The sequence below is a fragment of the Saccopteryx leptura genome, chromosome 13 (assembly GCF_036850995.1).
Source record: "Saccopteryx leptura isolate mSacLep1 chromosome 13, mSacLep1_pri_phased_curated, whole genome shotgun sequence".
NCBI classification, from domain to species: domain Eukaryota; kingdom Metazoa; phylum Chordata; class Mammalia; order Chiroptera; family Emballonuridae; genus Saccopteryx; species Saccopteryx leptura.
Window position 1 is genome coordinate 3,365,531 of NC_089515.1, and position 72,089 is coordinate 3,437,619.

Consider the following 72,089-nt stretch of genomic DNA (forward strand, 5'->3'; position numbering starts at 1 on the left):
GCCGAGGCCCGTGGCCCGGGCTCGTGCAGTCACCTACTTGGTTCTAGCTTCCGAGAGGGTAGCAGGCTCTCAGGCTCCCATCCAGCCCTGAGAAATGTCTGCAGTCCTGTCAGGTCCAGACACCTCACGAAAGGGGCTCCCTGGAACTCCTGCAGCCACGAGAGCAGAGAGGGCTTTCAAACCCTTTGTGCCACAGCAGGGCTAACAGTGGGGTGACCACAGCCACGGTCCACGGGCACGTTACCGGCCAGGGAGGCCCCTGTGGGCCGACTGGATGAGGAATGTGCATCTTGGGCTTGAGTCTCTCCTCATCTTCATTCAAAAGGGGCGTTCCCTGTGTGCTCATGTGCTCGGGGCAGAGATGGATGTGAACACTGAAAATAGAAAAAAATACAAAACAATTTCCAAGACTGTTGACCAGAAGGAACATTTCAGAACATCGTGCCCAATCGCTTAGCGTCACATGCAGGAGCAAAGGGAGCCCCCCCTCCCCCAACTGTGACCTCCCGGGCTTGTCCAGGCAGCGCGACCTTATCAGGACACACGGGAAGACTTCAAAGTCATCATAGGAGAAGCCGACCCTGTGAGTTTGGACGTGAAATCGAATGCCATCCCACTGCTGGGCACCATCAGCTGTGGACGGTGTGGGGACTGAACGCTCTGGAGGCAACACCGTGTCGTGGCTTTGTCAGCCAGTCAGAAGTCAGGCAGGCGCTGTGGGATTAGGGGGAAAGTGACAGTGTCAGACGGGAAGGACTCGGTGTGTAGAACGCGGTGGAAGTGGCTGAATGAGAGAGAGAAAGGTCGTCGAGGGATCTGCTCCGACCCAACGGGGGACCACGGACGTGGAAGCATTGAGTTCTTGGGGACACCTTTCCCAGTCCTTGTGCTTCCAGACCTGGAGACGCCATCTGCAGAAAAAAAGAGACTCATTCTTTGGATGCCACCTCTTCTTGGGCAGAAAAGTGGGGGCCGGGGGGACATGCCTCCCTCGGCACCCTTGCCCCCTCCCCTCCGCATCCTTCCATCCCTTGGGTTTGAGTGTGGACCTCTCCCCCATGATGTCCCACCTCCTCTCTCCTTGGGGTCAGCTCATGCCTGAAGGCCAGCAGCTAATGTCCCCGGGCCACCTTAGCTATGAAATATTCTCTTATTTAAAACATTGTTTGTTTGTTTTTGATAAATTGTCTGTCAACGGCAGACAAAGTTAACATTTCTTCTAATTGATAAAATTCATATTGAGGTTAGGAGCTAGATGTCTAAATTTCTGAGGGCTCTGGCCCCTTTTCGGGGGTTTCACTCAACACTGGCCCGTCTGCTCTGATAAATTTTGCAGAGCTGTTATCTTTTTCTCACACAGACTAGGATGGGCTTGTACGAATTTCCTCCACGTGAAACCCAGTTCACGTCAACCTCCTCAAACTGGAGTTGGTTATTAATCAAGCACCAACAGGTGGGATATGGGGCAAATGACTTCTTTGTGTCGTACCTGTCAGGGCAACCATGACTTCTTTTTTGTTTTTTTTTTTAGTGTTTGTAAATAATTTTGCACAACTTGGACCTAGATTATTTCTATCAAAAGGGAATGAGTTCTTTCATCCCACTGTATGTAAATTAAAAACCATTAGCGCATTTGTGGTAAAAAAAATAATAAATCGTGCACTGAGCTTGCAGACGGCATTTATTTTGTATGTACATTAATGGGTGGAACTTCCATTTTTTTTTTTTCCTGGAGGCCAGAATCCACTTTGAAATTCATGTTTGATAGATTCCCTGGCTTTCTGAGTAATTTAACTGTCTACAGGGCTGTTGATCCTCCGAGCGCATCAGCAAACCTTGGGGACTTGTGTACCATTCCTGCATATCCAAGTTCAAATATATGCTCAAGGTTGGCTTAAATTTTAAGTTGTTGATCTTATTTCTGATAGATTTGTTAGCTGATCCTCCCTTCCATTTCTTGAACCTGCTCCTAATCCTCAAATATTCTCTCCTTAAACACGTCTTTGCTAAATTCATTGATTGTGTTAGTAAAATGTATTTTAAACGGTGGTTGGGTGAGCAGGCTGCCGCGTGGATATTACGGGAGCCTTCGCTCAGAGACCCGAGATGTTGGGTCGCCTGGCTGTCAGTTGTCGCCTTCTAATTGGTTCTCACTAACAGGTAGACCATTAGATCTCAAGTGGGTTGCAGAAGTGCTTCAAGTTCTTCACTCGTTCTGATACATGTATCTATTTCCATTTTTTTCTATTTTTCACGGGACTGGGTCGGCAGCATGAAATACAAGCCTGGTGTAGCTAATATTTATTGTGCTTCTCTTTAGAATACTTGACACTTTGTTGGTAGCACTCATATTATTTTCCCAAAACGAAGTTTCTAACTCATTGTTACCAACGCACGTTAAGTAAATGGCTTCTCTTCCCCCTCTCCCCCCACCGGTCCATTTTGAAAAGAAGTTTCCAGCTTTCACAATAACTATACCATCGGTTCTTTTTTTTTTTTTTTTTTTTTTTTTTCTGAAGCTGGAAACGGGGAGAGACAGACAGACTCCCGCATGCGCCTGACCGGGATCCACCGAATTTAAAACATTGGCTGTGTCCAAAAGCTACTTTCTCTCAGGCATGTTAAGATGCCCTAAGCACTTTAATAACTATGGTGTTTTTTTTTGTTTTGTTTGTTTTGTTTGTTTTTTAAGCTGTGACCTTCTCAACCCCCTTGGACGGTAACTTGCAGCTAGCAGACCAGGAGTCAGTCTGGCTCAGATGGTTTGTGGTTTAGTCTCAGGTAGAGATGGTTCGTGAACCGAGTGTACCCCACCCAGGACAAACTTGAGCCGAAAGACCTTTGTTCCTCCCCAGACTGGATGGCGTTTTCATGTTCACCTTTCCACCGAAATCCGTTCCCGTCCCAAATCCCGGCACCCCCTTTCTTCCCGTTCCTGCTCGCCGACCCCCCGGGGAGCTGGTCCTCCGGGCCAGGCCCCGTGGCCTCTTGAATGCCCTCCTCCCCCACAGCTCCTCCTCCTCCTAAGTCAGCTCAGAACTTGGAGGCCTTTTTTACCTCTTGATATTTTTCTTCTCCATAAGGAAATTAGTCTAAAGGAAAAAAAAAAAAAAAAAATCCCTTCTGTGTGGCCCGTTCAGCACAGCTTAGGAACTTCCTCTCCGTAGTTTTCAGGCCTGGCCTGACTAGAACACCAGAATTCCAATTTACAGTCTCTGGGGCAGCATTTTAATAGAGGGTTTTTGTGTGTGTGTGTGTGTGTGTGTGTTTTTGCCGGTGTTAAAGCTTAACTCTGGTGTTACATTCATATTCCACCATGGAGGTTTAACCACCCAGTTTTATTAGCAGCAAAATAAAAGTACCAGGAAAATGAAATCTCAGTGTTTGTGTCATGGGAAGGAGCGGCCGTGCCCCCTTCTCCCCACGGTAATTTATATCTTCCTGGATCGTGGTGCGGGTAAACCTGGAGAGCGGTAAAAAAAAAAAAAAAGAAAGAAAAAGAAAAAAAAAGAGGCCATTGGAGAACATCTCTGACTTAAATGAATTATGTGTAGTAAAAGAATACCCAGCCCACATTATCTTTGCCTTTTAAGGAAGTCAGGCTTTGGTAGCAGGAGTATTGGATACAGTGATGCACCCTGGACAAAGATGACTTTCGAGGCGAAGTTAATAGATCTGGAAGGCGGAAATGAGAAATAATGAATCTGTCTCATTAAAGAAAGAAAAAAAAATTTTTTTTTCTCCCCCAAATTATTTCTATTCTCAGCTTTTTGCGTCTTCCGGAGGGTTCCGGGCCCTGAACTCTGTGTTGGGATCCCCGCATGAGCCTCCGTCGCCGCAGGTCTGCTTCTACTTTGAGGACTTGGTGTGGGCCGAGGATGTGGATGCCCTGTTGGACAGGGGACAGTGACATTTTGCTGTGGGTGGAAGGACATCGCAGCCAAGGCCTTGAAGGAGGCTCGAAGGAGTGTCATCAGGGCCGTGCCTGAGGCCTGGTTGGGGCATCGTTGGGTCCCTGGGCTCGCCCCTCGTGCCCTGACTCTGTCACCGATGTTCCTACGTTCCTTCGAGCCCCGTGGCATTTTCCTTTGTCCCTGATGTGGGCCTATGAGGCCCAAGCCCCAGTTCAGCAGGGAGGAGCCGAGGAGATCACGGGAGAAAGGGTTTCAGGAGAGATGCCATGCCTCCAGGGCTTGCCCTCGGGAAGGGCATGTCCCAGCATTTTTTCCCACCTGTTTCCAGGGCTTTCGCCCGGGTTGGAAGAAACAAATCTTGATTTTCACTACAGATGCCGGATGAAATACCACGCACGCAGTTAAACTTGCTTTTCAGATAAACAATGAATAGGTGCATAGTTTTTTATAAGTATGTCCCAGCCATCATCAGTGACACGGGAGGGGGAAGGGGCGCCTGGAGTCAGAAGTCGCATGTCCGGCTGTGGCTGCCTCGCAAGTCCCTGACCTTGCTGTGAGCCTCAGTCTTCACAGCTTTAAGATGGACATCCAGCTCACCCCATCAAGCTGCTGAGAGGGTACCGGGAGCTGATGTGAATTTCTGGAACGCTTTCAATCACCGGGCACAGCATTGTTTCCATGTGCCCTGCCCTGGGAGGCACGGGCATCTGCTTGCCCCACTGGTATGACTGGGGACAGCGATACAGTAACTCACAGGCATCTTTTCCAACAGAAAATACCGAATCAACCTCTTGTCCCCCAGTTAAACTTCATGTGTCTTCTCTTGGCTTCATATGTGTCATGGGCCCGTTAATTTTACGTGTTCCCTTGCTTGGCAGGAGCTGGGTTTCTGGGTCCATTTTCGGAGCAGTCCCCGAGGTGCCTGGCCCTTTAACACTGCCAACGGAGGCATGGGGCTTGTGGCCCTGGCACTCAGGAAAAGCCCTTTGGAGCTATCCATTCCCAACTGTCACAGCCTCTTACTCCTCCATAGAAGCAACGAAGCGGAGCCATCGTCACCTCTCAAAGACGGCAGCAGGGGGCCTGGGGGTGTGTGTGGGGGATCCAGCCTGAGCTTGTGTTCTGTAACAGTCCTGGAAGGCTGATGGGACAAAAGCCAGCCAGGCAAGATGGCAACAGGCGATAAGGAGCTGGGGCAGATGTGACAGATACAATGGCCTCTGGACCGAGGCCGGGCTGGACGCAGGACAAGCTGCTGGGGGTGGCTGGGGCTTCCCACCTGTGGGTTCTGCATGGAAGGTGAGGGCGGTGACCTCTGCCCTTTGCCCTCTGCCCTCTCTCCTCTCTGTGACCCGCCCAGAGCCTGACATAGCCCCGGTCTTTTCCCGGCTCCTTGGAAGAGGCCGAGAGTAAACTTTGCTGAGTCCTTTCCCTTCCACCCCACCGAGGCTTGTGTTTTCTCAGCCTCTCTGGGCACTACCCTCTCATTCCCTGGGAGGGAAGAGCTCAATCTGTCTCCTCCAACCGCCGTTACCCTCCCCGTCGAGGGCTCTGAGCTGTTCACATCCACCCTTCAGACCCATCTGGTCCAGGCACCTTGTTGCCTTTCTTATTGGCCCCTTCTCTCCGCTGCATTTGGCCTTCTGATGTCTTGGAGATTCCTTCTGCTCTGGTGGAGCTATTTGTGAGGCTTCCCCTGGGTCCTCGGCAGAGTCTGTGCTGCCTCCCCCTCCGCCCCCTTCCCGCCCGCTCTTTGTCTCCCATTGTCACGGGCGCGCTTTCCTTGGGAGGAACACTTTCTCCTTTTTTTGGTTGAATTTCGCTGTCTACTCACAAAACAGCGGAGTTTCGCTGCCCCACCCCTACCCCCTGTGATGGATGGAAAAAGAATATCATACCAATTGATGTAGATAAAAAAAAAAATTAGCGCTTCACTGTAGGGAACCGAAATTAGCCATCAGATGTAAGTGTAGAGAGTATTTTAAGAGTTTTTTTTTTGTTGTTGTTTTTTTTTTTTTTTTTTTTTTTTTTAATTCTCGTGATGTGAGACCTTTTGACACAAAGTTTTATGTGCTGTGATGTGGGAGGGAATGGGGTAACATGATTACATATTTTACTTTTCCCCGTGGTTGATTTATGGACCTACTCTTCGTGATGGGAAATGAGGACCCTGCAGATCTGACGGGGCCTCCTTTTGGAGAGAACAAGTCCTTTGTGTGTATTTTCTAGAAATGCAGGCTCAGAATTTCAGGGCTATGCCAGAAAATAGACTCAGAGTAGAATTTGAGTCAGAATGCCTTGCCGTTATGGAAATGAAACGGCCAAAAAGAGGCCCTTCGAACTCAGATAGGTGTCACTCAGCGCCTGAAAGTGACAGCTGCTCAATCCATGGATCACCCACGCAGGAGGAGAAAATCCTAATTTAACGGAGTGTTGATAGCAAATAATTATTCACAAGAAGCCTTTCTGACAGTGACTCATTGGTTCTTATTTAAAAAAAAAACCCATAAAAATACACTCTGTTTCTTAAAACCTGTTGTCACCTTCCTGGGTTCCTGATTGCCTCATTTAGGAATTTGTTTTATTACAATCTACAATCTCACCTAAATCACCGTGGCGGCCACTCGTTACCTTGGCGTCTGGAAGCCCCGGGTTTACAAAGCGCAGCAATCTCAGCGAGTGCAGGCTGAGAATTTCTTGGGCTCAGCTCTTGAATGTGTCCTTTCAAAATCAGGATGCTGGAAGTCGAATACATTTGCTGATGGAAGCCGTTTAACCTATGCGGTTTGAACAGGCAAACAGATGTATTGAATCTATAGTTCCACTCAACAGGGATGTATCATGGCGTCAGAACTGTACTCTTAGCTCAAAGGAGCTGCCAAAGTCCCATCTCTTCAGTTAGAGGAAATACATTTAAATGTCTCACATTAAATATATAGATCTATATTATATATATGTGTGTGTGTGTTTACGTGTGTGTGTGTGTATGTATATATATATATATATATATATATATATATATATATATATATATGTTTATTTAAAATGCCTTGTATGAAATATTCCAGATTATCATCGAGATCACAGGGGTATTCATCTTTCTTGGCAATCTGAGAAACAAGCTCTGTGGACAGTTCTGACTGTGGCTATTTTTGGTGGCTATAAAAGAGTTGGGTTTCTCTTTTCCATCTTCCCTTTGCCGGGGGCGGGGGGGGGGGGCGGCAACCGGGCCTATGTTGCATTTTCACTGATCTGTGAGTGGGGACCCAGGTGTTTGTCGCCCCCCCGCCCCCGTTTTGGGAGGAGGGGTGCAGCGAGCCGTCTGCTGCCACAGGGTGGTGCTCTGCAGACAAGGGCCGGCGAGTTTTATCACCGTGAGAATGCAGTTTCTCCTGGATAAGAGGAGTGGTGTGAAACATCCCGCTATTTGGGGAGTCTTTCTTATGGATGTTCTAAGTCCAGGGGGTCCTGGCTGGACTGGCCAATGTTCCCACACACGAATCCATGTCAGCGATGTCCCACGTCGAACCAGAGCTCCATGCCAGCAGTTACAGGGGAGGCGATGGTTTCAGGGGCTGATATACATTGTCCCCCGGGAACCTGGGCCCCGTAGAAGGCAACAGGCCACTTGCTCCCAATACCAGTTCTGCCAAGGATTCGATGGACTACTCGCTGGGGAGCAAGGATGACATTCATTTAGGAGAACTTTGGCTCCGAATGACACACTGAGCCCTGGAATGGAAAAAAGAGGGGGGGGGGGAGTGGCTTGGTGAGCTTCGCGTCGGCCGTTCACACTCGGGTGGCTCCCACGCTTCCCCCAGCGCCCCCCACGCAGGAGCAGCTGCACCCAGAGCTGAAGCTGGAGAGGGGCGGCGCTCCGCGCCAGCCAGCCCTGGTCCAGGCACGTGTTGCTTAGCAACGGCGCGCAGACGGAGGATGCTGACAACCCGGAGAGAGGGCTGCCGTGGGGCTGGCGCCCGCGGAGGATGGGAATACATCCCCCTAACCGGAGGAGGAGGAGGAGGAGGCGGCAGCCGGTCGGCTGGCGCTGGCTGGTCCAGACTGGGGCCCCTCACTTATCATCCCCTTTATGAGGGCAGAAGTGGGAAGCCTTCCATGGTGCGTGGTTGCCATCCCTCAGGGGTAAATTTTTAGCTGCAGAATTTATGAGTTGCCCATTTATTTGATTTGGCTTTTGGTTAATTTTTTTTCCCTCTTCTTGTCAACCTGACAATATGAGGGCAGACGGATGCGGTCCCTGTAGGAGAGGCAGTAAATGGTGCTCACGCGGCCACTTTACGGGGGTCTCCCAGGCGCTCCCTTGTCCCCTCCCTCTCCCCCTTCTGCCCCCACCTCCTTCCTCCTGCCTGTTCAGCAGGGCGCATGCACCAGAACGCTCCACTCCAAATAACCAAACCCAGAAGTAAATACGAACGCCGGCCTCATTAATGTTACCTGTCAATTCCCTAAGCACAGGACCCCAAATGGCCCCCCGCGACGGCCCGGCCTTCTCTGGGAAGCACATAAAAGAAGATGATCAGTGGGTGTGTTTGTGGAAATCATTAGCGGGGTGTTGGAAGATATGCTTATAAGTCAGTAATTCTTTTTGACAGAACCTTCATGCCAGTTCTGTGATGATTCTTCTTAACAGAAGGAAGAAACACACGGCCCCCACTTCTTCTGACAGATGTCAGGGATCCTGAGAAGTGATGTGAAGGAAGACCTTGATTACTGTCTCCCCCCACCCCCCTTTTAACCGACACGGATGCATGGGACATTTTGTCACCTTCATGTCTGCTTCTTTGGTTCTTCTCACCACCCTCTGGCGAGAGAGCATAACAGTCCACTTTTCAAAGAACAGTAAACAGTCTGAGAGGCAAAATTTAGGTTAGGAAAGGTCCCACATCATGGAGAGTCCGTCTGAATTCTTAAAAGTCATTTCGATGCTGCTTTTAGTCCACACGTACCTGCCTACGGTGTTCAACTTTGGGGTTGAAAGCCAACATGGAAAGACATGTCACTCTCCAGGGATGTTTCTATAGCTCCTATGGTGTTCATTCTGGAGAATGTTGAGTTACCGTGTTGCCACCAAAGAGAGCTCTTTCTCCTGTTTTGCATTTGGGGGTTTACAAACAACCCTCTGCCTTGGCCTGACCAAGATGTGATCCTTGGACCCCAACAGAAAACGAATTGCCAAAGCAGTTAGGGGACATGTCAGCTCCTATGAGGCTCTTTATTTTTCTTGGAAGGAGTCCCATCGAGTGATTTCTGCAGAACTGTATTTCCGAGAAAGCTGATTAAGGAACAATGAGTGAGCCAGTTTCAGCCCTGGTCCCGGTGTGGAGGACGCCTTCCCAGGGTGCCACTCCTCGCTTTGATGTGGGAGGGAGGAAGGTACGAGATACAGGGAAGCACTTTGTAATCATTTATTAGTCTCGGGAAGGGCCCCGAAGGTCCTTGAATTGTAATAGAAAACAGCGGTTATAAATCAGGCGTCGGCACGAGGAGCCCCCCACCCCGTGGCTGTGCAGACGTTTGCGGTGGGGCTGCCATCTCCTGGCCCTCCTGGTGGGGTGTGAGCGGAAAGGAGCTGCTGACAGTCTTTCTTTTTCTCCTCCTCCTCGTCAGCACCAGAGCAGCACCCGCAGCTCTACTCCTGCACGGCCTGTGTGGTTGGAGGGACGGCGGACAGACCCTTGATTAAGAGCAGGGTTCCCAGGGCTGCTGTCCGTTTGGCTGACCGATGCGTTCACTGACTTTGGCCGGCCAGGATTAAAACCAGTTTAACTGAACATACCTATTTGAGCCAGCGATCCACAGCCGGGCCCTTTCCTCTCCCCTGGCTATCGCCACCCTCCATGTCCACCCGCTCACCTACCTTCCCGATGCTTCTGTCCATCCCTCTCGCCGTGCCTACTGCCTGACTCCTCCACGCAGGGTCTCCCCTCTGCCCAACCCGCGTCTCTCTCCTCCTCGCTCTTTCAGTCCTTGCCCTGGCCCGCCTTCTCCAGCACGAGCAGGAAGGAAAGATGGCTTTGGGTTTTGGAACCCTCAGCGGGAGCTGCGGGAGAGGTGGCGGCAAGAGGCCTCTCATGGGGTTAGATGGTGGAAGGTTGGTTCCGATGCCCTGCCCAGCCCTGGGGCTGCCTGTTGTGGGCACCAGCAGCTCCTTTGCCCCTGTTGGTCGAGTCCAACTAGACAGGACTTCCCTCCTACAGGTGGGCAGGATGGGAGAGAAATTTTTTGAATTGATTTGGAACCTCTTCCAAGTCTTCCAAAATAAGGAGGATTTTTCACAGCTGTGTTCTCACCGGTTTGTGAGCACAAAGGGGACATTTTTCTCAGCAGTGGATGGTAAGAGTGTCGGAGCCCTCCACTCCCCGGGTTCTGTTCTTAGACCCGGCTGCCCTGGGCCGTGTGAAGTCCACTAGTTCAGGGAAGCTTCACATCGTTATGTGTAAATCTTGCACAGGTAACCACAAGTCCAGAGAAAAGTCCCAATTGGGAAAGGCCATTAACAATTTTATTTTCTAATTTTATTAGGGTTTCCAGTTCTAGGAAGGTTTCTTTTTTTCTTCTTATGTGACTTTGAGGTTAAGTGTATCGAAGCTGAGGACAGTGAAACAAGGAAGAGCCTAAAATAGAAGAAGAAGCAGGAGGTCCGAGGTGGGGCGGCTCTGGCTCTCCAGGAAGTCAGAGAGAAGGGGCTGTAGAGACAGGTGCGGGTGAGCCCAGGAGGGGCGCTGCTGCCCACTGCTCTCCTGGCTGCAGGTCTCGTGAGGACGGGACTGAGATGCTCAGGAGATGCACTGTGGGGGAAGAAGAGGGGGAAGAGGAAGGGAAGGGCATGGGCGTGCTCTCGGGAGGGAGAACACGCTAGAAAGTTTTTATGTTGGCTTTGCTTATTTAAATGGAATGCAGTTTGTTTTTGCCAAAAAAAAAAAAAAAAAAAAAAAAAAAAAAAAGAAGCAAGTCCTGTTTCCTTTAAAGGAATGATTTAATTACCTCATGGATTTTTTTTTAAAAAAATGAAAAGCTTCATGTAAAAAGTAGAATACATTTCAATCAAATCTAGACAGTTTCGCCACCGTGACGTGGCCCCTGCCGTGTGGCCAGCGTTTGTCTGGTCTCCCGGCCGACCGGTGCTACACTTCACCACCACCTACATCTGCAAGGTAGGGAAAGGCTCAATGATCTTCTCTGTTCACTGCTTAATTATGTTATTTTTACCCTTCCTGAAGACCTGACACAAGGCAAATTTACATTACTGTGCTCCTAATTAGCCAATAACCCTTAAGGATTTGAATGATACATACCCAAAGCCATTTCCTTTTTCACTATGAATTTCCTGACGTCAGGTGGAGAAGACGGCAGAAGACGTCTTGGTGATGACAGCCCTCAGCGTGTCTGTCTCCCAAGTCACCCGGCGTTAAAAGCCACATAATGATTTCAGCAGGATTATAAAGCACATTATAGGAAATCAATAGGTACAGTAGGCAGTCGGCGAAGACATGCTCGGTTGTTCATCAGACGGCGCAGATCCTCACGGGGGCCGCTTTTCGTTTTTAAATTAAATCAGTCGTGTCTGCCTTTCCCTGTCACCCCCACCCTGCCACCACCCAGGACCGACGTGGCACACACTGGGCGTGCTCACCCGGCTCTGATCCCCCCTGCCTCTCTGTCCTTGTGACTCTTGTCTCCCTGACACTGTGAGATCACCCACTTTCACTGGCTGCCTGGGTCCCTACCGATCTCTGTTCTGTACCCGAACCCCGTGTTGTCCAGTCCTTTTGATCGTACATGCTGAGGTGCTTTAGAAGGTAGGCCGCATCGTTCCCGGGGTGACTCAGGGCCGGTCTAAGCCGGTGCTCCTTCAACGAGGTGGAGTGTAATTCGTGGTAAGAAGTCCACCTCATGGCTTAACCCGTTGGTAAGCGGGTGGGAAGGTGCTTGTGTGTCTGTGTATCTACATCCAGACTCAAATTCCAATTGCAAAACAGGGAGTTGGGACCGACTCTACTGATTTCATTCATTTCAGCGTGTGATGGATGCTCTGAAGCCAACCATGGTCTTCCATTCTACCCATTTGTGATTGGTTTAGAGGAGGGCGTATGAGACAATTCTGGCCAATAAGGAGCGGAGGAGCTCCTACGAAAGATTTGAGTGATAGGTGGAGGCAGGTGGGCAGCAATGGTTCCTTTGCTGCTGGGCATCAGGCTGCTGGCCTGTGATGGCCAAATCCCAGACTGACTAGGCATGGAGAGAGTCTGAGGATAGCAGAGAAAAAAATAGAAGGCTACCAGGATCCTCGATTATGCTCCTGAATCAATCAGGGCTCCCCCACGCCATTGCAGGAATAGTCCTGGTGGGATCAGTTTCCCCATTGTCTAACTCAGTTCCATGGGAGTTCCCTGTCACCTGCAGCCCAGGCAGTTGGGAGCTCGCTAACCAATACACCTGTCCGCAGTGTCCAGGAGCGAAATAGTCCGAGGTGGCCCCGCGGGAAGAGATGTTGGTGAACTAGGGTTGTATTCCAACAAAGAGAATAAGACGAACCTGGAACCCTTTCTGTGCTGTGACTGTACGTCGACTAACATTTGTGACTTCGGTGGCAGGTGGGGCTGGGTCGGGGGGAATCTGAGGCAGCAGACCTCTGGGGTTTTGACTCTTGGCAGGTGACCTGGAAGGGCTGCACAGTCTTTTATAACTTTGCTGAGCCTCTCATTTGGACTCTGCCTGGCATGGAATAGATGTCCCGGGCTGTGAATACTTGACCAAGGAGCCTAAGTCACACACAGCTGCTTGAGGATGAAGCCCCGTGGCTTGCCGCCCACCCCTACGGACTGACTGATTCTTGCAAACGGCTGGGGAAAGCGCCGCATCCCCATTCCCACGCCTCTGCATTCCAAAAGCTGTTTGTCAATGTTGGAGGATTTATGGCCAAGAAATGGAGTTCTAGACCAAGTTGAGAGCGAAGTGGGGGGGGGGGGCGCTGGTGGTCCAGGCCTTGGGCGAGAGAGTACCTCAGAGGATCTGCATGGAGATAATAAGCCAAAGTGACCACGAACATTGTGGGAGAGCGTCACCCAGCGTAGACACCACTTGCTGACATAGGCTGAGAGTCACGGAAAGTGTGGGGACCGTTGACATCTGACTGGCGCGGACTCCACGTGAGTTTGTTGGAGATGATACCCTCAGACGGTGTTTGTGAGGGTCTTGCACAAGCCCCCCCCGGGAATGTCCAGGGTTTTCTGACCTGCAGCATGAGAAGGTCAGAGGATGGCTCTGCGTTATGGGAGACACAGGCTGTTCATTGTTAAGAAGTTGCAGCAATCATCTTATCCTCGGCAATCTCGTGTGAAGCTTTCTTTTTTTTTAAAAAAAAAATTTATTTATTCATTTTTAGAGAGGGAGAGAGAGAGACAGAGAGAGAGAAGGGGGGAGGAGCAGGAAGCATCACCTCCCATATGTGCCTTGACCAGGCAAGCCCAGGGTTTCAAACCAGTGACCTCAGCATTTCCAGGTCGATGCTTTATCTACTGCGCCACCACAGGTCAGGCTCGTGTGAAGCTTTCTACCTGGTCTCTGAGCCTCACCTCTACTCACGCACGGTGTGTTAGGTATATCGATTTCCATGGAGTCAATTAATTAAACCACATGGGTTTAAGTGACCTCAGCGTGAGGTGCTTGAGTGGACTCCAAAAGACAGGAATCAGAAGCAGAGGGGACGGAAGTGAATCTCTTTGGTGACAGGCATTTAGACACTGGGAATGCAAACCAGATGCTGGAGCCAGGGCTCTGGCCAGTACTCTGATCCATGTCCTCATGTTGGCAGCTGAGCTCTTGCCCATGGCCAGACCTGGAGCAGGGGCTGAGCGATGATGTATAGTAGCCGATCTTCACTGGGGCCCTGCCACAGTCCCGGCTGAGTCCCCTCCAAGCGCAGGGGCTGCGTACTATGGAAAGATGCTGTCTGCCGTGGTCAGAGCGGAAAGGATAGACTTGTCAGTTTACCTTTGGCTGAGGTGTGTACATGCTGGTGTTGTCCTTCTGCAGGAGCAGGACAGAGCAAGCACGAGGAAGGACACCAGGCATCCAGGTGAGGGTGTGTGCCCAGGAAGAGAAGAGCCAGGCACCCGGATTGTTCCCGACAAGACTGTACGAAGAACCATCCCAGGGACCGGGGAAATGGGGTGAAAAGTGGTGCCCTGTGATCTGCCACAGACAGGAGGTATGTTTTTATTTATTTTTTATTTTTTTAGAAAAAAAGTTCTAAATGCTTTAATCATTTGTGGCAACATCACAGTCTTCTATCTGGAATTTATCAGTTTGCTTGTATGAACAGAGCCATGCAATGCTTGGGTGCTGTGCTTCTAGTTCATGAAAATTAAAGGGAAATCGGTTGATTTGGGATAGAAAATTGGCAACCATTCTTGACAAGCCAAGCTGGCTCCCCACAGCGCCGACCCCCGCAGGGCTGGCTGTCCCCAGGAGAACGCTGGTTTCCTGTTTGGCTGGAAACCCGGAGACCATCCGCCCTGGTTCATTTTCCGCACGTTGTCTGTCTTTCCCCCTCCAGGGTGCTGACTGGTGCGGAGTGGTCAGCGGCGGGAGACCCTTTCATTAAGCCCAGACACTGACAATTTGAGGTTTGTTGAAAAAAAAATTTCTTTTCTCTCTCTCTTGTCTGTGTTTTGAAATTCCTGTGAAAACCCAGGGTACCCCCTTGAGGTGTTACTTATACTGTAAAATCGTTTGCTTTGGGGAATCTTATTTCATTTATTCATCTTTCGAAACTGAGTTGCCAGAATCCAGAGTAGATAACAGTTGAATATAAAGTGTTTTGCGAGCGCTTCAGCCAACACTTGGAAGTGTGTGTGTGATAATAAAAAATAAAAAAAAAAAAGAGAGAGAGAGAGAAAAGAAAAGAAAACAACGCATGAACTCGTCAGGTTTTTGAAGTTTAAATCATCATCTCAGTGCTGGTTGAACTTGTTTTCCTTGCAGCCTTACACAGGAAACGATCCCAGCCCGGACACTTTTGCCCCAGGATTAAACTGTAAGTGTGTTTTGGGCAGGAGAGGCTTCATGGATTTAAAAAAAAAAAAAAAAAAAAAAAATTGAGATACCCTTCATTAATAACATTACATCCCTTTTAGATGCATAACTCTATAATTTTATACCTGCCTGTGGGTTCTAGAATCTTCCACGTGCGCAGGTTCTCAGTTGTACCTTTGCTAAAAATAACCGCGGAGCTCGACATTTGAAACCGTAGGGGGCGGCCCCTTTCGCCCCGCTGTGACAGGGCTCATTACCACCCAGATGTCCTGGGATCCGAACACCCCGAGTTCTGGCCTCCCCTGGGGTGCCCAGTGCTTCCAAGTGACAACCCTGTCGTTAGCAGCCTGAGCTGATTGCGGAAGCTAGCACCCTACACGGAACGCGAATCTAAAAATTAAAACTGGCAAAAAACAATTGTTATTGACTGAAATGGGAAGTGAGTTGTAATTTGGGGGCTGAATTATTTATGAACATCGCTGGGGTTGTACCTGAGCTGCGCAGATGGCAAAGTCTGCTTCGGAGGCTCGCTGGAGGCGTGAGCCGGATGGGAGGGGGAGGTATTCAGTCTCGTGGGGACAGGACATAGCCGAATGGGGGGGGGTTACGCAGTCAACGTGTGGCTGGTGTGGGAGGGCTGGGGCCGAGCAGAGGCCGGGCAGGGTGACGCAGAAGGAAGGTCTTCATGGCGGGAACGCCAGCAACCCTTTGTACAGAAGACGATCATTTTTCATTCAAAATTTAGGCAGACAGCAGGCAAAATGTAATCACTTCCCAGCATTGCCGCATGGCACAGCCGATTAGAGCAGCTCTGTGATGGTAATCAGGTAGTGAACTTGAAACCACCCCTAATTAAACTGTCTGCGTCGTTCCCCCCCCCCCCCCAGCCTCTTCCTGTAATGATGTCAAACCATGGAGCAATTAGTGGCACCTCTATGAATGTAAACACGGTGAGTAAATCATATAAACTTAACCTGGTTTGCTTATTGAAGAAGAAGAAAAAAAACATCTCCTAAAGAGGAATTAATTAGCTTTGTATGTTTTGGAATCTCCAATAATGGAATCATTTTGGAATCTTTCACTGAAATACAATTATTATTATTATTATTATTATTATTATTATTATTATTATTCCCCCCCCCCCCCCAGCGATGTCTACAAACAGAATCTTCCATGCAGGGGAGGGGTCTGCAAGAGGATATCTTACAGTTTACTTAGTATTCATTTTATGTCTGCAACAGTGGGCAAAGGGTGGGATTTAGGATGGGAGTTCACTAGTTGACCCAGTTTGAAAATAGTTTTCTCCAGAGGAAGGGATACTATGGGTGTCATCGGAAGGCTGTGTCTTCCCTGAGTTCCGCGCCGCCAGCCGCCAGCGTGGAGTGTTCCAAGCTGATATGAATGTGATGTTTGGGCCTCGAAGCCACCTGGATGCAAATCCCTGTCACCTTGGAAGACACCAGACCCCAAGCTGTGTGGCTTGGGAACCATCTCCAGATTCAAGGGAAGTGGCCAATTCCAGACAAAGAAATCGAACAACAGTAACAACAACAGAACACTCAGGCCTTCTAACCTGAGGGTCTTTCCACCGCTGCCTCCGGGGAGCACGAGAGGAGAGGGAACCCCGTGTGAAGTTTAGCTCGCTTCCGCTGGCCTTCCCTCGCAGACATCCTGGGTGCTGGTGGCGGATGGTTTACCTGAGCCATCAGCGGCAGAGCACATTTATGGTTATTGTATTTTACAGGTTGATAGATTTTTATATTCTGTCCAAGTCAGGATCTTACACCACCTGGTTTATTATTTAGTAATTTACAGTGCAGTCAGGCATGTTTGGCTTAATGTAGGATAAACTTATAAATCTATTGTTCTCCTGTGCGCCAGGGGTTGGTGTGCAGTGAACTACGGAGCCGGCTGCGTCCATACATTCCAGCCCCGCTTTTCTCTTTGATAGGGAAGCAGGCAATAGATAACACAGTGACAGTCGTGTCCCCGGGGATGACAAAATGTGAGAGCAACACCGCGTCAGGTTAGTAGGTCATTATTGTAGGAGCCGTCATCCATTAATGGACTATGGTGCTCGGCTCCATCCAAGTCAGATTGTGGCTCGTGGCGGGAGAATTGTTATCTAATAGCTAACTTTGCTTCCTCACGGTCATCTTATTAGTTCTCCCGACAAAAAAAAAAAAAAAAAAAAAGAAAGAAAGAAAAAAAGAAAGGTGTATTTGGAGGTTTTTGAGGGAATGGCATTCTGCCCCAGGTCTTTCTGATGTTCTATAAAGTGCGTAGCCAGACACACGAACTAGTGGCTGCACAGGACTCTATGGTGAACAGCAGTTTTGTGGTTGATACGCAGCAAGAAAACCATGGGGAGAGACAGAGGAGGCGAGGAGAAGGTGTGCCCGTCCCCTCCACCCCAGCTCTTCAAACACAAGGACCCTGACGTGGTTTTCACATAGGTCCCGGGAGTTAAAGTCCACTACCAAAACAGATAAAAAAAAAAAAAAAAAAAAAAAAGGAACGACTGTGGGATTTTATACAATTTTTACTGGGTGTAAAATGGATCTGAGAAGCACATCGTTCATACAGGGTCTCCGACAGAAGAGTGCATTTTTAGGAAGACCGTAGGAATCCCTGCATTTTTAAGCTGTAATGTCAAGAAGTTTAGTTGTGCAGTTGGGGTCGGTGGTGGACTATTTCTGCCATCTTTTGGAGAAATGAAGGTCACCACACACTCTGTTACTTTCTGATAAGCCCCTCAGCCGCTTGATCAGGGCGCCTTCTCCACACAGAGTCACGGAAATCAGAGTCCACGTTTTCCAGGGGAGGTGGCTGTGCAGGCAAGTTCGCATGGAGCGTATGGCCTTTAATCCCTGTGCCGGATTATGGAAATCATTTCTGGAAAGTTCTCTGTGATGCCAAGAATGTGAGAGGATACCCATAACCCATACGGGACCATCCTTTTAACCGGATGAGCAGAGAGGCAGAGAGTAGAAGAGCTGAGCGACTGTGGTCCAGAATTGCAGAGATGAGGGACAATGGGCTTCCAGCCTGGGCTTCTGTTCAGATCTGGACTCCTGTGGCTGGAGTAGGCTGAGGAGGAGGAGGAGGAGGAGGAAGAAGAGGAGGAAGGGGAGGAAGAGGAGGAGAAAGAGGAGGAGGAGGAGCAGGAAGAAGAGAAGAAAGAGGAGGAGGAGGAGGAAGAGGAGGAAGAGGAGGAAGAGGAGGAGAAAGAGGAGGAGGAGGAGCAGGAAGAAGAGAAGAAAGAGGAGGAGGAGGAGGAGGAAGAGGAGGAGAAAGAGGAGGAGGAGGAGGAAGAAGAGGAGGAGGAGGAGGAAGAGAAGGAGGAGGAAGAGAAGAAAGAGGAGGAGGAGGAGGAGGAAGTGGAGGAGGAGGAGGGAGGGAGGCGAGGGGGAAGTGAGTATGTGTATCATTAAAACTTGATATAATTTTCTTGTTTGATAAAGCACCTATATAATGAAGATTAAGTACCAAATTAATACTCAAATCTATTCTAATCCAAATTCTGCCGCTCGTCCCTGAGTGTGTATGTGGATGTATGAGTGCATACAGGTTCCATCCCCCAAATTCTGCCGCTCGTCCCTGAGTGTGTATGTGGATGTATGTGTGTACACAGGTTCCATCCCCCAAATTCTGCCGCTCGTCCCTGAGTGTGTATGTGGATGTATGAGTGCACACAGGTTCCATCCCCCAAATTCTGCCACTCGTCCCTGAGTGTGTATGTGGATGTATGAGTGCATACAGGTTCCATCCCCCAAATTCTGCCGCTCGTCCCTGAGTGTGTATGTGGATGTATGTGTGTACACAGGTTTCACCCCCCAGTTCCTTACTTGCCCACCTGCACTGACCTGCCCACCCCCACCCCACATGCACATGGTACCAGGAAAGCCTAATCCCCCCCATGGATGGGGGGTGCCTGTGGGGTCTCTGAGTTTCCACACTGGCCTGTGACCCAACCCAACCGCAGGACCTCCTCATCGAGCGCCCTGTGGACTCGACCATGCACTTCAGTTTATAAAAGTTGCCAGGTGTTGCACTATGGAAGTATTAAATATGCTTTTAATTGGGGCACCTTTTTCCTTCCTTGCCTTTATTTTGATATTACTGAGGTGAAAACCTATGAGATAGAATGCCTGAGATACTTTTCACTTAGTGATTAATTCCTTATTTGCCTTCTCAGCTAAAAACACTCAAGTCATTATGATTTATTGCAAAAGTTTAATTGATAGTCTAAATCTTTATTAAAGATATGACAAGTGCATGAGGAGCCATGTTATTACTTTTCATCACCATCTGTTGGGAAGCCTTAGCCCATTTAATTATTGGGTAAAGGTAGTTTTTAAGAATAAAATCTTGATCCTAGGAAAGAAAGCTGATATAGTTTGGCAGCTGATGAAGATACACACTTTAATCATGAGTCAATTCTGAGAAGAGATAAGACAGAACCACTATACCACCCACTGAAATGGCTAAAATTAAAAAAAAAAAATCTGACAGTACCAAGTGTTGGCAAAGATATGGAGCAGCTGGAAACACTCTTCATATGTTGCCAGTTGAAATTAGAAACGGTCCAGCCTCTGTGGAAGAAAGCTCTGCCACGTCTCGTCAAGGTAACATACAACCCAGTAATTCCACCCCTGGGTATTCACCCAAGAAAATGAAAACACATGTCCACAGAATGGCCTGGACACAGATGGCTCTCAGCAGCCTTCAGAGTAGCACAACCACACACACACACACACACACACACACCCCACCGTAAACAACCACATGTCAATCAAAAGGTGAGCTGATCCACAAATCCCTGGTAAGTCCACACCAAGAACGCTAGGCAGTGATACAAATGAAATAAATATTGATACCTACATAACATGGGTGACTATTCAAAGTCTACGGTGACAGGAGCCAGATGCAAAAGAAAGCATGTTCATTGCAGAACCACCGATAGGCAGTTGTTTCACAGAATTCTGGGAAAGGAAGGCTGTCAGGAAGCAGAGGAGTAGTTGTTGGGAGGCGGAAGCTGGGAGGATGTGGTTGCCAAGAGACACAGGGAATTCTGGGGCTGGTAGAAACTCGTAAAAGTGCCCAAACTCACCCAACCGTACAATGAGAATGGGCAATTTTAGTACCCATAAGCCATACCTCAATCAAGATGGAAAAAGAAATAGACAAGAATGATTCTTTCATTCCTTTAAAAATATGATCTGAAAGCCAGAAACATCCTGGGAAAGACTGATGGTGTGTCTGAACCTATCGATGGCACCAAGACAAAGAGTTAAAAGACAAAGGGAGGGCTGGAGGAAATATTTTAAAACGATGATTCATTGATTTATCTTCAGTCTTAAAGTACTGTTACCAAAAAAAAAAAAAAAATGTTAAATCAGTAGAAAATCCTCTGACCGGACAACTCTCCAGGTGGAAAAATAATAACGGTGGCGCATGACGTTGTTGAGAACCTACCATCCTGACACCCACTGTTCAAAGTGCTTTATAGTTTTAATTGAGGTATAATTGGCATGCAATGCATTGCACATATTTAAAGTGTAGAGCAGGGGTCAGGAAACTTTTTGGCTGAGAGAGCCATGAACGCCACATATTTTAAAATGTAATTCCATGAGAGCCATACAACAACCCGTGTACTTTACACATTACCCAATAAAAGTTTGATGTTGTCCCGGAGGACAGCTGTGACTGACTCCAGCCACCCGCAGCCATGAACATGAGTGGTAGGAAATGAATGGATTGTAATACATGAGAATGTTTTATATTTTTAACATTATTATTATTTTTATTAAAGATTTGTCTGCAAGCCCGATGCAGCCATCAAAAGAGCCACATCTGGCTTGTGAGCCATAGGTTCCCAACCCCTGGTGTAGAGCCTGGTCATATTTGACATGCTTATGCCTGTGAAACCAACACCACAACCAGGATATCCCCCCCCCAAAGTGATCACCCTTCACGATACCCTTCCACGGGAATCCCTGCCCTTCCCAGGAAACCAGAGACCATCACTGTGTGTCACTTTGCATCTGCTAGGAGTTCACACGGATGGAATCAGGCCATATACACTCTTTCTCCTTTGGCTGCTTTTACTCGGCATAATTCATATTTTGACGCTCAACCATGTTGTGTGGGCACCAATAATTCCTTTTCTTTTAAAACATGATTCATTCCTTTCTTTTGTTGCTGAAGAGCATTTCATTGAGTGGATAGGCCACACTTTGGCTGTTCACCGAGGATGGCGATTTGGGGCGTTTTAAGATGTTTAAGCTACTATCAATAAGCCGTTGTGAACATTTGTGTATGAGTTCTGTATAGACACCTGCTTTCTTTGGGGTATATATTTATGGGTGGTTCGGCTGGGACATACTTGGCAGAGGGCTGGATCTGGCCCCCGGTGCCAGTTAACTGATACTATATTTAGCTCATTTTAAAGATGTAACCCAAAGATCACTTCCAAAGGAACAGACACGCAGAGCAGCACTGAGGACATCAGGAAGCCTGCGTGAAGGGGACCCAGGGGCACCTGGCTCTCGCCTGTTGAGCGCAGCTTTTCCCAAAGTGGCTCCGATGGCTGGCTCCACCTCTCCCGCTGGAGGGCTCAGTGTTCCTGGCTGATGCCATTGCAAACAGTCCTCCGTGTAGTGGGACAGTTTCCCTTCCTCTTTGCACTACGGTACGTGTTCACCTGCCTTCCCAGCAGCCCCACGTCTCCCCGCGGCACACGGCTCTCATTCTATGGGTCGTCTTTGTGTGATGCGTGTTTTGGTTTGAGGACCTCCCGTTTTTCTAGCTGAGGAAGGTACTGTAGTGAGACAACAGCCTCGGTCTGAACTCGGCACGCTCCATGGGGAACCCCCCTCCACCACTCCTCGCCGCTCTCTGCTGTGTGGTGGTGTCCCTGTCTGAAGAGAGTGATGATGGTGAAGAGGGCAGTGATGATGATGGTGATGATGGTGATGATGGTGTGTGTTTGCAGACTCCTGACCAGAAGAACGTGGCTTTGTGAGGACAAGCATGCGGCCTGGTCCCCTCAAGGATGCATGCGGTTATTAGAGTCTGTCGTCTGGCTCCCAAGGCCGCAGAGACACTTGCAGCGTTTGCCCTTCCTCTTGTAATTAATACCTCTTAAGTTGTTTAAAGAAATACGGCACAGTCACCCCCTTTGAACAGGGTTATAACAACATGATCTTTAGAAGTTAGAAAAACAGCTGGTTCCACTCGAATTCTAAACACATTAAAACAAACTTTGAAGTAAATAATCTGAGTTTCTATTTTCATAAATTACAGTGATAACATGTAAATTCCCCCATTCCGCTCTCTTGCCACAGCGCTTTTATGCTTCCCTTTCCCAGACTGTGACCCTATTAGAGATTCTTCCACAGAAATTGTAAATACGCTTCTCTTTCAAAGTAGAGGCACTAGACATCCATCTGTATTCGGCTAATCTAATCATGTGGCCCAGAAAATGTGCAATGCCTAATATGGGCTACAAAAAAAAAAAAAAAAAAAAAAAAAAAATGTAGCTACTTCTTTTCCCCTTCTCCTTTAAAATAAAGGCAACATTAACTGTTTCACAAAAAGTTATTTGTTTCCTCTAGAAGCCCAGAGAGTGAGCTTTGGAGGATTAAGGATACATTTCACCTATAGGTTATATGAGCTTTTGTTATTTGTTTTCATACAAAATAAACCGCAAAGCTCTTGCTAATGTAGCATTGTGCAGAGTTTTGTGGGAATATTTCAAAAGCAGTGTGTATTTTCCCTTGATTATTTCTCCAGATCCTTAGGGATACAATCCAATAGTCGTGTATTCCCTTAGGAAAATATGTTTCATTTATAAACTTTTTTTCCCCCCATTGCATAATGAAAACAGTCTTGGCTTAACATACTGTTCTGGTCAAATTATGTGGCCAAATTCTGCTGAAATGATGAGGGGGTGACAGACGAAGCTGCCTCTGGGCTCGGGGGACTCGTGGAGAAGGGGGAGATGACTTTCTTACAGACTTCTCACCCTGCGGTGCGTTCCACATTATACCAACATTTAAATCTTGGAGTATTTCAGATTGAGCGTACAACATATAAAGATACATAAAGTTGCAATGAGCAGAGCCTAATAGCTTTTTTAGACTCTAGAGAGATACAAAAAGACACAAATATAGATAAATGATCAAAAACGAATAATTGCTTTAACAGCCCTTCCGGCTACAGTATTTAACATATATTCCTCTTGCTCCTGGTCCACGTGGTTCTAGAATGTAAAAGTAATTGCATTTCCCATTCTTCTTCCCTCTTCAATATACAAGCACCTCTAGAAACCTACTTGTAGAATATTATGTAGGTTTCTCTGCTTCATTTAGCCCCTTTTCTCTTAGGGAAACACATTATGACTTTGTACAAGCCTTGATCGATTTCTTAAGAGGCCTTATCTGATTGCTTTTATATTCTATTGATTTTTCTGAATTAAGTTTTATGGCCCTCAATTATTTTCTTGTATGATTGTTCACATCTACGTATGGTGCACCATATAATTACAGTGGCGTGATTATGTTCTAGTTGATAATCCCATTTTAATATACGGCACTTTCTCTTTTTATGGAGATTATCTTCCATATGCAGACCGATCTGTTGAATTTCGCGCAAGGAAGATAAACCCACGCCGCAAAAGCCCTTGTTCAGTGTAGAGGCCATGATCACGCATTTGTGACATCTTGACAGATGCATTTATTGCAAAGTGTTGTGATCATCAGCTTCATTAGGAGAGCGTTTAACAATCATAGGAGATGATTTTTATAAACCTGCTGTTCTGCTGACTGGGGGATACCACTATCACAGCACAATTAAGTTTCAAATGGGTTTTGAACACTGATGGCTAATATAATTCAGCCCTCACCGTAGACTTGCATTATACAATCATTTATCATTTGAGGGACCTTCTGACAGTGCGGGAACATCGAGGCCTCGATTGAACTGTCTCCTTGTACATCGTCTTTTGGAAACAAGTCCAGCCTCCGCGTCAGGTGATGCCCTGAAGAAGAAGTGAAGACAAAAACAATGGGTGGAAGAGAAGTTTAATCAATTTATTAAGCGAGTCGAGTGCTAGGAGATATTTTTCTTATATAGTACATGTCTATCAAGCTGTCATAAGTGACAATTCAAATGCCGGCATGCTTTATGGCAAAAAGAAGGCTGCTATTGTTCTAGGTGCTTGGAACCTTTTATGAATATAAATGTGTGGGAAGAAGCATCCCAGGGTCTGTTTGCCCTCCTAAAATAATTTATATTCCGCGCAGCGCACGGCTGACTGATTTCCTCCTAACATTACAAAGTGGTTGTGTTATTTCATATTGCCGAAATTTGTATTATTATTTTTTTACATAAGAGAAGTCTTTTGATCTGCATTTATTAAGGAGAAAGAGATGCCCGAGCTTAACCCAATCTGACATAAATGCTACGACGTGTTCATTTCCTCCCACTACAAATTCAATACATTCATATTCAGAACCCTTTATCTAATAGTGCTTATTAGATTGTTTTGGCTACAGCTTGCAAAGCAATATATCACTGAAAAATAATAGGTATGTCTCTCTCAGACGATGATGTGATTTGCTTTAGCAACGCTGGCGTGAAAATCTGCGCCATTTATTAATAAAAGACTGTGTTAGAAGAACTAACCTGCTTGACAGTTCCTGAGAACAAAAGAGCTAATTTCTCTTTTGTTTGTTAGAAACACTTCGGTGCTGTAACAGGGTTTCCGAGGGTCAGGGAGTGGCGAGGCTCAGAACCGTTCCCGGCTCAATGATTGGTTTCACAGACCTCGAATAAATTTTCAGACGGGCATCAACACATCACTGATCAGGAATCTGGGGATACCAAAGCAGAGGCTCTCTGGTGGGAGGTGTGATCAGATTTTTTTATGATGGAGTCAACAGCCCAACCTCTCGTCTTCTTCTTTTTTTTCTTCTCCCTCTTTCCCATTTTAACAAGAAAGTCTCCGCGGAGCGGTGCGCAGAGACTCCGCGTGATGTTCAAGGTGTTCAAGGCCCCTCCCTCCAAGTCTTTGAGTTTGCAGTTGGTCGCTAAACAGCGGTGGGTTAACAGTGAGGTGACATTTTCAGTCTTGTTGAGATAGCTAGGAAGCCTCACGTAGAATGTGATCTATAGTACTGTTGCCTCCCCCCCCCCCAAAAAAAAAGAAAGAAAAGAAAAGAAAGATGTGTTCCTTCTTTCATTGCAAGGAGGATGACTCTTTTCATAAAGAGAACTTTCTCTTGACCTGGGGAAGCCCCTTGCACCTCCCGGAAGGGGTTGCCTGTTGTAGATGTTTTAGGATTAGTGGTGTTCAGCACATCCACGTGTATCAAACTTCTGCAGCCACAAACTGGGTGGTTGTTGAGGGAGGAGCCCTTACGGTGGGATGAACCCAGAGTGGTCCTGGGGGGTCATTCACATAATTCAGTTATTATCACTTCATCTTCATTTGCCGGTTACTGGGAACATCCCTCTACCGAGAGAGCACTTTCCAAATGGCTTTTCTCCGTGGCACGCGTGGTGAGGATTTCAAGCTTGCTGTGCTGGAGCGTGGGACCACCTCATCTTGTGCCGGGGCACACCTCCGCTACCAAAGACGGCATCTTCTCATGTGGTGGGGCGTTTAATGTGAAGCTTAGCAAAACTCCACTCTAAAGCGTTATTTCCCAACAGCTCAGAGACGAAAGTGAAGTCTGCAGAAAGAAGTCATTTCCCACGTTAGGCTCGGAAGCCAAACCCAGGCAGTCTTGATGGGTGGTAGGCTTTTATGGCTGTGAGTTCACACGGCCCATGACAACGTGAACCAGTGGCCAATGACAACACGGGGAGCCCTCCAATAAAAACTGTGCAGAATGGTGTTAATATTAAATATACTTAGGCACACACCGATAATGAAATACTAAGTAAGGAAAACAGTCGTCTAAAAATACATCCTTTCTATCCACAACAGCTGTGTAATTTCTTAATAATAATAAAAAAGACCCCTCAATGTAATGTTTTGCTGACTTTCCAAGGATGACACGGAGAGCAGCTCGTGTGCCTGTCAGGGGGGACAGGAACGTTGGTGGGGCTCCTGTCGGAGCCAGGAGCTGGCCCTGCGCTGGCAGGCCTGCCTGGCAGGCCCACGGGCACCGTAAGCACGCTGTTTCTTTATTCCTTTTCTGGGCAAATATTGGGTTTCCTCTCTTCTCAAGTGCACGGGCCAAGGTGATCTAATTCAATTTGCCCTCAGGGGCCATGTGACTTGGTGAGGATGTTGGCTTTGGGTGAACCCAAAGGACAGTGGAGCCCCCTGGGCCCCACGGGGAGTGCTGGGCTGATGGCCATGGCTGCTTCAGCCCCATTTCCACGAGTGTCTGGACGCATCCACGTGCTCAGGGCGAGTGGGTGAGTCTTCACTGAGTAATAACGGTGGAGCACGTCCCATATTAGGGGACTCGTGAGAAGCTGCCCCCTCAACATGTAGGTCTCTTACGATCTGTTTCTCATGGAAACTGGAAATATTTGCGAAGAAAGGTGAGAGAAGAACTCCCAGGAATTCCGGAAAGGGTTTCAGCGCTGAGCTGCATGCGACGGGCGACACCGGGTGGTCTTCAGAGAGACCTGAACTGTAACACTGGAGGCCGGGCCTGACGGTGCTATGGAGAGGAAGAGACAGCCGCCATCAGAACAGCCCACCTCCACGAACACATCGGAGTTCTATCAGCAGCGTCGCACGTGGTGATGCCAACTGCAGGGATCTCGCCAGAGAGGAACTCTAGCTCTTCGAGGTCCCAGGCAGAGCTACAGAGGTGGTACAGCCCACAGAATTCCACAGAACGAGCCTCCCATAGCCTGGCCACGGAGGCAGCCTCTCCAGGACCCACGGAATCCTGCCACCCTCTCCATGCTGTCATTCTGGTTTCACCTCTTCGGGGGCTGATCTGAGAGCAGCCTGGAACCATCCACAGGAGCCCTGCATGAGCCACGGCTAGTGGGGGTGGAACGGTCCCGGGCAGTGGCGGTAGAGGTCTCTGTGCCTCCCGGGAGAAGAATTTCTGAGAGGTTTGACTGCGAGCCAGAAATGGGAACATTTGCATATTTGAAATCAATGAAATATGGCTTTGGCTCACATTTGTGGTGGAGAGTATTTTATTACTAGATCAGTTCTTTTCAAAAGTAACACGTGTTGGAGGCCCTGTTTGAATTAATCTACTAGTGTGTGTGTGTGTGTGTGTGTGTGTGTGTGTGAGTGTGAGTGTGTGTGTGGTGTGTGTGTGAGTGTGTGTGTGGTGTGTGTGTGGTGTGTGTGTGTGTGTGTGAGTGTGAGTGTGTGTGGTATGTGTGTGAGTGTGTGTGAGTGTGTGGTGTGTGTGTGTGTGTGTGTGTGTGAGAGTGTGTGTGAATGTGTTTGTGTGTGTACCCATTTTGTTCTAGAAATACGTATTGCTGGCGATTGGTAAAAACTAATATAATCATTTGTATCATAAAATTAGTAGACGTTGTTATAGTAATTAGTGTTTTATTCAAGTCTGTCAAATCATAAATTATTGAGACTGTAGTATCATGTTGAAAACTAAGCACTTAATTTATATGCATTGCTATTGCAAACCAAATAGATTCCTAAGTGACGGCATCCTTATTTTTTCATTTACAAATAAATTATGAATACTGCCATTTTAGAAAGCAACAGTATTTCACTAGTATTTCAAGCACGGAATAACCTTTCAAGGGAGATAAACAGTTAAAGGGAAGGACTCCACAAAAAAAATGTTTGCAAGAAACTTAAAAGAAATGAGAAAAAGTTAGAGAAGATGCCAAATACAGCCCACTGATTAGAGAAATATTCATAAAGCAGCAAAACTCTTGGTTTTCAATAGGAGGATGTAAGAAAAAAATACCTATAAAGAATTATGCAAATCTTCCCTATTCATCAAATATTCTTTGTCACCATGCCATTAAATGAACAGTATCTCGGTGCACGGTCAAGCCAGAGGTCTTTTGTCCATCCCTTATAGTTGGGTATTTAGAATCCTTCCAATTTTTGTTTCATAAATAATGCTGCACTGAAGGTCTGGGTAATTATTTTTTGCACCCAATTATTTCCTTAAGACCAATACCTACAAGCACAGCTGCTTGCTGAAGAGGATGAACGTTCTCAGGTCTTTGGCGCGTTGGATCAGATGGCTTGTCATTTCCCAGCAGCCGACACGCCTTGCCAGAGGTGAGGAAACGAACCTTTTGCAACTTCCGTTCCTTCCTCCCCAGTCCACTTCCTGTTGTTTTGCAACGTGACACTGGAGAACCAGTGGTATTGCTAAACTGTTGATGTGTCCACTTCTCCACAGTTGCGTTCTTCTGTAAAAATGACCTTTCCTTCTTATGATGACTTGGGTCTCGTGTGGGTATCCTGGTCCAGTTACAGCAGGGATTGGGAAACTTTTTGGCTGAGAGAGCCATGAACGCCACATATTTTAAAATGTAATTCTGTGAGAGCCATACAATGACCCATGTACATTACGCATTATCCAATAAAAATTCAGTATTGTCCTGGAGGACAGCTGTGATTGGCTCCAGCCACCTGCAACCATGAACATGAGTGGTAGGAAATGAATGGATTGTAATCCATGAGAATGTTTTATATTTTTAACGTTACTATTATTTTTATTAAAGATTTGTCTGCAAGCCAGATGCAGCCATCAAAAGAGCCACATCTGGCTCGCGAGCCATAGGTTCCTGACCCCTGCGTTACAGAATGACTTGAGAGCTCTTTAGTTCTATATTTTGGTGCGTCTTCTAGTCCCCTGGACAGTGTCTCTCACTACAGTTTTCTCTACGGTGCATAAGGAATGCATTTCCTAATTGCTTGAATTTTGAGGAAATTGTCTCTGTGGGTCCCACCCCAGCAGTTAAGGAAGACTTTTTATTGTTGAGTTCCAAGAGGTCTTTCTTTATATGATCTGAATGTAAATCCTTTATCAAATAGTTGACTTGCAAATATTTTCCATCTTTGGGTAATGGTGTCTTGAGCAGGGCAGGCATTTTTAAATTTTGGTTAAATCTAATTTATTAGCATTGCATTTTATTGTTTGTGCCTTTTGTGTCCTATCTATGAAGTTCTGGCTACCACAAGGTTTAAAGAATGCTATATTGAGGTCTCTGATCCATTTAAAGCTAATTCTGTGTATGACACTAAAGAAGAGCCAGGGGTCATATTTCACCCCCCCCATGTGGATATTCATTTATTCTTGCCTTATTATTATTTTTTTAGAGAACTATTATTTTCTCCATTGAATTATATTTGCCTGTTGTTAAAAATAATTTTGCAATAGAGGTGTGAGTCTATTTCTGCATTTTCTTTTTTGTCCCACTGTCCTGTGTGCCTATCCTTGGGCCAGAACTCCAATGGTTTCTTTACTGTAACTTTATAGACATCTCAGTAGCAGATGATCTAAGACCTCCATTTTTTTCTTTTTCAAACTTGTTTTGGCTGTGCCGGATCTTTAACATTTTCACATACATTTTTGAATCAGCTTGTCAATTTCTACAAAAAAAAAAAAAAAAAAAAAAAAAAGACCTCCTGGGGCTTTGACTGGCACTATGTTGAATGTGTATATTGTTTCAGGAAATTGATATTCCTGAATTGATAATAGTGATGAGACTTCTAATCCATGAACATGGTATATATCGCTCCATCTATTTAGTCTTCTCTAATGTCTTGAAAGCAATATATATATATATATATATATTGACTAGGTCTTCCATATATTTTGTTAAATTATCCCTAAAGTCTCACATTCTTTGATGTTACTGTGAATGACATTTTACATTTGCAATTGTTCATTGCTATGCTATGTTAGTACAGTTTGAGTTTTATATACTGAGCTGGTATCTTGACACCTGGCAAAACGTTTATTTCCATAGGATTTTTACTTCCTCTTCCAGTGTATACAATCTTAGGGGTCTCTCTTTCTCTCTCTCTTTTTCTTTGTATATTGCTGCTTGTTAGTTTAAGGAGTTCTTTTCTATTCCTAGTCTGCTGAAAATATTTACCAGGAATGCATGTTGCATTTTTTCAAGTGCTTTTTCTGCACCTATTGAGATGATCACGTGACGAATTAATTGCCTCACTGATAGCCCGGTTGTCCTGGTAAAGCCACGGTTTCAGACATGCACCACGTCTGGGGGTCACAGGAGTGTGATTTTCTTGGTTCTCCTACCCCGCCCTCTGTGGTTGTGGACTCATTGTGTGATCTTGCCCTTTCTGAAGGGTTGGATTCTTTCTCATTCCCTTGGCCTAACTTGTGCCCTTCCTCCCAATGATTGAAACTTATCTTTTTTTTTTTTTCTACTGAAAATAGAAGAGAAAGATCCTGGGGGAGTTTCTTGTCCCTTTGCATTTCTGCAGCTCCCTTGCCTCAGTTCACATACACAGGGCATTTTAAGGGCTTGCTGAGTTCTTTTTGTGTGTGCGTGTGTGGAGAAAGGAGCTACGAGAAGGCATGTCCACCTCCACACGATGCAGCCCTAGTGATGTCACCACGTTCCGCCAGCCTGTGTGGAGACCTCCACCAATCTGTGGCCTGTTTCCAGCCCTTCCCCATGGAGTCGGATGGTGTCTGGTCAGGTGAGCTCAGGCCAGCATCTGTTCTCTCCCTGCCGGCATCAGCCTATCTTAGGTTTCGGCCCAGTTGGTTCCTGACCTCTACTCTCTGATGGATTTTAAAAATTGTGAATTTAAAGTTGTCTGTCTTTTTTTGTTGTTGTATTAAAAGGGTAAGAACCATATACCCCCACCCCACCCCAGCTCTCCCCATCTGGGGGCAGAAGCTATAGGTCTTTCTGATGAGAGGCATTTTGTTTTAAAATTACAAAGGCATGCAAATTTCTGCCAAATACTTTTTATGCATCTTTTGCAATGATTACATCCCTTTCTCCTTTGTTTTATGTGGTGAATTACACCCCCCCTACAGACACACATACATGTAAAAAACTAAAGGAGAAAAGAACATGATAGATATGTGTATTTATTTTAAAATTTGAAACAATAACACACAGAAAAATTGGGAGTCAACTACAAAAGACTCGTTTCCTCTAAGCCGTTGGAGGGGAAGGTGCCGACATGCTCCTCCATCACCCTTGGAAAAATTTTAGAATATATTTCTGTAATAAGGACATTCTTCTCAATAGCCATCAATATCAAGATATCAACACTGACACATCCTATCTTCTCATCCTCAGACCTTATTTAAGTTCTGCCAGTTGCTTCCACCATGTTTTTATATCAAATAATTCGTTTGGAATCACTTGCTGCCTTTAGCAGTCTTTGTCTCCTTCGGTCGTGAATGGTTCCCCAGTCCTTCCCCGACTTCATGACTTTGACACTTTTGAAGATGACAGATCATTTGTTTTGTAAAGTGTCCCCCAACCTGGACCTGTGTTAAACGTTTCCTTCCGCTGAGGTATAGACTCCGTTGTCCCCATCATGGGAATTCCACTGTATTCTTTCTGGGTCCTACCAGGGGGGACACCATCCAGGTTTGTTTGGTTGTTAATGATGTTTACTTTGACCACTTGATGCAGGGTGGCTGGTGTCTGCCAGGTTCCTCCACTCTAAATGTACTAACTCCTCCTTTGTAATTAATCAGCATTTTCGCGGGGAAGTCTCTAGGACGGTGTGTGTCTTGTTCCTCATCAAGGGTTACACTAATTACTTAATGAGCTTCTGAAAGGACTCCTGGTTTCTTACTCCCCTCCATGGACCATGCTCAGTTGCTGTCATTACTCACCTCACTGCTCAGGCGGGCCCCGATCTGTCCGGTGGGAGCTCATGTCAGCTGGCTGGGGTGTCCGTTGGCAAGGCCCATTCTTCTTTGAGCACTTTGTTGCTTTCTGGCATAACAGTTTCAGGCTCCTCTGTGTTTTTCCTGCTCAAGACCTGGAATGAGCCATTTCTCCAAGGATTTCCCTTTGCTTTTAGTGGGAAGTGCAATTTAGGAGCTAAGGTCTGTTGCTAGATGTGCTCATGGCTGTTGGGATTTCACTGACCCTCTCAAGCAGAGCTAGGTGACAAATATTGAAGGTACCTATGTGTAGGTGTGCAAGTGTGTGTGCCTCTATATGTGCGCACATTCATTTACAGCTATATTTCTTTTAATCCATCCCTCTATCATCTATTTATCAACCTATCCTTTATCTGTCATCCATCAATCTATCTCCTATCTATCTATCTATCTATCTATCTATCTATCTATCTATCTATCTATCATTCTAACATTTTCAGTTGCTTAATCCATAAAAAGTAACTGATCTTTCCCATCTTCGCCCTCCTCCCCTGCATGGAAGCACTTCCTCCCCTTCCCCTCTTCCAAGCCACCCCTCTCTCGCCCACTGCAGGACCCCTGTCCCCCACTGCAGAGGCCCTCCGTATTCTGCCTGCCAGCCTGGGGACTGACGTATTCAGGAAGGGGGTGGAGAGCAGAAGCAGAGGCACACATTGATTTTCCAACATGAAATGATTCACATGTTTCGTTAATCAACCCAACTTAGGTCTTATGCGTTTTTCTCTTGGCATTTTAGTGGAAGATTTGTGCCAATATTGTTTAGTTTTGTGTGTGTGTGTGTGTGTGTGTGTGTGTGTATCTATGTGTATGGAAACAGCTGGTCAGTGGTATGTCTTTTTTATAATGTCCTGGTCAGGCTTTAGCATCAAGGCCAAGGTGGTCTCCTATGATAAATAGGGAAGGGTAGCATTTTTTCTTTTTTAAGTTTCTGAGAAAGTTTTTTTTATAAGATTGTTGTCATTTGCCCGACCAGGCGGTGGTGCAGTGGATAGAGCATCGTACTGGGATGCGGAGGACCCAGGTTTGAGACACCGAGGTTGCCAGCTTGAGCATGGGCTCATTTGGTTTAAGCAAAGCTCACTAGCTTGGACCCAAGGTCGCTGGCTCGAGCAAGGGGTTACTCAGTCTGCTGAAGGACTGCGGTCAAGACACATATGAGAAAGTAATCAATGAGCGAGCTACTAAGGTGTCGCAACGGAAAATAATGACTGGTGCTTCTCATCTCTCTCTGTTCTTGTCTGTCTCTCCCTGTCTATCCCTCTCTCTGACTCTCTGTCTCTGGAAAAAAAAAAGATTGTTGTTATTTCCCCTTAAAATATTGAGAAGAATTTGTTAATGAAACTATTTAAGCCTAGAGATTTTTTTAGGGTGAGCACTGGTTTAAATTACAACTTATATTTTTTTAATAAATGTGTGATTATTTCTATTTCTTCTTTTATCAGTTTTCTAGGTTGTGTTTTTGTAGGAATTTTTTCACTTCATAATTTTAAAATAATCTATATAAAATGATGTGTAATGTCCTGTCATTTCCTTTCTAACATTTGTAGACTAGGTGGTAATGTTCTATTTTTAATTCTTCATTTTGATAATATATGTCTTCTTTCTCTTGTTTCTAGAAAAATCCTTTCAAGATAAGCCCTGGCCGGTTGGCTCAGTGGTAGAGCATCGGCCTGGCGTGCAGGAGTCCTGGGTTTGATTCCCGGCCAGGCACACAGGAGAAGCGCCCATCTGCTTCTCCACCCCTCCCCCTCTCCTTCCTCTCTATCTCTCTTTCTTCCCCTCCCGCAGCTGAGGCTCCATTGGAGCAAAGTTGGCCTCGGGCGCTGAGGATGGCTCTGTGGCCTCTGCCTCAGGTGCTAGAATGGCTCTGGTTGCAACAGAGCGACACCCCAGATGGGCAGAGCATCACCCCCTGGTGGGCATGCCGGGTGGATCTCGGTCGGGCACATGCAGGAGTCTGTCTGACTGCCTCCCTGTTTCCAACTTCAGAAAAATACAAAAAATAAAAAAAGGAAGTTGCCATTTTTTTTAGATTTTAGAAGAACCGCTTTTGACTTGAATCTTTCTCTCTTCTCCGTTTGTTTTACATTTTAAAATAATATTTTTCTTAATTTCAGTTGGATTTAATTTACCTTTTTTTCTAACTTCCTAAGATAGATAATTCAATCTTTGATTTTAAGTATTTTATCTAGTACTAACATAAACATTTAAGGCTACTCATTTTCTTCTACACATGCCTTTAGTTGTATCCCATAGATTGTGTTGTATTGTGTCTTTTTATCCTTTATTACAAAATATTTTGTAATTTCTCTTATAATATGTTTGTTGATCCATTGGTGAAATTTTAGAAACATATTGCTGTATATTTGAAAAATTTCTGGTTATATGTTTGTCTTTTTTTTTTATATCAGTTATTTTTTTCTATAGTTAGAGAACAGATTCTGAATGATTTCAACCCTTGTAACTTCATTGGGAATTGCTTTTTGGTTCAGGATATGGCCAATTGCTATGTTGCTTATATTTATCTCTTCTGGATTTTTAGTTGTGGATACTGGTCTTTATTTTCTTGTCTTTGCATCGAAGTTTTTTTCTCTCTCATCCTTTGGCAAGCTTTATCTCTTCCCTTTATTTCCTCTGGGGCTTCTTCAATTTATCCTCCATGTTATTTATAGAATTTTATGCATTATCCATGTGACTGTTACAGCTTCAAAAACACAGTTAAATTGGAAGATTGAATTTTTAGTTTTTTTTTCAAAAAATATATTTTATTCTTGTGTCTAACTCTTTTCTGATTTTTAACGGTTCTTCCTTTCTTAGCCCTTTGTCTTATTATGAATTTTTCTGTAAAGAATATGAATCTTTTTACTCTACTTTTCCTCATTTTTGTATACTCTGTCCTGCACTCGGTCAACGAAATAGCAACCTCTTTGTGATTTATAAATATTTAAAAATTTGACGAGATGAAAGTCTATGGATAGCAAAGCGGCATAATTTTGAGGAGATATTATTAGTCATAATGGTGCTTTGTCACCACCAGTACTGATTCTTGAAAAAAGCTAATAGGATCATGGGAAACTTCGCCAGGACACTAATGTTACAGATGATATATTGCCCAGAATGTTCTCAGAAGCACCAGTGTGTCTTATAATAGTACAGACTTCTATACATATTTGGAATTAAAACAGAGAAACAGAGCGGACTTGTAGACCCTAAGCTTGTCCATCTGGCCTGGTTAATAGATTCTAGCACGGGAAGTGTGGGTCAGTGGGCAAGGCAGAGTCTACACTCCCGTGGAGCAAAACCCGTGCTTTTTTCCTTTAGTTACTGCGCGTTCACGAAAAGTGACAGATGGTTGCGTAGCTGATTAACGCGTGGCCGATCTGCTTTCCCTGTTTTCTGAACAGTGCATGCACCCTCACGCGCTGACAGTGGTTGGCACATCAGGAATTGCTAAGAACGGCAACAGGTCACGGCCTGGTTTAAGCAAGGCAGGCCGTTCTCTCAGAACCGCAAGGTGCAGAAGTGTGGGCTCCCCATTGAATGCGTGAGCCCGCTGACGCCACCAGGAGACCCGAGCCTTTCTCTCTGTCCCCCCGCCCCTCCGACTGCTTACTCACCTCTTGTAGGGCCGCTGCTGGAGTTTCCGGAATCGTTCCTGCTCCCAAGGTGGGAAGACCTTGGTGGGGCTGTCCCCGCGATGACCTGTCCCTCCTCTCTGAAGACACAGTCTTCCTCAGTGCCCCCTTCTTGTCCCCAGTGTGCCTTTTACAACTCCTGGTCTTGCAAACTTCCGGTCACAAGGGGGAGGCTGGCTGCTGCGTTGACAGCTCTGCTCACGCCGGTGTTCCGTGGATGACGGTGGCGAGCTCTGCCTGCCTGGGATGTCTACTGGTTCCGGTAATTTGGAGGACACGGTTCAGTTCATTATAGTAAGTTGTAAAATGTTGAGGATCTGACATTCCACCGAAATCTGCTTTGTTGTACAGACGTGTGTTGTCAGGTACGAAGTGGGCCTCCGCTCCAGGGTGGTGGGCATGGTCCTGCCCTAAATACCTGCTGGATGGACTGCCACTGGGCACCCTGCACTGTAGCTCTTCCAAGGTGGTGCTGGGCTAGACCCAGGCCCGGGGGCTGCAGACTCCGTGCTGCCTGTACGGTGGGGGCTAGGGGAGAGTTTGGGTTCCGCTGCCCGAGTCCCCCAGCGCGGCAGATTCTGAGCCCGGATCCGTGGGCTCTCCTTGTTTCAAACCTGGCTGGACACTGCAGGAGACCCTCGTCCACTAAGAACATTTCACATTTTTACTTGTCTTCCTCTTATTTCATTCTATTACATAAATGTCTCCTTTTACCTGTCCCCCCCCCCCACACTCTCCTGCCAGACTTTCTCATTCTATTTCTTTTCAAATAACATGCCATTGTCATGCTTACAAACAAAATTAGGTCACCCGTAGACAAATACAGGTCCTTGTCATGCTGTGTGGGGGCGTCTGCGTGTCCCTTTTCCATGTCCTGGCTAAGACTCTCCGAGTCTGTTCTGTCTCCTGTTTTCTCAGATACTTCCTATTTAAATGAAACCCCGTCCATTGTCAAGGTTGCTAAGCCAGAGCAGGCTGTGACCTAGATGAGGAGGAGACCCGGTCGTGTCTGTGTGGTAACCTGCTCATCTCCCCGGCCTGGTCTGTGGAGACAGGAGGGGACGGAGCTCGGCCATCTCTTCCTTATGTCTCTGTCCCCAGCGTTGAGTCTGAGCTTGCTGCTTTGGTGCCCGTGGCCCGGTCACTCTGTGGCCAGCATGTCTCAGCTCCTGAGCTGCATTGCCCCCAGGTGCCTTTCCCAGGCTTTCTGCAAGTAGGAGCTTAAGCGTGGGACACACTTGTATCCGTTGCTTAAAACTGGAGACACCAGGAAAGACACGCTTTCTTTGCCCTGAGAATCAACTCCTTGGGCTCAGCGTGGTGCTTCACTGAATGCTCCAGAATGGGTGCTAACGGCCTTCTCAGTCTGGGAATTGGCAAGAGGAGTCGGATGAAGGAAGGCTGGGCTGTGTGCCCTTTGCTTCAAAAAATGCCCAGCGCAATCAATGGCGTTGTCACGGAGCCGAGGGGAAGGGCTCCTTGGGAGGGCACAGTGTTCAGAGGAGCCTTCGGATAAGACCCTCTGATTCCCAACTGTCCACTTACCGTCATGGCCGAGTGCTGAACCTGGAGCTTTATTGCTTGGCCAGTGACCAGTGATTGTTATGATATATAAAGGGAAGGCTGATATGTGACATCTCCCAGAATGAATGGCCTGTGTGCCCCGAGGCCAGTCTGGTTAAGACGGGGCCTCAGGGCTGGCTCTGGCCCTTCCCTGCTTCCTTGTCTGACTTTGTTCTCTTTCCTGACTTTTTCCTCCACCCGTGCAAATAGAGATTGTAACCAATAACCTTCTTAAAATACGTTGGTGCTTTAAAACATAGCAATCCTCCCAATGTTACATATTTAAATGGGGGAGAAAGTTCTCCAGTGTCTCAAAATTCCAAGGGGCGACTGTAGAAGTGGTGGAATCCTAGGTAGGGTGGAGAAGAGATTTTGGGGTTATTATTCAATTCCAAACACAAGGCTCCCTAATTCACTCAGAGGTCTCCCTCGGGGGGAAAAATAGCCTTTGCTAAGTTAAGTTCTGGCATGAAATGTGGATTCAGGCATCACATAAGTGGCCCGAGTTCTTTATCTGAGAGTCTCCAGCAGGGTCCTGAGCTTCCGCAGTGTCTGCAGCCTGGGACAGTCATTCCTGGTGGTAGTTGTAGCTTCCCTGTGGAATAGGCTTGGAGCTCTCTTTGTCAGAAAATAAGATACCTGACTTGTTTTATATGTATACAAATATATGTCTGTGCAAAATATAACACACACACATATACTGTATATGTATATATATGTATATGTGTGTATATATTTCTTTCTTCTCTCTCTCCTCCTTCCTTCCTTTCTCCCTCTCTCCTTCTCTCCCTCCCTCCCTCCCTCCTTTTCATACTTTTTTTCCTTCCTTCCTTCCTTCCTTCCTTCCTTCCTTCCTTCCTTCCTTCCTTCCTTCCTTCCTTCCTTCCTTCCTTCTTTCCTTCCTTCCTTCCTTCCTTCCTCCCTCCCTCCCTCCCTCCCTCCCTCCCCTCTCCCTCCCTCCCTCCCTCCCTCCCTCCCTCCCTCCCTCCCTCCCTCCCTCCCTCCTTCCTTCCTTCCTTCCTTCCTTCCTTCCTTCCTTCCTTCCTTCCTTCCCTTCTTTCTTTTTTATTCCAACTAAACTAAATCCCACAAGTGAAGGAGGGAAGGGACCATGGTTTTCCTCCGGGTTTTTCCCGGGATCAAGCACAGTGCCCATCAGAGAGCAGATGCTATCGCCTGAAACCGGTCCCCCCACCTGGATGTTAAAGTTCACGGGCATGCTCCTGGCATTTCTTTTTCTTCTTCTTCTGCTTGTGCCGCTTCCCTCCCTCCCTCCCTCCTTCTGCTCACTCATTTACTCCCTTCTTCAATGTGTTTGTTACGGACGGTCCCCGGGCCAGGGCCCGGTTCTGCTTCTCACTTGCTGTGTGTCCTGTGGTAACTACAGATGTCAAGAATACTAGCTCCTGATGAAGCGATGCTTATGTTCAAAGGCGGCAAGTTAGAAGCTTAGCTTGGTTTTTCGCTTGTTAAGGTTGTGAGGATGAAATAAAACGATGTAAGGATGAGTACTCTGCACAGAGCTTGGTACCCAGGATGTGTTTAATGAGAGGCAGTTATCATTGTGACAAAAGCCCACTGAGCCTCTGCCCTGCCAGGAACTATAGCAGGTGTCACCAAGTGAGGCAGTCACTGTGACTGTTTTTGGTTGAGTTGACCTGTGTCTGGGACACTGAATGTGGAGATTTAAATCCGTTTCTGTGGAGAAACTACTGATATTTTGTTCAGAAACGTGTTGAGAAGCTTCTCAGCACCAGGACCATTTCCCCAGCAGTTGCCGGGGAGTTACAATTTTCTTCTGCCTCTCTACATGAAATGAGAAATGTACCCAACCAACCAACATTCAGCTGCAACCATTGGAGGGATTTCTGAGTTGTAGAGAAATTGGTCTATCTATCACACGATACTTTTGTAATTTCATATGAACTGAAGGAAAGATATTTCAAACCGCTACAGGCGCCATTCTGAGACAGTTGCAGGCAAATCTTGCACTTTTCCTGTTATTCTGAGGGTTGTCCTTGCTTTTCTAAATGCTCGTGGCTGATGCTTTCCGGTTGAATGGAATCTGAGGTGGGCCGCTCAACGATCCTTCTTCTAAATCACACCAAATGACAAGTAAAGACGACAGATGATGCTAAAATCAAGGCTGAACAGCTCAGGGGTGCCCAGAATTAAAAAAAAAAATTATTTTCATTATCTTTAAAATGCTGACTGCTTTGATCTGTAGACTGGAAGTGGTCTGACGTGTTTCTTCATCATGGGGTCGTGCTGTGATGCTTTTGCAGACGCGCGGTCATAAGTGTGATCTGTGCCAATCAGCCGTCCGTTCCTGGACTCTTTAGTGATGTTTCTGCTCCATGCCTCACAGCAATGTGGTGGCTGAGGACAGGGTCAGGGGGGCTTATACCAGCTGGGTGACATCAGGATGGTTGTATGACCCACATGGGGATACTAAGGACTTCGTAAAAATCTATACATGAGTATTTGTGAAGAAACTCAGAACTGTGTTTGAGAAATACATGCATGTCCAACTTTCTCTGGAATATCCCTGTTTGCGAGCCCCTGCACTCTCGAGGAAGGGTCCTGGTGTGCTCGAAACTTCCCTTTTGTAGTCCACAGAAGTCCGTCCCGATTTTATATCTCTGCGTAGCCCCTGGTTCTCGTCTGTGAAGCCACAGATCAAATTTAGTTGGCCCTTTCTGTGCCAGCCCTTTGTTTATAGAAAGATGAAATGAATATGATAATAGGAACCTTCTCTTTAACCATCTGGGACACATTCTGGAATTCCTCGTTTGGGTCGGAGTCAAGTGCGGTGCTGGTTACAACACGGCTCCGTGGATGAGATCTCCCCCCTTCCTGCCTGCTGGTTTTCTGAGCTTCCTAGCAGATCAGCTTTGTGACAACTACAGTTTTCTTTTTGTGGCGGCTGGAAGGTGAAGGGGTGGTTGCTTCTTGTTTTTTTTATTTCACTGCAATGGACTTTACATTTTTCCCTGTGATCCTTGTTCTCATTGGCCTCACTCTTCCTCTAGAATTAGGAGGACTGTGAGCAGTTGGAACAAGGGAAATATTTCACTGTCAAATAATTCAAAGATTTTTTTTACCTTTATCATCTGTGAGATGACTTACTACTTAACCCCTGAGAATCACCGACTAATTTTCCCTTTTTTCCCCCTCTGTATTCCAATTTCAGATACTAGGTCCTCATTCCCTCTATAATTTTAGGAACCAAGATCACCCCAATTAATTCAATAAAAACTTTAAAAAGTAAAATAAAAGCATTTGAAGTACACGAGACAACGGTTCAAATCGCATGCATTTACTGTTTTTAAATAATTTAACACATATACATCTATGTATAATATATAATGACGTAGGCAATGATGTAGGCGTGTAACAGTCAATTATATTTATTCATGATCCAATTACCTTACCTAGTTACCACTGATGCTTGAAAGAAAACACAACTCACATCATTGACTTTGAGAGAAGGTTCCATTCCGCTTGTCCGTCCTAGGCTGAGTTTCAAAGTCAAGGATTAGGAGGAGTTAAAGACCCTGAGCTTAGAGGAATGTGCTTATGGGCTGGGGACTGGGCCACGTGGTGTCCCAACTTCCTGGTCCAGGGCTGCCCGTCCCACCTTCCCGGAACGTCATGGGTCCGTTCCTCCTGTTCCCTTGTTCCTGCTTTCTTCCCAGCTCGGATCCTCGTGCCTCCCTTCCTAATCGTCGTCAGCTCCCACGCCACCCCACTCAGGCCACTGTCCCCTGTGGTCCAGATGGAACCAATCTCTCTGGGCTTTGTATTTCTTTAGCATTTTGCCTCTCTGTTGTATTCGTGTTTTTTTGTTTCTTCTTTTCTTTTCTCTGCTTTGTTATAGTTATTACCATCTGTTCCCTTCCGTTAGGCGATAAGATTCTTGGAGACGGGAACAAAGTCTCCTTGTTCTGTCTGTCTCCCCTCCCATCAGCTGGCACCATGATGGCTCAGTGTAGGAAGAGTTGAAGGGACCCCTAGGGAGCCCCTTGGTCCAGGTCCTGCCTTTAGGTATCAGGGGTGCCTTTCAGAGGTGAGTCACCAGAACTGCTCCAAGATGCCAATCGGCCTGCCCACCGCAGAGTTAGTAAGTAGCAGAGGACCATGGAGGAGCTAGCTTAGGCTTCAACCTGTTTATCTTCCGCTTGCTCACTTCAGGATAGTTTTCCATGATCGAGACTGTGATGCTCAGACATGTACGTCAATGGCTGCAGTGCTGTGGTGTCCCGGCTGGTGGCTGCCAGCTAGATCTACACTTGTGCATCTATTAAAAAAAAAAAAAAAAAAAAAAAAAAAACAACCAAAAAAAACTAAAGTGACTTGTACCTGGTGTTGTTGAACACCTTGTCTACAGCAAGTCCCCCGACACAACACAGTAATCAGCTGTGGACCCGCCGTGGATGACAGTGCATCAGGGATATAATCACCTGTGGTCGTTGTGGGGGGGAAGGCAGGTAACCGGGGGTCCCGGTGATTATTAATGTACGCGTGACACTCTCGAGAAAGAAGAAGCTCCCAATTTGTACTCCCTTCAGCCACCCGGCTGTAATATCATCATTTCGCGGTCTCTTCTGGGGAAGGAAATTCTTGGGTTGTCACTCCCAGTCACATAGTCACATGGAGGCTCTCATTAGTACATGATTGCCACCAGGCCTTCTGGGAGGACCCATTGCCTCATCTGCCATGCTCTCTCCTTTCTTCCGGCGTCTTTGATCACAGCACGTGTCATCTGTCCGGGAATGTGCAGACATCCTGAGAGTTCAGACCACAGCATGTATCGCCAGGCGAGGGCCGTTGTAGACCCCAAGGGCCCGGCTCCGTGAGCAGCTCTCTTTTCCGTTGACGAGCTTTCTCGGATGAGTGGTGGATCTGGAAATTGCAGTAATGACTCATCTTGGTGAGGTCCATGTTGGCTCCAGCCCTCTGCGCTTTGGCCGCGTTATCTGTAACTTTAGAACTCCCCACTGAAGGAACAAGAATTATCTAAATTTCCGTTTGACATTTTCCTTTACAATTGTTTTGACATCTCCATTTATAAATTTCTTTTCTTGTTAAAGCAAGATTGGAAAAGTGAATTTCTAGACAAGTCTTGCCTGGCTCGAAGCTGGAGGGTTGGTACTCTGCTTGTTTAATTGGGAAGCCTCTAATCCAGTTACCATCGATCAGTGAGGACAACCCTCCCTGCGCTGAATTCCGGAGGGCCCTCTCCCGGGGTCTCCCCTGCATCCCTCTTCCTGCTGATTTCCGTGGGAGACCAAGTTCGGTCACACGCGTGAATCCCACTTGGTCCCAAGACTCTAGGAGAATGGCTGTTCGTGCGGTGAGCACTCATGTGCACGGGAACTCAGAAATACACACGCGTCTGCCGCACAGGGTGGCATCTGTTCGCACTCCAGGGACAGAACAAATCAATGTGCTTCTTCTGTTCAGGTCACAGACACCTTGATTCTGACCCCCCCCCCGTCCCCCCCCCCCCCCCCGCAACCACGGCAACCACGGCATCGCCTGGCTTAATTTTCTTCCAGTGGATCAATTGCATTTCAGACTGGCTGATACCACCTGGACCGTGGCTGGATGTTTCCTATTGAGTCGTGTGGGGGGGTCTGCATTGCTTTGTTTTCAGCGGGTTCTCTGCTGCGATGGGATCGTTGCACGTCCTAAAAAGCTGTTCTTAGAAGAACTTACATTACAGGAATAAATATTTCAGCAGGAATGGGAAGGGAGAGGGAGATCGGGGCTTATGGTAACGACGTTATTTTACCAGTTAGATTTTCAGCAATAAAATGGATTCTTCCTGGCCAAGGGAATATTTAGACCAGGGGCAGTCAACCTTTTTATAGCTACCACCCACTTCTGTATCTCTGTTAGTGGTAAAATTTTCTAACCACCCACCGGTTCCACAGTCATGGTGATTTATAAAGTAGGCAAGTCACTTTACTTTATAAAATTTATAAAGCAGAGTGACAGCCAGTTAAAGCATATAATAATAATTACTGACCAAGGACTTTATGTCGGATTTTCACTGTTTGGCAGAATAAATCTTTATAAAACAACTTACTATAGTTAAATCTCTCTTTTTATTTATACTTTGGTTGCTCCACTACCGCCCACCATGAAAGCTGGAATGCCCACTAGGGGGCGGTAGGGACCAGGTTGACTAACACTGGTTTAGACCAAAGAAAGGTTATCCCTTTCTTCCTTCTCTTCAGTTTGAACACACAGATATCTCCCATTCTGCCTCCTCCATCAGCTCACGCGTGTGCTCGCCGCCATCCCTTAATGATTCTTCAGAGCACTTGCTCCACCGCCCAATGGTTTCACATTGTTTGCCTGCTTTCACTTCTTCCCAGGACAGCTCGGTAGTAAATTATGTCCTCCAGTAGATATCGTTGAGTCTTGACCTGGTACACACAAGATTATCACGTGGGGTAGCTCACCTCATTTCCACCACAGTTGTGAATATTTTCCCCACGTGGTAGAGAAGGACAGTTACTTAGAATAACTGACCTCCCCAAGGACAGGGACCAAGTCAAGACTGGAGCCCACCACCCTATCCTCCACGTCCCCAGCTATGGGGTCGTGTGACACCGCCCGTTGTGTCCTGCTTCCTGCCCGCGCGGGCACGCTTGCTCACGTGGTTGGGTGTGCCTCGTGTCTCTCCATACGTCACATGTGCAGTGTGGTTCTCAGGCCCGGGAGATGCAGCCCAGGGTGAGCTAGAAACCGGTTTAACATTTTTCAAATACTTTTTCATCTACAACATTATCCCGGGAATGTTACCAGGTCTTGTCTTTTGAAAGACAAGTTTACTTTTTTTCTAATCATTTTTTTTTAATCGCATTTCATCATGGAAAATTTCAAACACCTACAAAGTGCACAGGATGCGAACAGGGACCTCGATGTGCCCAGCGCCCCCCGTTGCCACCTGTGAGTGCCCCTCCGCTCTTGTTTCACCTGTCCCCCCAGCCACTCCCTCACCTCGCTCTACTGTTACCATGGTTTTCAGCCTGTCCCCCAGCTTTATTGAGACAGAACTGGCATCTAACATTGTGTAAGTTTAAAGTGCACAAGGTGATGATTTGATACATCTATAGGTCTGATACATGTGTACAATCGTGAAATGTTCACCGCGGTAAGATTAGTTAACATGTTTTTCACTTCACAAAATTACTGTTCTGCTGTTTCTGTTATTGGTGAGGACCGTCATTATCTACTCTTAGGGCCATGTTCAAGGACACAGTACAGTATTGTTGCCTAGAGTCACATGCTGTCCGTCAGAGCCCTGGAACGTGTCCCCTGGGGCCCACATCTTCCCATTCCCTGCCCCCCCCCAGGCCCTGGTCAGCTGCCCCACCCCCCACTCTCCTCTCTCCTTCTATGACTGTACTGTCCTTAGATTCTTTGTGAGAGAACTGAGGCTGGGCTCTCCTACTCTGCCATCTTGGTGACTTCTGAGTCTCAGAGTTCTTTTTTTTTTTGTATTTTTTTTTTTCATTTTTCTGAAGCTGGAAACAGGGAGAGACAGTCAGACAGACTCCCGCATGCGCCCGACCGGGATCCACCCAGCACGCCCACCAGGGGCGATGCTCTGCCCACCAGGGGGCGATGCTCTGCCCATCCTGGGCGTCGCCATGTTGCGACCAGAGCCACTCTAGCGCATGGGGCAGAGGCCACAGAGCCATCCCCAGCGCCCAGGCCATCTTTGCTCCAATGGAGCCTTGGCTGCGGGAAGGGAAGAGAGAGACAGAGAGGAAAGCGCGGCGGAGGGGTGGAGAAGCAAATGGGTGCTTCTCCTGTGTGCCCTGGCCGGAATCGAACCCGGGTCCTCCGCACGCTAGGCCGACGCTTTACCGCTGAGCCAACCAGCCAGGGCCAGAGTTCTTTTTTTTATGTTACAAGTTAATGTGTTACAAGTTAACATGTACACCCGCTGAAACACACACCTTTTAACTGTACATTTTGACGAATGCCCCCCCCCCCCCACCCCCAGTGTAATTCCCGGCCGGGCTCACAGTAGATAGAGAACATTCCTCCCTTCTCGGTTTGGTCCATCCCTGAACACCCCCCTACCAGAACACCACTTGTGACTTTTTCCCATCTGATATTAGTTTGTTTGGCCTCAGAATTCCTGTGAAGGGATAACAGGACGTGAATTCTTTGTGTAAGGCCCCGCCCCCTCAGCCGCACATCTGTGAGGCCCCGCCCCCTCAGCTGCACATCTGCGAGGCTTGCCGGCGCCTCAGGAACTAGTAGCTCAGTTTATTTTCTTAGGGCCGCGCTGCGTCCTGTGTCATAAATTGTGTGTCCACTCTCAGTATAGACAATTGGGTGTTATCAATTTCAGTCACTGTGAATAAAGCTGCTGTAAATATTCTCAAACACGTTCTTTTTTTTTTTTTTTTTTTTTTTAAAGATTTACGGTCTTTCATTAGGCTGTAAATATTAGACGACAACTAACCGTATGCGTATAAAAATGTAACTACGTTGGAAATATAGGCTGCGCATGACCAAGGTGGGGGGAAATCTGTGTTTAATAAAAGAATCTACAAAATTTAAATCTTTCCTCAAGATTTAAATCTTCATTAGTTAGTGTGTTTTTTTTTTCTTTTCTTTTAAAATTGCATGTATATTTTTAAAGGCATCGGGTGAATGCCCCTGCTGTTGGCTTCTCTGATACTCCATCCCCCCCGGGGGATGGCCGGGTCCTTCACCATCGCTGCCCCCACTCCCAGGAGCAGGGAGCCTGTTAAAATGGATGGCATATGTCACCCCCAAGAGATACAATACAAAATAAAAAAATAAATAAACGTAAGGACTGGAGCACAGAAGAGGAACCACAGTCACACACTCACGGCATCAGTTCAAAAAGGGTCACCGGGCTCTGCCCATCCAACTCTTCTTCCAAATTGACCGATCAGGTGAGTTGTCATTAGACAGACGAGGCTGACTGAGGGGCAGGGGACCAGCTTGAGAGGAGCAAGGAGTCTCATACAGTGGGTGTTGTTCATGTAAGGGAGTGTGAGGGATAGGGCAGAAACATCCCTCCTTAGCAAGCCAGAACAACGAAGCAAAGCAGCATTGTTCAAGGAAGTTTTACTACACCTCTAGTCACAAGACATTAAGATAATATTTAGTAACACTTTCTCATAGTGCGTAAATAAACGTCTGACACGTCAGGCGCAAAAAAAAAGCAGGGTATACTCAGTCACTCTCGGATGCCTCTTGTTTTATTTCTTCATCGCTCTTCCCTCTAACTGATAGTATCATCATAAAATGTTATTCAGGAAAGATCCACGGGCAATATATTTCTGGAGTGTCTTGTTCGCTTGAGAATGTCTATCTCTTGCCGTCAGATGCGGTCATAAACAGAGAAGAGTGAAAATGGAAAAGATGAAAATATTCCAGAATAAGAAAGTAAATTTCCTAAAGCAGAAGATACAAATTTTCAGATCAATGGGATCAACCAAGGCTGAACCAACGAAGCCTAGACCTCTACACCCAGACACAGTCACGTGATACTCAGAATGTCAAATACAAAAGACCCTGAAAGGGGTTTATAGAGACCAAAACAGGTTCCCTGAAAAGAGTAAGAACGAGATCGATCAGATTTCTCAGCAACGGCACTGCATGGCGGACAGCAAGAGAGCAGAGACTTTGTGTGATGGATGACAACTTGAACCCAGACTTGGTACCCATGGGTTATTCACACCCGTAGCCACATTATGCTGGTAATGGGTGAAACCCTGTGCTTTCAATACTGACTTACTGAATCATGGGTTTTTTTTGGGGGGGATATGCAGGGAATCGAAAGATCTATTGATATTTAGGATTAATACAGTATCGATGCTGAGTGTTCTAAACTAAGAACATGGTATGTGTATCCATTCACTGAGGTTGGTTTTCTCCTATAACAATTAGTAGTTCTCATGGTACATGTCCTGTACATCTTCTGCTAAAATCTTCCCTCGGTATCTTGTATGTGTGGATGATTATAAATTATACGAGTTGTGTACTTTCAATTTGCAATGGTTTGTCACTCGTTTATGGAATAAAACTGGTTTTTATATAGTGGTCTTATACACTGAAACCTTGCTCAACAGAATTATTTCTTCTAGTCTATTTAAATTGGTGTTGATCAATATCGGTCCAATAATCACAACCATGGATGCATCATTATAAGCTAAAAATCGAGTGAAATGATTGATAGTGCAAGAATGTACAAAGGGAGAACGAGGCCTTCGGCCTTCAGAGGGTGTGAGGACTGGTTTGTCAGAGCCAGTGGCCTTTGAGTTGATGAGCTCTAAAGTCACACCGGTTGTTGAGTGCAGTGCTCGGCCAAAGAAGCAGTGTGGGCCAGTGTCCGATGGTGGGAGGGAAGACGGCCCTTAGGGAAAGTTGATGGTACAGGTGTGGTCGGAAGGCAGGGAGCACCCTGAGTCATGGAGAAGGTGAGAGGGGCTGGCAGCTCAGGACCAGATGATGCCAGGGCCTTACAAATTGTGATTCAGATTCAATCTAGACCTGTCCTGGTAGCTCAGTTGGTTAGAGCATCGCCCCAATACGCCGAGGTTGTGGGTTGGATCCCTGGTCAGGGCACATATAAGCCTCAACCAATGAATACATCAATAAGTGGAACAATAAGTGATGTCTCTCTCTCTCTCTCTCTCTCTCTCTTTCTCGCTCTCTCTCAAACCAACAAATAAAAAATTTAAAAAGTTTTCATTCGAACCAGAATGAATGTGGAATGAAACCAGTCAGCACATTGGGCGATGTCTTTCTCCTTCAACTATCAAAACTTTCTTTTATGTAAGTTCAACGACACTGAAGAGATTGGACTACAATGAGTTATCAGACCAATCAATCCCCCCAAAATGAGTCACGGCCACGTTTTCTTACACTTCATTTTATTTCTATTTGAGGGAAAAATAGGTCATTAGAGAAGGTCAGGCATAACTCCCAGGTCTCACAGTGGCCTCTGTCCAGTCGCAGACCGGCTTGCAGCAGAAAACCAGATGTTCAAATAAAGACCTCAGTGGACAAATACATATGTAATAGAAACCTTTCATGGAATTTAGGAATCAAGTATTTGTATAAATGCCTCCATTCTTCCGGCAGTGCTGAAGGGGAACATTGAAATGCAGTTGTTGGTCATGTTAGTGCATTTCTCCTCACCGTGTGCCAATGCGTGTGGAAAATGAGAACAATGAGATTATTTGCCAGGCAAATACTCTGCTGAGTGCCTTCCCAGTGTAACCACGGTACTTGGTAGTTGGACTTGGACTTGCACAGAGGCACATGGACATGACTCCCTTCCCACCCCACCCCCCGCCCCAATCCCCCAGTGTGCAGCAGGAAGGTCACACATTATGAGAGGTGGCTGGATGCTGTTCAGGACACGCATGAGCCAGGAAAAAGGGGGCGGGTAGACCCGGGTGACCGAGAAGGAAGGGTGCTTCTTAGGGGTGAGAGAGAGGCGTTCGAGAAGTCTAGTTCCTCTTTTCTCTTTCCGCATTTAAAAGTTCTGGTGACAATGTGCCTGTGCTTTTCTCATAAGCAGGAAAAAACATACGTTAACCACGAAAGGCAAGCAGACGTTATAACAGAAGGTCTACCCTCTCAGCAAAGTTTTAAGTATAAGAATGTACTGTTATCATCTCCAAACACATCGCGCTGTGTAGACCTTAGCTACCTACAGCATTTTGTGTGTCAGTTATATGGCAACAAGGACAACCTGTCATCTCTGGTTTTTATAGTTTCTCTTTTTGTTGTTGTTGTGCCATAACTATTTGCTGAGCATGTCTGATGCACCGTGCCTTGTCCTCCTCAATGGTGCTTGCTCCTGTAAGAAGGGCGTAATGGGTCCTGGGGACTTGAGGATGCATGATCCTTTTGTTTAGTCCAACGGGCTCCCGCACCAACGGTGACCTTTCCGAGAGGCCGTTTTGCTTAGCTGGCTCTGTGAAGAGTTAAAACTTGGAGAAGCAGTCCGTGCCTGGGAAACGGAGCAGACACATTCTTGGGTTGGACATGCACATTGTTGAATTCTTTAATACAGGGGGAAAAAAATTAAATAAATAATGCTTTAAATCGTACTTTGGACATGATATCCATTTTTTTTTTTTTGGCTCAACAAACAAACCCGAAATTGTTTTTTAGCTTTTCTGCTCTGGCATTCAACAAAGTTTTGCCTAAAACCCTTGGAGATTTGCTGGAGGAGATTTATTTATGTGCATTCTGAGGAGCGTGCCAAAATCCCGAGGCTCCACGTTGTTCAGGACTCTTCCAAATTAAAAAGCGAGTGCGTGCGGGCGGGTAAAGCATGGGCTGGGTTATTGTGCCCAGTAAATGTGTTTATTTCCCGGCAAGGTGACCGCCTGCCCGGTCAGCAGCGTCTGCCTCAGCCCTGCAGGTTTTCCTCCTTACAGAGTCACTGTCTATAATGAAAAAGAGAAACATGGACAGAAACATCTATCCATGTGGGCGTTGCCTTTAATTGATTTTACACCATGTCAAACAGAACACTGAAATCACACAAACACTAAAATATGTCTTTCTCATTACGGAAGTTCCAGGTATTTTGCGGCCAATTTGATACTCAGGATCGAAAGGCTGATTGTTGCCTCAGAGACAACAACAAAACAAAACAAAAACAAAACAACCCTCAAAGAAATGCTTCTTCTTTTGTCTACAGGAACCTCGTCCTTTAAAAAATTGTTTTCGGCAAACACAAATAACGCGATCTGTACACGTACATCTTGATGCAATGTGTATCCATCGGAGTACGAATGCTGTGATCTAGATTAGCGTGAACCATCCAAACGGCCTCTGGACCCAGAAAAAATGTTGCATACATAAGTTTTCTCAAGTGGAGACAAGAAGAAAAAAAAAAAATAACTCTTGTTTCGTTTCACTGTAATGCCAGTGACAGATCCTTGGAAGCCACGCAGGCTCATAGCAGTTTTCTTTCCTGCCTCCCCCCACCCCGGAGCCCTCAGCCGAGGGCCCAGCTGGCTGCTATGACTGATAGAGCCCCTTTGGTAACAAAGTTTCCCTTGTGTTCATCCCACAGGACCACGCTCCTAATCCCCGGGCTGCATTGTTTGCTTTCCACGTGCTCATGAGCATGCACCATGGTGGAATGAAATGGGTGGGGAAGCAAACCACGTTTTCCTAGTGGAGGACGCCCCTGCTTCTCTCTGTTCTCTGTGTTTGGTCCCTCCCTGGTGGTGGGCAACTCTGAGCCCGTGGGTGCAGGGTCAGGGGCAAGACCAGAGGCAGTGCCCGACGCCTGGGAGGCTCTTCGTGAGGTATAGCAGCAGATGCGGTGATGTAGAAATGCCCATCTTCAAGAGTGTTGTGCGGATCCCCTCACCAGGCGGAAGACACGGAGTGGGGTTTCCTGTCCAGGGTGCAGCAACGAGGCAGAGTTCAGACCCGAGAGGGAGACTGGGTTTTGGCGAGGATGAGCAGAGGGATGGAACCCCTGGCCAAGTATCCAGGCTCCTTATTTTCCCAAGCCGGCCATGGCGGACGACCCCGGGATTAACTTCAAGGGTCAGCGCAAGGAAATGAAGAACATTCCCCACGGACACAGTTATATCTTTGGAAGATAGTTCCTGGCCAAAAACAACGATTCCCTTCACTGTGAACGACACCCACAGCGAGGTTCTGCCTTCTTGGCTGCCGCAGACACATTTCTAAATCGGCAAAACAGGAGTTTTCAAGTAACTCTCCCTGGCCACCCTGCTGAAGAACTAGAATAATGCAGGGGAGAAGGGCCTGAAGCGGGGGTCGGCATCTGCATTGCTCAGAAACCTGCATCCTGGGGTCCAGCTCTGTGTCCTTTATAAAACGGGCTCAGTGCAAGAAATCCACAGGGCTCCCCTTCTCCCCGTTCTGCCACGCCTGGGTTCTCAGACGCCAATCCTAAGTCTCCATTGTTGCAAGTGGAGAAAGTATAGTCCAACTGGGGGGACAGGGCCAATACAGGACGTAACCACATACACAGCAGAAAGTGACCTAGTGCCCCACCTTGTGTTACGGACAGCAGGCTCAGAAGTGGCCCAGGAAGTCCAGTGGCTGGGCCTCCTGAAGGCTGGGGACGCTACTTGCCAATGTTTTCTGCATCAGAGCCGCAGGGAAGGGGGCCTGAGGAGTTGGAGGAAAACCCGAAGGGGTGAGGAGGAAGAGCAGAGCTTTACAGAGGGCCGGGGTCCGTAATCCAGGGACCTGGGCTCCTTCCTGCCCATCTCCTGTGCTAACGACCTGATGGAGCAGCGGCTGAAAGTGGGAGCAGGGTGCAAACACTGTCGCACCCGTGGGAACACCATGGGGACACGCCGCACTGGGTCCGGCCTGGGGAGGATCTCCTGGGGCCCCCGAGGCGTGGGACGGGCGCCGCCCGGTCACCAGCAGCGCCTGCGGTCTGGAAACCTCAGGGGCAGAGAGCGCTTCGCACGGAAGGCTGTGTTGGGGAAGGCGATGTTTCTTCTGGAGTTGAAAGACTGTTGTATAGTAAAGAGAGTGTCCTAGGAAAGAGTGAGTTTGGTTAAATTTATTTCACGGGGGGGGGGGGGGTTGAAGGAAAGATATAAAGTGCCTTGCAGACCTTACTGGGCGAAAGCTGCATGTGAATAACCCAGGAAACCAGAGCAAACATTAGTCACCTGGTCAATTTTATTCCATTGTCATGTCCTATTTGATTTAAAGGGTCGAAGGGTCAATTTGGGAGCTAAAGGTGGGAATGCACCTCTGCACCCGCCAAGTCAAATAAAGGGGATACATGCACAGTAGGGGGGCATCCCTCTAAATTACCATCTTCTGGACACCCTTTCCTCTCTGTAGTGCACCCTGAGCCCAGGTCCCCAGCACGCACCCGCCCTGCAGGAGTTGGGTGTGGGTCCCCAGCATGCGCTTGCCCTGCGGGAACTGAGCCCAGATCCCCAGCACGCACCCTCCCTGCAGGAGTTGGGTCTGGGTCCCCAGCACGCACCCGCCCTGCAGGAGTTGGGTGTGGGTCCCCAGCATGCGCTTGCCCTGCGGGAACTGAGCCTAGGTCCCTGGCATGCACCCGCCCTGCAGGAGTTGGGTGTGGGTCCCCAGCATGCGCTTGCCCTGCGGGAACTGAGCCCAGGTCCCCAGCACGCACCCGCCCTGCAGGAGTTGGGTGTGGGTCCCCAGCATGCGCTTGCCCCGCGGGAACTGAGCCCAGGTCCCTGGCATGCACCCGCCCTGCAGGAGTTGGGTCTGGGTCCCCGGCACGCACCCACCCTGCAGGAGTTGGGTCTGGGTCCCCAGCATGCGTTTGCCCTGCGGGAACTGAGCCCAGGTCCCCAGCACGCACCCTCCCTGCAGGAGTTGGGTCTGGGTCCCCGGCACGCACCCGCCCTGCAGGAACTGAGCCCAGGTCCCCAGCATGCACCTGCTCTGCAGGAACTGAGCCCAGGTCCCCAGCATGCACCCACCCTGCAGGAGTTGGGTCTGGGTCCCCAGCATGCACCTGCCCTGCAGGAACTGAGCCCAGGTCCCCAGCACGCACCCACCCTGCAGGAGTTGGGTCTGGGTCCCCAGTATGCACCTGCCCTGCAGGAACTGAGCCCAGGTCCCCAGCATGCACCTGCCCTGCAGGAGTTGGGTCTGGGTCCCCAGCATGCACCTGCCCTGCAGGAGTTGGGTCTGGGTCCCCAGTACGCACCTGCCCTGCAGGAACTGAGCCCAGGTCCCCAGCATGCACCCGCCCTGCAGGAGTTGGGTCTGGGTCCCCAGCATGCACCTGCCCTGCAGGAGTTGGGTCTGGGTCCCCAGTACGCACCTGCCCTGCAGGAACTGAGCCCAGGTCCCCAGCATGCACCCGCCCTGCAGGAGTTGGGTCTGGGTCCCCAGTACGCACCTGCCCTGCAGGAACTGAGCCCAGGTCCCCAGCATGCACCCGCCCTGCAGGAGTTGGGTCTGGGTCCCCAGCATGCACCTGCCCTGCAGGAACTGAGCCCAGGTCCCCAGCATGCACCCACCCTGCAGGAGTTGGGTCTGGGTCCCCAGCACGCACCTGCCCTGCAGGAACTGAGCCCAGGTCCCCAGCATGCACCTGCCCTGCAGGAGTTGGGTCTGGGTCCCCAGCATGCACCTGCCCTGCAGGAGTTGGGTCTGGGTCCCCAGTATGCACCTGCCCTGCAGGAACTGAGCCCAGGTCCCCAGCACGCACCTGCCCTGCAGGAACTGAGCCCAGGTCCCCAGCATGCACCTGCCCTGCAGGAACTGAGCCCAGGTCCCCAGCACGCACCCGCCCTGCAGGAGTTGGGTCTGGGTCCCCAGCACGCACCCACCCTGAGGAAGTCCTCGTTGGCTTCCTGGTTTCAGCTGCCACTTCCTGGAAAATGACCACGCTGCCCGCCCCATGTCCCGTGGACTCCACTAGTGCTCAGCCTTCTGAGTGTTCCCTCCTGGGTGTGAGGCTCTCCCTGTGTGGCCGGCATGTCCTGCACCGGGTCCTCCTGCACTCAGGCCAGCCTCCCGGCTCCCATCAGCGGGCCCCCATTTACTCCCAAGTCGCCTGGCTTAGCCCCCCCTCCCACGGGTGCAAGTGCCGTCTGTGCATTCACAGCGCGTGCCCCCAGATGAGCGGCTCTTAGCAACGTTACTCCTTCCTAACGTGAAGGAAAGCGCCCACGGGAGGAAGCATCCACGGGACAGTCGCTTCATGTCATTCAAACAGCGAGAGCTCATTGTTTTGCTGGCTGGTGACATGGAGCAGACTGTGTTTGTTTTTTCTTTAAAAAAAAGAAAAAAGAAAAGCAAAAACAAAACTTCTCCTCCCTTCTGGCAAAGATGACACCTTGCCAAAAGCCTGTGATTTCTGCGACAGGAGCGCATTTGCTTTCTTGAGGTCCCCTAGCGGGCAGACGGGAGGCTGGAGCGCCTTCTCGCGCTGTTGGCAGCCCTCACTCCTGTGTTGCTATGTTATTTGGGATGTTAGCTGGCGTGGCATCCAGTTGGCGAGATAAATAGTCTCGGGCCGCTCTTATTATTTTATTTTATTTTATTCACTGTTGGAAAAAGTTGAAGGTGGTTGTTTGCTTTCACACTCCAAGCGGATGAGTCACTTCCTGACCCCTCCCGCGAACACGCTCTGGAAGATGGAATCTTTCGAGGACAGCAGTCACGCGAATGCAAACGCGAGGAAAATGTACATACACTTCCCACCGGTGTTCAATAAAAAGGTTTCATCTAGACAGAGAGCTGACAATGTATATTCATTTCTCACTTCCAATCAGTAAACTTGATCTCTTTTGAAAAAGCCTTTTCATTTGATTTTGTGTTTTGTTTCTTTTGTTTTTTCTTTCTCCTGGAAGATAATGGCAAATTCAACGCAGGCACATTGGGGAATAAAATTTCCCTCTGGTCAACACAATTGTGAAGAGTCATTATGAAAATGGAAATTTGCAATACCTTATTTCCCCGTGTATAAGACGCACAATTTTTCAAAAAAAAATTGAGGTCTAAAAACTGGGTGCATCTTATAGATATTTTACTTGCATTTCCTGCTTTTCTGACAGTGATGAGGAGTTGTATAAATTTTATGATGATTAAAACTTGAGTTCAATAACTTTATGTAAGGCCCTGGCAGGTTGGCTCAGTGGTAGAGTGTTGGCCTGGCGTGTGGGAGTCCCAGGTTCGTTTCCCGGCCAGGGCACACAGGAGAAGCACCCATCTGCTCCTCCACCCCTCCCCCTCTCCTTCCTCTCTGTCTCTCTCTTCCCCTCCCGCAGCCAAGGCTCCATGGGAGCAAAGTTGGCCCGGGCACTGAGGGTGGCTCCATGGCCTCTGACTCAGGTGCTAGAATGTCTCTGGCTGCAATGGAGCAACGGCCCAGATGGGCAGAGCATCATCCCCTAGTGGGCATGCCCAGTGGATCCCAGTTGGGAGCATGTGAGAGTCTGTCTGACTGCCTCCCCGCTTCTCACTTCAGAAAAATCCAAAAGTATAAATAGATAAATAAATAAAAATAACTTTTTGTAATACATTTTTTTTTCAAATTTCAGACCCCAAAATTAAGGTGCGTGTCATCCACGGGAGCGTCTTATACATGGGGAAATACAGTAATTGCTGACGTTGGAATGAGCCATCATCTCAAGGTTCCCGTGTGCCCTCACCCTCAGAGCCGTCCCCTCTCGATGCTGTGGTCCCAGGGAGTGTAAGGAGGAAGCAGAGGACGCCCATGTCTCTCCATGTGGACAATCCCTTGGATGGCCGCCAGCCTGGAGTAACCCCCCACTCCCCACCCCAGAGTCACAGTCAGCTCTTATTCAACCAGCCCGTGTCCCTGTAGGTCTTGACATAGAGGATGAGAGTGTGGCCTGTGAATACAGAATGTTTGAGTGACACCAAGTCACTGCCAAGTCAGGGGGACCTGCTGGAATTTCTCAGGTTGGTGAGGGTCCCTGACCACCCCCTTTTCTGTTGTCACACCAACCCCCCCACGTCCTTGTACACCCTTCTATAAGCATTGCAGATACCAGTTGTTCTTTTTTTTAAAAACGGTTTCTGTAAGGTATGATTTGCATACTATAAAGTTCACCCATTTTAAGTGCCCAATTCAATTCCTTCTGGTACATTCAGAGAGCTGTGCAATCACCACCACCATCTGATTTTAGAATATTTCCACCACCTTGTGCCCACTGTGTCTCTTCCTCCTCCTGGTGCCTGCTGGGGCTGGGGGGTGGGGATGGTGGTTTGTGTTCAGGAAGTAATGGTCCAGGGGACGGATTTAATGGTCCAGGGGACGGATTTGAACGTGTAAACTGCCAGGAGGTGCGGGACGTCAGAGTGGACATGAACCGTGGGCGCTCACCTGGTCTGAATGTTTCACTTCATAGTTGAGGAACCCCATGAGCTCTCTGCCACCCTCTGTGGGTGAGGAGGGTTCAGGCGGGTCTGGGAGTCATGGTCAGGGGGACTGTGCGTTTAACCTGAGGGCAGGTGCAGGATCCCGCAGAGAGAGTTTGAGTTGCTTCTAGAGTCGAGACGGACCCTAAAAGGGGATTTGCTGAGAACGGTGATTTTAGGTGTTGTCCACACACCTCAGTTCCCTACAGGGTGGAGGGCTCCTTCCTCAGAGACAGCCTGGAATGTTCCCAGGGCCGCGCACGTGGGCGGCAGAGGCGAGAGAGAGGTCCACACGCCTTCTTCGGGTCTTTTCCGTTTAAGCAGATGGTTGTTTGTTCAGTTGATCCAAAGTGTCTTCTCATTATCTCATTCACAGAATTTCACAGAATTTTCATCATCAAAGCCATGCAGAGTGAGTTTTCTCAAAGAATTTCTTTTCTAACACGCAAATTTCTTTTCACATTCCTCCACCAGATACGAAACAAATACAATTTCTCTGAACACCACAAAAGGGCCATGTTCCGAGCCCTTGCTCAAAGAATGATGTGTTATTATAAAGAATTATGCCATTTTTTCAAAGACATTTCAGGCCAATGGATCAAACCCTTGCATAGGTCTCCTGATTAAATTAGCAGTGATTTATCTGAAGATTATAAGTATCATAAACCATAAAATACAAAGAGATCTTTTGATTTAAAAATTGGCCGTTAAATTCATAGCCTTAAAATTACCCACCGATATGTCATTTCAACAAATAAACGTGTTTGATCTTTATCTTTGTGCTGAAAATCCATTTTATCTTTCGTCTTATCCAGCCAATGAATTGAGTATGTTGGTCCTAAATAAATCTATAAAAATCAATAGTAACTTACATATCAGCCATTAGTAGAAAACAAGTTCTTGTTTACTAAAGCAACCTAGAACATCTAGAATATAAACTAGCCAGGAAAAAAATATTAGGAAGAACACTATAGAACCAAAAGAAGAAAACTAGAACACTATAACATTTCACTGAGAAAGGTAAGACTAAGGTTCGGGCTAATAAGCGATATAGTATGTTCTGGAAAGAAAGACGCAGTATAGTGATTGTTACATGTTTTCTGTATTTTCTTAAGTAAATTGTGGCTATTTGCGTTGTTTTAAGGCACAGTCCATTTCATCAGCATTTAAAAACCTACCGGACTGTGGTGTCAAAGGCACAATCCAGAGGTGATTTCTGAAACCCAAATAAGCAAAATAAGGTCACAAAGGCTATGAAACGACAGACAACAAAATCCAGGTGACAGGGAATGCCTGCTGAATCCCAGGATGTGACAGGTGTGGCCTCACCACCCTCTGCCCAGGCATCGAGGGCTCCATCGCACGCTGGTCGATAAAGAGAGCGAGCGGCTAAGGCGGTGTGGAAACTAAAACCATCTCCCCAAAGCACGCATCTCTCTCTGAATGTGCCGATGGAGCCACAACGGACCAGATGGAGAGAGCCTCTCAGACTCAGCCGCTGGTGAGAGCAGGAGAGGTTGTCGGGCGGGCGCTAGAGCACAGGAACATGGGCGCCAGCTGCCCTGGGGGTCTCGGAGGTGACCAACAGACACCTTCATGGCTAGAGCCCACTGTGAGGGAGGACATGGGAGCCACGTCGAGTAGGGCAGGTGCTGGGGTGGGAGGGCGGGAGAGGCTCGTGCCAGGTGGAAGGAGCCCCCAGGAGAGCCTCTCCTAGTGCCCTCTGTCCAGCCTAGGGTGGGAAAGGTGTCGGAAACACGCAAGGAGAGAGAGAAAACGGCAGGTCTCCCCGATGACCCCGCAGAGATGAGTTAAGAGTCAGAGATCACCTGCCGCTGGTGCATCGGGGTGCTGAAGCCTCAGGGGCGTTAGGAACACGGTGATGAACACTAGTGTCTAATCATTTGGTGGTGGAGGTAAGGGGACAGGACAGGGACAGTTACTATATACTTACTAGTTCGTGTCTGTTCTCAGAACTGAGCAACAGTCTTAACCAGGGTTTCGGGAGAAATTTAGCCACAAGGAAAATGATTAGATTTTCTTCCTTCTCCCTATGGAGGTTACTAGCTTTGATTCATTTTAGATGCTTAAGAGATACATCTCTTTTTTAAAAAAAATTCTAACATGGGGAGATACCTTAGAGCTCAATTCTCTTGAAGGCACTAGAATAAGCGTGAAATGGACAGGCAGACACAGGAGGCCAATCCTCCCTCTGAGTCCTGGACAGACGTAGCGTGGGTAAGAAGGCTCCACCTTACCCTTTACGGAGAAGACTGTACCGTGACGGGAAGGAGGCAGGCTGAGTGGGTATCGCTCAGACGCTGCACCCCCCACCCCCACAGAAGGCATTCCTTCCCTTCAAGCACACAGTCACAACATGTGGCCAGGTACTGGGCCATAAAGGAAACTTCAATAAATTCCAAAAAATATGAGTAATACAAGCCACCCTCACCAGCTAAATGCAATAAAAACTAGGAATTAATAATAAAATAAAATAATAATAATAAAAAAAAGAACACAAAAAAGGCCCTTCCACCTGGAAAAACAAAACCATCTATTAAACAACTCTTGGGTCAAGGGGGGTGGGGGGTGGAATGAACAAAGTGCAGAATTTCTAAGACTGTGCTTAGGAAAACTCAGTGTATCAGAATCTATGGTCTACAGAGCTCCGCCCCGGCTCGGAGGAAAATGACACCATTATTCCCCTCAACCACCAAAAAAAAAAAAGAAAGTAAACATAAAAGCACATAAAAGTTTTATATGAAGTCAAAAAGCTAGGGAAGAACAAAGGAGACGAAAAAGGAATGAATGAAGCAGTGTGCCGTGTGGTGGGCCTGCCGTGGCCCTGGCCAGGGAGCGGGGGACAGTGTGAACAGCACAGGGCACCCCTGTGCATGGAAGACTGGGTTGAATTGGGGTGTGTGTGTGTGGGGGGGGTGCCTGTTGGGTTACTTGTTGATTTCTTTCATAAGTATTGGAGTATTTATTCTGGCTTTCCACATTTCTCTAGTCATTTGTGGAGCATGTGTGGAATTTTGTATCACACTGTTCATTCGATGCACAAACTCCCAGTGGTTTGGGTCCACGTCACCCACTGGGATGTCGCCAGAGCTGGCCCCTGAGTCCGGCTGGGCTGTTTGATACGGTTCTTCAGCTCCTTGGTCTTCCCTGGACCAGGCTTCAGACATCGTGGTTCTTTTGCTGGGCTTTTCTGAGAATTCAGATTTCTGTTCAAATCTATCTACGCTTGGTGTTTTGACATATTTTTTATACTCTCTTATCTCCTGCTGAACGTTTCCTTCTTTTTGTGTTGAAAAAAATGAACCAGAGACCCGTGTCAATGGACGGCCACTGTAATAACCCGATCGTGAGACTATTTCCAGCACCCAGAGGTCCCTCTACCATCCTCCAGAACCCAGACCCCTCTCTCCCTCCAGAGGTAACCACTTTCCTGACTTTCGTGACAATGACGCCCTTGCATACCTCTGTGTCCTTAGACAAGAGACTTTGGGTTTTTTTTTTCTTATTTCCACATTTTACCTCTTGGATTGGAAACATATCGAATATGTTCTTTTCTCTCCTTGCTCCTTCTGGTCAACAGTGTCTGTGGGACGTATCCCCTTTGGGGTGTAGCTTCTATGTCGGGTTGTCTGCTCCTGTAAACATTGCAAGTTACAGATCTGTTCTCCTGTTGGTGGCTATTCAGGCTGTTTTAGCTTTTGGTTACTAAAAATAGCACCAAGTACGTATCTTCGCTCTGGGTCCTGGTGTACAAGTTCCTCTCGGGCGTATACCTAAGAGTAGAATGGTTGGATCAGGAGGCATTGTTTGTAATTAAAGTTACTGAATTATACCAAGTTTGTTGCCCCTTGGGCCCCAACAAGGATGGGCTGTGGCCCTTGAGTTCTGTCCACCTTCTCCTGTAAGACCACCCAAACTGTCAAACCTCTTCATGCTCAGGGTTTGGCTCCTCGACCTGAGCTCACTCGTTCCTTAAGATTTAAGTTGCTATGTATTTCCCTTACAAGATTGACAATTCTCCATTGAAGAATGTTAAATCTATTCATTATTTTTGGTTGCTTTTCAGTGGAAGGGTTGGTCCAAATAATCTGGTATGGGACATTTGAGACAAGTCTTTTTTGGTTAACTATTTCCTCCTATGTACTTGATGTTTGTTGAGCTATTTTTTTTAACTTCTTGAATTAAAGGCTTTAGTTAATTTGCTCTTAGCCATCATTATGTTCTGAAAATGTGCCGAAGCTCTAAACTTTCCTCCGAGGACAGCCTGGGCTGCCCACAGTTTTAACGTGGAACATTACTGTTAGTGAACACTTGTAATGTCTGTGGTTATTTTCTCCTGAATTTGTGTGTTACTTAGCGGTTCCAGTCCACACTCGCGAGGAGATTGACATTTTGGGACTCTCCATTGCTTCTTAGTTTCTAGGTTTATGGCTTTGGATTCAGAGAAAGGGTCTCTGATTTCTACTTTGAATTTTCTTTGCACACTAAACCTGGGGCAGATTTATAAAACAAATATTCCACACATGTCGAAGAACACATGGGTTCTCCCTTTGCTGTGGGCAAAGCTCTCTTTATACCTGTTTTTCATCTGACGTTTTAATCTGAGGAAACATTCTTATTCATCGGTCATGTTGTCAAGTTTGAATCCCACTCTGTTCACAAAAGCCAGTTTCTTCTGCTTTTTCCTGGTTTTGTTTTATAGAGTGCATATTTATACTCTGTTTTTACAGACTTTGTTGTATAGGTTCTGATATTCCATTTTTCGATGTATGGGGCTTTATAAGCCATAAGGCAGGGGTCCCCAAACTTTTTACACAGGGGGCCAGTTCACTGTCCCTCAGACCGTTGGAGGGCCGGACTATAAAAAAAACTATGAAAAAATCCCTATGCACACTGCACATATCTTATTTTAAAGTAAAAACAAAACAAAACAAAACAGGAACAAATACAATATTTAAAATAAAGAACAAGTAAATTTAAATCAACAAACTGACCAGTATTTCAATGGGAACTATGGGCCTGCTTTTGGCTAATGAGATGGTCAATATGCTCCTCTCACTGACCACCAATGAAAGAGGTGCCCCTTCTGGAAGTGTGGTGGGGGCTGGATAAATGGCCTCAGGGGGCTGCATGTGGCCGCGGGCCGTAGTTTGGGGACCCCTGCCATAAGGGCTGTACTTTCTTGTCAAATACAATTTCTTGTCTCCAACATCCTTTCTGTCTTGATTTTTAACTCTAATATTGAGTTTCAGCTTTCCGCAGATACAAGGTAGGGCAAGCGTTGAGTTTACCATTGTGAGTAGGCAACTCTTTTTTTTTTTTTTGTCTTAGGGGTGACTGATATGTAGGTTAGGTAGGAAATTCTAGGTATAAAAATTGTTTCCCTTCTCCTTAAAACATGGCTCCATTATCTTCTCGTATCTAATTCTGAAGATTGGACGGCCGATGTCAATCTGGATATTGTTTCTGGTTGATAAGCTTCCCCCTTTCTCTGGACACTTTTAGGAGGACTCAGAAAAGGGTGCTATGCCTTTCGTCTTTGACAGCACTTGAGATATCCTTTCAACAAGACGAAACGAAAGGAAACAGTGGAGGATGACTTCATGTATGCTGTGCGTCTTCTCTCCCCGCCATGATCTTGGTTTTCCCCGGAGACACTCTTTAGCGGGTCGTAGAACTTCTGAGTCCGTCCTCGTTATCTTACATTTTCCCTCAAACTCTTCACCCTTCTGTCCTATCAGATTGAATCTGGGAGGAGGCTCTCTCAGCCTTCCATCTTCCACCCGACCAGATGTTCGGCAGTGTCTATTTAACCTTTTCATGGAGACTTTCATCCTACAGCCGTGAATTTTGTGTTGGGCACCCTCTGCCTGCCTTAGGCATGATGACAAAGGTAATGAACAGCCATGAACAAAGGACCAGGTTTTGAGATGCTGGATTGGGTGTGGGCCTCTCCCATGTGTGAGAATGTGCATATGTCTGTGTGAGAGTGTGTGTGACCATGTGTGTGTGAGAGAGAGAGTAGGTGCATTTGTGTTTAGAAGCTTTTCCAATAAAAGTTTTTCACAGTGTCTAAACCCCCCCTAAATGGACAAAATAATAGATTTTTATCATTTTTTCATAATAATTTTTCATTTATGTATAAGAGCAATAGACTCATTCTCACAGAAAAGCCAACCTATTTTTTTTTCAAGCCATGAGAGTGTAAATTCTTATCTTTTTTTTTTTTTTTTTTCATAAGGCGATGTCATCAAACCTCAGCTTCGAGAAGAGTGACTGGAAGTATGTCTTCATCAAAGAATCTTGGGAAGGCATCGCCATCTCTCAACAATGTCAAGGTATTAGATCGATGGCTCTGTGTGGGCTGCTGGAGAATATCCCCACAGCGCACAGGCGAGGGTGAGCGTGGTGTGTGGCTGGCCACGGCGTCCTCAGCACGCAGGACTGTCTCCGCGGCAGTCCTTCCGGACTCTCCCAAACCAAAATTGGAAATGGCCTCCACTAATAAAATCCCTGTCTAGTATGACCAATAATCCTTGATCAATTATGTGCAATATTTTTCCAGATTTATTTGCTATTATTTAAAAAATATTTTAATCTCAGCAATCTATATTTTCTTAGTGTTTCTTTTCCTCCTTTCTATCAGTGTTTTCTCATTCATTCATTCATTCAGAAAGACAAACATGAATCTCCACTTAATGGAGGTTATAACCTAAAGTACATAAAAATAGTCTTATTTGAAAACCTTTCAGTCCTGGCTGGGTCGCTCAGTCGGTTGGAGTGTCATCCCCGTGTGCAGAGGTTGTGGGTTTGGTTCCCTGGTCAGGGCCTGCAGGAGCAGCTCCACATTCCTGTCTCTCTCTCTTCCTGCCTCTCTCTCTCTCTCTCTCTCTCAAAAAAAATAATAATAATACACACACACACACACACACACACATATACTTATCTTTAAATCTACTTAGTAGGTTATTTTTTTCCATCTGGATTTATTCTGCTGTATCAAATGGGGTGTAATTATAACTTGCACCATTGCTTTTAAAGTACACGGGCATTTCTCCTAACTGTGTGCATTAATTATTTATTGGTACACACATCACTTTACCTTGGTGGGTAGTTCTTGTTTAAAATGAAAAAGTCCTCAGTTAAGAGAGACTTGTTGACGGGGAGCGTTCCCCATGCCCCCCTCAGCGCTTCCGGGTCCTTGTGTTCTGGCCCTTCAGGCGGCCTAGCCACGCCCACTGGGCGAGGGTTGCCTTGGCATCCCTCTTTAAAACTAACTGGGGATAATGTTCATCTCTGCACTGTGCAGTCGTCCTAGCAATGACCAGGTTGTGTCTCTATAAAACGTTTTCATGCCTCTTAGGAAATATTCGTGGTTTTTCTGTTGCAAATTATGTACAGTTTTTGTGAGAATAGTCCTTTATTATGCTCTTGTTTGGTATGATGAAAGTAATTTTCTTCCATTCTATTTCTTAATAACTTGGGAGGTTTTTTTTCTCTATTTTACTTCCCCCACCCCCAGGCTACTTTACTGGCTACTCCATCTTAAGGGTTTCTATGGGTGTGGCGTATTACTTGCAAAGACTGAGCTTGTCATTTATAATAGTTCATTTTTTAAAATATGTCACGTGTCACTGCGTTTGGGAAAATCTATCAGAACAATGTTAAACAGTCATAGTGATAACAGGCATCTTTGTCTGATTTCTCCTTTTAATAGGATTGTCATCAATTTGTTTGGAGAGCCTCAATTTTATCATCTAAAAGGGTGATCATAATACCTACATGGTTCGCAGGAATTAATGACCTGACTTGTAAAACACTTTATGAATATGAAGTGGTAATGTTATTCATTATAAAGATAGACTAAACTAAATTCTTAACAATGTGAAGATCGGAAGGCACTCATTGCCCTGGAAAAAAAAAATACCATTCCTTCTTTTCATGGACAAACAGAGTAATTAAGGCCTTACCTTCTGTGCCCGGTTGGCAGGAAGACCCATGCTGAGGCACAAACAGCCTGTGCAGGAACCATAATAGCTTATTAAACTATCCTCTGGTCTTACTGTCCAAATCCAAGTTCACCTTAGATTCCAAACCCGGTCATCTTCGGGAAGCATTTCCTTCCTGGTCGGTAACAGTGACAAGAGTGGCTTTGGATCTTCGCTGGTGTTTGGTTTCTATCTTTGACCCGAGGCTGGACAATTGTGGCCGAGCAGGGCCGAATCTGGTGTCCCCACCTATTTCATGCTGAGGGGGGTCCCGGAGGTCCCGTGAGGATGTAGCCTGACCGCCCCCATTTAATTTCACTAGGAGAGGCCTCATGCGTAGGTTTGAGGTTGCCCTGCCCGGCCAGGTCGATTGTCACTCTGGAGGTGGCGGGGCAGCGTGTCCTTCTGGGACCCACTCACACCTAGGATCCATCCACAGGCAGAGAACAGATTTCCCCGGAACTGCCCATACTTTTCCCTGGGATTGGGCTTCTGAGCCACTTGCTTGTGAGGCCGCCTTTTGCTTTTCTTAATGCAATTTTTCAGTAACTCAACATACTTGTTCTTGAGCAATTTAGACAACAGTCCGTGTTTGGAAAGAAAACGCTCCCAGGAGAAGTCTCTGGAGGGGGTCTTGGATGCGAGACCATTTCATGATAAAATGGGACAGTGGTCAGCCAGCCAGAGCTTGTGCGTTTGCTTCCCTGCCACCTCTGAAGTCTCATCTGAGGCCACCACTGTCCGTGCTGGTCAGCAGGTCTCTCCTTTGCTTAAAAAACAAAACAAAACAAAACAAAACAAAACAAAACAAAAAAAACAAGGACCAAAGGCCCCAGCTCCTTGGTGGAACCGGCAAAGCGAGCAGCAATAAAAAGGAACCATGCCCAATGTTCATTCTACAGCTGTGCGGGGACTGTGTTTTAAGAATCGGGCTCTAAATGATTTTTAATCCCCAGATGCCATGATTGCAGTAACGAGAGAGAGAGAGAGAGAGAGAGAGAGAGAGAGAGAGAGAGAGAGAGAGAGGGAGGGAGGCAACCTGGCCCGTGTGTGATAAAATCACTGCAAATAAGAGCAGAATAAAAAAAAGTGGAGAAAGGGGATCTTGTTACAGGTTCTGTTTATTCCACAAGGATTTGGGGAGAGCGTAGGGGCAGCAATCCTGTTCGGGACTTGCTCATGAAAGATCACCCTTTCTGTAGGCAAGACAAAAGGTTAAGGAAGTCAACAGAATTTAAATGCAGCCGGGTTTTCTTTCTTCTTTTCCTTTTTTTTTAGTCATTTTTCTGTTGTTCAACTTAACTGCTTCCTAACCTAAAAAAAAAAAAAAAAAAAAAAAAAAGCAACCTGCAGAACTTTGCCAAGGACAAAGAATTCTTGAGACATAAAAGCTGGCAAGAATCTTACTAAGGCTCGTCTATACAATATCATTTAGATGTCGGGTCTGCAGGAGTGGCCACAGATCTCACTCAAGTTAGTCTATCTCTGCAAGTCTGGTAGCGGTCCCCACCCGTGTGTGCCCGTCGAGGACAGACAGCATTGCACCACCACTGCACAGAGCAATGATTGAGGAATTGGGGGAAGGGGGAAGGGGGAAGGGTGAGAGAGGGAGCCTGGACTTTTTTTTTTTGGCACCTCGCGGTGCCCCGTGTTACCACAATTATTGGTTTTCTGAAATATGTCACTATGCATTATTCTGATCAGATTACTCGCGTTGCACAATCCTCTGGTGAATCGCGGAGACAATAGCACCAAATAAATCTCTCTCTGAAATTTAATCTCCGTGTCTGTACACAGCGAAGAAGAACACCCAGAGTCCTCCCTGATCAGGAGCTGTAGATCTCCTCCGACGACGGAAGAGGGGTTTGTTCTTTAATTATCCGTAATGAAAAATTCGCCAACGGGCTGGTGTGCGCGCGCGGGGCCTGGTGCTCACGTTAAATTTGGAACGCGGTGTTAAAACCTACGCTGAGAGTCAGTCCCCACGAGTTTCCTGTGAGGCAATTCTCATTTCTTCTGTAAAAGAAGAAGGGGGTTGGGGTGGGTGGCGGGGAGCGATGATGCGAAACACTGCCCCTTTCACCTCCAAGAAGTTTCTAGTCTCCTTCTTTTGAAAACCTTCCTCTCTAGTCAGAGGAGGCCAACCCCGAAGATGTGGAACCATCCCTTGTAATTCTGTATCTTTTTCTTTGTCCCTTCCCCTCCACCCCCGCACCCCGCCACATCTAAAGGGGACAAACAGGCCTGTCTTTGGCTGTAGAATTTCTCCCAGGGGGGTGGGAGTTTGCCAAGCAGGAAAACAGGAGCTCCGTGTGCCCGGTGTGGAAAAGTGACCCTGCGTCCTGTTCCCTGAGCGGTGGGGCATGTTGACTTTGAAAATGAGTGACGGTGGGGGCGGGGGGCAACCCGACACCCTGTAAAAATAGGACCCACGTGTGCACAGCTGAAGGCCTCTGGCAAGCAGGGCTTCCTAAGTGCCCTTTCTTTACAATAGGGAAAGAAAGCTTCTCGGACACAGGCAACTGTCGGACCAGGAGCGAGCGCGGATGGCCCCTTGTTTGTGAGGAAACATCACATCTTGAAGTCAGTTTTTCCTCTCTTTCTAGCAATCCCATTGTCAGAGAGCTGCCAGCCCCCTGGTCTGGGCGTGGGCCTCCTGAAACAGACTCATATCCTGGGGAAGTATCCAGGAAATGTTTATTCTTTACTTCAAAATTAGTGGGGGTGTTTTTTTTTTTTGTTTTTTTTTTTTGGAAAACATTATAAAAGAAGGACGTGCTTATTATTAAAGGAAGAAAAGAGTAGAAAATACATTCAATTAAAAGCGACCCACCCCACCCCGCGCCATAGCCCAGTTCCCACTTGGGTTCTGGTCCCCAGAGTCCACCTGGTTCTGACTTCTGCTGTCCTCACGCTGGGCATGCATGGGGCGGGGCAGGGGAGAGTCACATCTTACACACGGTGCACTTTTCTTTGTACAACTCACGTTTGTTTTTCTTTCCATTTCTATACATACCGTATTTTTCGCTCCATAAGACACTTCCTCCCCCCCAAAAAAAAGTGGAGGGGAAAATGCCCATGCATCTTACAAAACAAAAAATAGAGTATTTTATTAAATATTTTAACACACCATTTGGTTCAGAATTTTTTTTTTTTAATTTTCCTCCTTAAAACCCTCGGTGTGTCTTATGGTTAGGTGCATCTTATGGAGCAAAAATTATGGTAAATTCAAGTGGATGAAAATTAATCTCCCGTAATACTCCAAAGTGTTCTTTTAATTTGTCCACAGTGAACAGATGTCAGCGTCGTTTCCAGTCTTCCAGTATTCCAGACAAAACGCAGGTGAGAGAAAGGGTGCTAAGTAGTGCGCACACTCTGGTGCGAGGGACCCAGTTCAAGTCCTGCTGCACCCCTCACCAGCGACGCTCTGTGCCCTCCCTGGGACGAACGGTTTCCTCGTCAGCAGAACTGGAAGGCCAGACCCCTACGCCATGCAGGTGTTGAGGGGGTTAAGGTGACGCACACACAGGATGAAGGCCAGGGTTTTGCATCCAGAAAACGTTCCTCGTGTTTTAGCTGGACCGAACACTCCTGTGTGTCTGTGTGTGTCTGTGTGACCTAGAGAGAAGGGGGGGAGGGGGAGAGAGAAGGAGGGAGGGAATCTTTGTACGATTAACTTATACCTCATTTTCCCCTCCCCCCAGTTAACAAATCAGCATCACACACCTAATGTTGGTTAAGAAGATACATCTCGGCCTGACCTGTGGTGGCGCAGTGGATAAAGCGTCGACCTGGAAATGCTGAGGTCGCCGGTTCAAAACCCTGGGCTTGCCTGGTCAAGGCACATATGGGAGTTGATGCTTCCAGCTCCTCCCCCTTCTCTCTCTCTGTCTCTCCTCTCTAAAATGAATAAATGAAAAATTTAAAAAAAAGAAGATACATCTCATGTTAACCGTTCTTCATACACACACTCACACACACACACACACACACACACACACACACACACACACACACAAACCAAGAAAAACCCCCAACAAAACCCACAGGGTCAGGAAGAAACTTTCGGAGGTGATGGGCATGCTAATTACCTTGACTGCGTGATGATTTCACAGGTGCATGCATATCTCCAGATATAGGATTAAATAAATAGACCTCGTTTTTGTTTCCTCTTATTTATTTATTTTTTTAATATATCAATTATACCTCAATACCACACAGAAGTTAAGTATTTGGTCCAAATGAAATTTATTGTGGTAAAAAGAGCGAACTAGGGACACATTCCTCTCTTCCCCCGCTCGGTAGGGAGGGGCCCTGATGCAGTGTTTGAAGTGTCCGTCTCCTCTCCACTGTTTGAACGGTATCTTTATACGAGTATTTCTGCACGTATTTTACAAATGCTGAGAGACTGTTCTGTCAACTGTAGGTACCTAACCATTCTCATCTCTGTGTCGTGTTGCTTTAAAAGTTTTTCAGAGTGACTTCTTTAAGTTCTACGGAGGGAAACTGAGATTTATTTTTCCAGTGTGCCCTCCTTTGACGATCGGCACACAGCGCACATGTGGCCAACCGTGTTAAACAGCATCACTGCATCGCGCCCTCTGTGACTGCAGATACTCTTCTCTCAAAAGTGGTGCTTGGCTGTCTTTCCACCTGAGCTGCTTAGAGTCGCTGTTTGATTCCGAGGGTTCTGTTTTTGTTTTTGTGTTTAATCTGGGAATTTTGGGCTACTTGCTGTGTTTTTCCTATTGAGGGCGCTCTTCTGTTTCCTCAAGTCTCTCTCACCTCCCTCCCTCGAGTTAGATGTGGGTCCACCGCGGTTCCGCAGACCCCTTAAACTGACTCCTGAGAACCACACCTGGCTGCTTGCTGTTGTGCGCAGGAAACCCCTCCCAGTGCACCTGAGACCCATGGTCCGTGTAAGGAGCAGCTGTTGGTTTGGGAATAGCAGTTTCATAACCGGCAAACTGACCCCTATTTTATTCTTTCTAGTCATCTCTTGCTACCTCAGTTAACTTACTCACTGATTACCTTTATTGTATCATTTTATTCTTCCTCCTACCTGTGTTGAGTCCCCTCCTCTAGGGTGGCCCTCTCAAGCTGATTGTGTCCTCCGGGGGGAGGTCTACCTTCAGCAATGCCTTTCTTCCCTTTCTGCTCCGTCTCGGGTTTTCTGAGACCCTCTGGTTTATTGTGACATCTGTCTGCTGCCCTGCTCTGTGGAAGGGACGGCCTGGTCCTTGGAGTCCATCACAGATGTGTATCACTTGTGTCTGCTCCCCACAATCTCTTATTGGAGGTTGCCATCGCTCCCTACATTCCCTACTGAAGCTTGGAGTTAGTTTTTTTTAAGGATACCCTCCTCTTTTTTTAAAAAATTTTTTATTTTTTTAATTAAAAAAATTTTTTTTTATTTATTCATTTTAGAAAGGAGAGGGAGAGACAGAGAGAGAAAGAGAGAGAGGAGAGACAGAGAGAGAGAGAAGGGGGGAGGAGCTGGAAGCATCAACTCCCATATGTGCCTTGACCAGGCAAGCCCAGGATTTTGAACCGGCGACCTCAGCATTTCCAGGTTGACGCTTTATCCACTGTGCCACCACAGGTCAGGCTGGAGTTAGTTTTTCATCATTTTTTTTTTCTTTTCTGGCGAATTTCAGAAAAGGGAAGCTGACGTCACCTCTCTTCACTGAAGCCACTTTGCAAATGTGGAGTAAAGTCCCCTCGCCTGTTGGGTGGGGCCCAGCCAGCCATGCAAGCCCCGCCCAGGTCAGATGCTCCTCTTGGTTGGATCCATATGACCCTGAGTGGTTCTGACATGATCCTGGTTCTCAGAGAAGTTACTGCCGGCATGAGTGTGGTGTTTATAACGATTTCTTTGGAGTAACTTGCTGGTATTTCAGGACTCAGCCAATGCTGATAATTTGTGAGTAACTGCTGGAGGCAGAGGAAACTGACATTTAGTGGATACCTGCTAGGCGATGATGACTCCACATCTGTTACCGTTCAACTGAATCTTCACAACCACCCCACTAGCTGGGTATTATTACCTCCGTTCTGTGCACCAGGAAGCTTGCTGGGGGTCACCTTCCTCCCGGGGTCGGATCCTGTCGTGCGTGCTCGTGCCACTGAATGCTGAGGTCTCCAGGCCGGGCCGAGGGGCCTCCGTGGCCCATCTCCTGCTCTTCTCGGCCACGTTCAGCCTTGCTGGGGCCCTGAGTGAATGCAGGGCTGGCCGTCCTATTCAGAGACGTCTCTTGAACTTATCCAGGAAGCGCGCATATTGAAATCTAATACCGTGAGGGCCTCCTGCTTGCCACTGATGGTGTGGAAATAGATTTTAGTCAGTCAAGAATTCACAAAACTATTTGAATTTGGTTACACATGGTTAATGAGTTTGGGAAAGTGTGGGCAGTGGGTGAGCTTGTCTAACCGATGGTGTTTCGGCAGATGTCCATTGGGGTGAGGCAAAGGTGGTCACAAGCAGTTCTCTGCCCTTCCTCTGACGGCACAGCTGGAGGACAGATGCTCTGAACTGGGCACCTGCCCCTGACGCATGCACAGGGTAACCCCAGGATGGGGCGGGAGCTGGAGGGCCGAGTGGAGAAAAGCTGTTGAACCACCACTCATGGGAAGACAAGGCCCCCGGTGAGACAGGTACTCCCCACGGACCACTCACTCCTGGTTCACGTGGCCGCTTCTTGGCTTTGCTTGGAAAAGTCCTCACTCTAACGTGGGTTTCCAGAGCTTTCTGGGAGAGGTCTCCAAACTAGGAGATGGTATGTGTGATTACAACCAGCTTTGTAGATTTGCATATCTTGCCGACATATTAGCTCATTTGAACAACATACGTCAGTCCTGGAGAAGGCGGCATGAGCTGACATCAGTATTCCACATGCAGGACAGGAGAAGGTGGTGACTAGGGAGCGTGAAGGAGGGCTGGGAGGGGACTTGGGAGGGGACTTGGGAGGGGGGCTCCCACCTTGGCGGCCAAGCGGGATCCTGTTCCTTGTTTAGATGACCCGGCGATGAACTCGTCTGAAGAACCCACTGGAAGTCGTTTGAACGTTATGAAGACACACTTGAGAGACTTGGCCAATAAGTATTCCTGAGTGTTCTCCCCACCTGACGGCGGCGTTGAGCGGACAAAGCACAAAGGCGGGTCCCCTACCGAGCTTGGAGACATCTTCATTCGGAAGAGCGGACGCTGGGGGTTGCGCCTGAAGACCAATGTTACTCACATCACGTTGTTCAGAATTCATTCTTGGCGCCCAAGGTCACCAAGGTGAGGTGGCGACGTGCTTTCTGAGAACGAGGAAACCTGGACCCGCCTTCTTGCTGCTGCATTTTCAGGCGAAAAACTACAATCACCAGAAGATAGACATGCATCTGGCAGCCGGGGTTCTCTCAAAGTGGGGTCCCCAGGCCAGCAGCAACAACCATAAAGAAGGACCCTGTGAAGGTCACGTGCGTGCTCCCAGGCCCTCGACAAGGCGCCTCCTCCTCTGTCTCGTTCTTTAAATGGACTCTTACAACATGCAGCTCAACTGTTTCGTTTTCATTATGCTCGTCTTACACAGATTACAAAAGTCACAGCGCACAGTCGCCCGTGTGGGCTTTGCTCAGCCGCCTCCGGAGAGGGACCCCAGTGTGGGCACGGGGGCGACCATCCTTGCTTTCTTGATTGCTTAGGACTTGGAAGTGCTGAGGTTTCCGGAGCACAGAACTGACTCGCTTCCATGTTACGGGGCTCAGGACGGGGATTCAGGTTAGTGGGAACATGCATCCCAGTTGAATTTTCAAACACCATTTAAATTTTTTTTTTTTGACAAGCGCACTTACTATGGACGCAGCAATGAATGTGGCGTCACCAGCAGAGGCGCCTGTGCTTGGCGATGGCAGCTGAGCCTTCTGTGAGGTTGACCTCCACACAACTGCTGTTCTCATCCTTGAATGTGCTGAATGCTCCCGTCCTGACCTCCAGCTGCAGTGACTGTGAGAGTTCCCACTCAGAACGCGGCTGTGTTTGCGCCTCCCCGGGGAACACGGGCAGGGTCTCCAGGGCTTCCATGTCCCGGACCACAGTTCCGGTCATTAAACTGCGGTCAGTTCCAGTTGGACTATGGA